This window comes from Schistocerca serialis, chromosome 9 (genome assembly GCF_023864345.2).
Source record: "Schistocerca serialis cubense isolate TAMUIC-IGC-003099 chromosome 9, iqSchSeri2.2, whole genome shotgun sequence".
Classification (NCBI taxonomy): Eukaryota; Metazoa; Arthropoda; class Insecta; order Orthoptera; family Acrididae; genus Schistocerca; species Schistocerca serialis.
In genome coordinates, this window is record NC_064646.1 from 397,886,082 (window position 1) to 397,958,170 (window position 72,089).

At 41.4% G+C, this 72,089-nt stretch overlaps 1 protein-coding gene across 1 annotated transcript; it reads left to right on the forward strand.

The window, feature by feature from the left end:
• The first annotated feature begins 8,972 nt into the window (after nucleotides 1–8,972).
• On the forward strand, nucleotides 8,973–60,112 carry LOC126419653 (splicing factor 3A subunit 2-like). The gene is made up of 4 exons (XM_050086842.1): nucleotides 8,973–8,987; nucleotides 17,804–17,978; nucleotides 21,767–22,327; nucleotides 59,913–60,112. Exons 1-4 carry the CDS (start codon nucleotides 8,973–8,975, stop codon nucleotides 60,110–60,112), a joined length of 951 nt encoding a protein of 316 aa, XP_049942799.1.
• The last annotated feature ends 11,977 nt before the right edge of the window (nucleotides 60,113–72,089 follow it).

Sequence of the window (72,089 nt, forward strand, 5' to 3'; positions counted from 1 at the left end):
AGCAGGTCGCTTTTCTTGTCGTTACACATCAGTCCGTGCATATTTTTCCAGATGAACTTACACATTTTATGACCACTTACGCAATTATACTTATGTGAATAGTCACTGATGATTATCGTATTTTTTCTTGGCAAGTGCCCGGCAAGGTAAGGTTAGCAGGTCGCTCTTCTTGTCGTTACACATCAGACCGTGCATATTTTTCCAGATGAACTTACACATTTTATGACCACTTATGCAATTGTATTTATGTGATTATCTACTGGTGATTATCGTATTTTTTCTTGGCAAGTGCCCGGCAAGGTAAGGTTAGCAGGTCGCTCTTCTTGTCGTTACACATCAGACTCTGCGCATTTTCCATTTTTTATGTATGTATGATTGTTTTACTGTTTTGTTTGTATGCACTGTGAAATATTTAAGATATAACAAACACCAGTTGAGGTTGACATTTTGCCTTATGATATCTCAACATCGTGACTATTTTACATTTTCTTTGCTGCTACATTGTGATACTCTGTGTACATTTTTGCATCTGTACACTGTCTATGTTTTTGACATATTACGTTTTCTATCATGCTATTCTGTATGCTCAATTATATCACTAGAAACCAGTTTTTATTTAAGGGGTATATGCTTTAAATGCAAGACATTAATTATTGTTCATCATTTTCAGAAAGAAATTACGTGTAAAAGAAATAAATTAAACAGAAATGGGAATTTCACATTCGAAATGAACGAAAGAAGATGAAACACCTTGTCACGAAGAGTAAATGGATCAGAATTAACAAGCATTAACAAGAATATACTACACACATCGTATGATAGCAGTCTTAACTAATTTTTTCTTTCAGAATACGAGGCGATTGATGCAGGCTGTCAGACAGAACTACACATCTTAGTTTTAGATTAGATTTAGATTAGATTTACTTTCATTCCAATTGATCCGTAGTGAGGAGGTCCTCCAGGATGTGGAACATGTCAGAAAAACAACAATACATGACAAATATTTCAACTAAAACAAATAAGCTAATGTACCATTCCACAGGTCCCAAGTGGAATGATCGTCATTTTTTAATGAACACTAAGAGTCATTTTACAAATACTATTGCACTGAATTTAAAATAAAAAAGTTTTATATTTTTTTATAAGGTAAGAAACATGTAATACAACTACTGTAATACTTATTTACAATGAACACATTACTGCACTGAAATGGTGCAGAAGTTAGATTATACTTACACACACACACACACACACACACACACACACACACACACACACACACACACACACACAAATTTTCAGTGAACACATTACTGCACTGAAATTGTGCAGAAGTTATGTTGTACTTATATACAAATCAGTTGGTTTTCCTCAGAAATTCATCAATGGAGTAGAAGGAGTTGGCCACCAATAAATCCTTTAGGCTTCTCTTAAACTGAATTTCATTGGTTGTTAAGCTTTTTATGGCTGCTGGCAAGTTATTGAAAATGTGTGTTCCTGAATAATGCACACCTTTTTGTACAAGACTAAGTGACTTTAAATCCTTGTGAAGATTATTCTTATTTCTAGTATTGATTCCATGAATTGAGCTGTTGGTTTGAAAAAGTGATATATTTTTAATGACAAATTTCATTAAGGAATAAATATATTGGGAAGCTGTAGTTAGTATCCCTAGTTCCCTAAACAGGCTTCTGCAGGATGTTCTTGAGTTCACACCACATATAATTCTTACTGCACGTTTTTGTGCCCGGAAAACTTTAGCTTGGCTTGATGAATTACCCCAGAAAATAATCCCATATGACATTATGGAATGAAAGTAAGCATAGTATGCCAGCTTTTTCATTTTTATATCCCCTATGTCTGACAAAATTCGCATTGCAAACAGAGATTTGTTAAGACGCTTCAGCAGTTCTGTGGTGTGCTCCTCCCAGTTGAATTTATTATCAAGCTGTAATCCCATTTTGTAGTGATGAAATATGCTAGAAATAAGGAATAGTTGTATAATGGATAATGAAGTGATTTTTTTTGCAGCTGATAATGAATGATGATGAATAATGATGAAGAATATAGTGATATGGATAATGAAGTTTTTCTTTACAGGTGATGATAATAATGGAATTATGGTGATACGGATAATGAAGTTTTCCTTTGCAGGTGATGATAGTAATGATAATGAAGTTTTTCTTTGCAGATGAAAATAATGATGAAGTTTATATATTTACTGTTAGTTAAGAAATGCTATGTAGTTATTTAGGTATTTGTTGCAGTTCGTTTTGACAATATGTCATATGTCGCATGGTATGATGACTGAAGGTTTTGGAAAGGACAGCTAGAGAATATATATATTTAATACACATTTCATTACCTGTTAATTCGAAGGTCACTACTTTTCAGCATAATATGCGTTTCTTGTTTCAGCTTAATAATCCATTTTGTATTTTTTGCAGGAGAGACTATTCATGAAATTAATACGCTATAAGCAGTTAATCATTAAACCTGTTCTAGTACTTACATTTTTTCTTACCCATTTGTGCGTGTCATTCATGAATGTGATCACATATACTCTATTTGTTTCATAACCTTGCTACAGCTGACTCATGACGAATGACGTTACACATCTTCATTTGCAGCAATAACTCAAAAGCAAATATTGCTATGCCCCAGTAATTAATTATCGATCCCAACGCAGTGCATTGCTAGCATAAAAAGAAAAATGTATTACCAGTCCCAAATAATGCTGCCAGTTTAAGAGAGTTCTGAGTAATACTGAATAATGTTTTCTAGTCACAGACCTTGAGTAAATGTTTTCTAACCACAGACCTTGAGTAATAGTTACAGTGTGTTACATTTTAAATATGTCCTATGTCACTTGAATGATGAGTTCTGAGTAATGTTTTCTAATCACAGACCTTGAGTAATAGTTACAGTGTGTTACATGTTAAATATGTCCTATGTCACTTGAATGATGAGTTCTGAGTAATACTGAATGATGCTTTGTAATAATGCGTAAATACTATGCCAATAATTTCTGTAAATAATATTTTGTTAGACTCTATAAATGCTATGCCAATAATTGACTCTCATCTTGAATGATGACTTCTGAATAAAACTGAATAATGTTTTGTAAAACTATGAGAATACTTTGTAACTGGCCAATGAGTGCCAATAATTATTTTTAAATATGTCATATGTCACTTGAATGACGAGAAATGTTTTGTAATATTCAATACTTGCTATATGTTTCGTAACTGGCCAATGAGTGCCAATGATTACTATAACTAAGTGAATTATATTAATACTATGCCATTCATCAGCTCCTGTTTTGAATGATGACTTCTGATGGTTTGTAACTGGTCAGTGAGTGCCAATGTTCTCTGTAAACAGATTACTTATGAACATTATTCTGTAATACTTCATACATGGTACAGAAATGTTCAGTAACTGGGCGATGAGTGCCACCAATTACTCAAATCAGTTGTTAGACTAGTGTAATTCTCAATGAAGACTAGTATGTGACTTAATGTCCTTCACCTTCTGACCTAATTACCAGAAATTACTGCAATATCCGTTTGTCCTGTCTATCCTCATTATCATGGAGCACTATATTTGGTTTTTGCACTAATTCTACGTTGGTGTACCTTACAAGAACGTGGTGTTGACACGACATGCTGTCCACCACCTTGAGCGATGGAGATGGTATTATGGTCCCACTGTTTGCTGTACCTAATGTACTGCCAAAATGATAACATGGAATATTATTACGACATTTCAGTGTCTTGGCTACTCTGATTAACACTTCAAGGAAAAGATCTTCAGTTTGTCTCACTTGGTGTTGTGCTTCTGTAGAAAGATATGGACTTTCAGTGCAGCTGCATGCAACCTAATGTGCTACGACCATGATGCAATCCTTCCCATTCCTTTCCTAGTTCTTGTAAAATGATAATGACATATACAGTGCGTGTGCACTTCATTTTCATTTGTTAATATGATCAGTTGTTCTAAAAATGCTAAAGACTTCTACAGTGCGTGTGCACTTTATTTCACTCCTTGATATGTTTATTTGTTGTAAAAATGCTAAAGAGTTTTACAGTGCATGTGCACTTTATTTCACTCCATGATATGTTATGTAAAAATGCTAAAGACCTATACAGTGCGTGTGCACTTTATTTCACTCCATGATATGTTTATTTGTTGTAAAAATGCTAAAGAGTTTTACAGTGCATGTGCACTTTATTTCACTCCATGATATGTTATGTAAAAATGCTAAAGACTTATACAGTGCGTGTGCACTTTATTTAACTCCATGATATGTTATGTAAATATGCTAAAGACTTATACAGTGCGTGTGCACTTTATTTCACTCCTTGATATGTTTATTTGTTGTAAAAATGCTAAAAAGTATATACAGTGTGTGTGCACTTTTGTCATTTGTTCTTATGATTTGTACTCATTGCCTATACATCTGTGATTTCCTGATATGTTCTGTATTACAGTGCGTGTGCACTTTTGTCATTTTGTTAACATGATTTGTATTCATTTTGTGATTTGCTAATATGTTCTGAACTACAGTGCGTGTGCACTTTATGCCATTTGTTAATATGATTTGTACTCATTACCTATACATTTTGTGATTTCCTGATATGTTCTGTACTACAGTGCGTGTGCACTTTTGTCATTTTGTTAACATGATTTGTATTCATTACATATAATTTTGTGAGTTGCTGATATGTTCTGAACTACAGTGCGTGTGCACTTTTGTCATTTGTTAATATGATTTGTACTCATTGTGTATACATTTTGTCTTTGCTTGATATGTTCTGTACTCAGTGCATGTGCACTATATTTTATTTCATGTTCTGCACTTATATGTATATATTCTGTGATTGTAAACTTAGTTAATTAAGAAAAATTTGTTGCTCATGGCAAGTCCAATTGACTCACCATCGCTACCAAATTTTTGCCCCCCCAGTGGAGGGTTATGTAAGACGTATGCGTTGCCGGCGATGGGCGAGGCATGGCATACTCTCTGACCAGAGAGTAGTATGTAGTTAGTTGTTGCTTGTCGCGAGTCGGCAGTAGTAGTCAGTCCGTGTTAGTCTTCAGTCCGTGCCAGTCGGCAGTCGGCGCGTGCCTGCGCGTGTCTGCGGTCTGCTCTGGTCGGGACTCTGGAGGATGAGTATTATTGTAGAAGGTAAAGAAGCAGCCTTGCGCATATCTAGTAATGTATATTGACTGTCATTAATTTCTTTAAAAATAAATGCCCCCAATAATAATTTTTATAATATAAAGTAATTTTTTAAAGAAAAGCATTCATTTCAATTTAAAGAATATTTCCAATGCATGATCATTCCTTCCAAGAATAAAAATAAATATATATGCCAGCATTGCACGAAGCTGTGTAAAAAAAAAAAAAAAATTTTCTACATAAGAGCAGATATATTCGCAGTTTTTGTTGAGGTAAGAATTTTTGCTTTTTTTATTCAGAATACAGGGCCGAAGGGTAGCACTGCTGACCTCATCAAATTTCTCAGGTTACTAATTTTTTTTTTAAATTTTGGTCTTTAGGAATTTTTCTGTTTCGAACTTAACATTAAATCAGAAAAGAATTTTGTGGGAACATTAAATGTGAATGCATTTCTGCACACAGATTATAAATGGGAGCCAATTTTGTTCAGAGGTTACATTAAAACTAATTTTGTTCAGATGTTTCAATTTAGATATTTTTGTGGGGAGTTTACACTTGGTTCTTGGTTCATAATTTAATTAATATTTTCGTGTAGGGAGGTTACAATTGTTTTATTTACACATCTAATTAATATTTCTAGCTTGAAAACTTCAGTTTCCAAATCACTGCCTGATCTTAAATAGATTCTTTGTATTAATAAATTTTTCTATGAAACAAATAATGTTTGTAATACGGCAGGCTAGGATAATAATTCGAAAAAATGTGACGTCCCCATTTCGGATGGGGGTGTGAAACATAACGGTGTTGGGCATTCAATCAATAATTGAGATATTCACACTGTGACAAGGAAAGGTGATTTGAGGGAAATTTTCCGTACACGGGCTCGCAATTTACATTTACTTAAAAGGTACGAAATCGAAAGCTCTTTCGCGATCTAAGTGACCGACAAATTAACGACTATATAAATGCATGAGTGGCAAAGTAGTTAACAGTAATGACGCATAATTATAAGGAAGCCTGTGATCCAGGTGATTTCTCATTCAAGGATCTTAGATACAGAAGTCTACGCCAGTGACGTCAGCATGACGTACTTGTTCTCACGTGCTCATCATTGAACTGAAAGTTTGAGTAGCTACACTGGCCAGAAAGTGAGTTGCAGCTGTGATAATTACACCTCTAGATTCATATGATTACCCTTTTCTGGGATTACATTTTACTGCACGAATTCACTGAGTTCTAAAGTATGATACTCTCGGTGGTAATGGAGTATAAACAGCCAAAATAAATGCATTTAGTGTCAATCACCATGGATATTATTATTGTACCAACTCAACAGCACTCATTTCCACGCAAGATCTTCATTTCATATATTTTCGGATTAAGTGATCCTCTTGCGATAACTGTGTATTACTTTTACGAAATTTCTGTGTTAGAAACTATCAGTGTTAAGCTTCGTTCCCATTAAGCGACTGTGTTCTTCGACAGCCACTCTTTAATGTTATCCATTAAGCTATTTGCTGTATCATTTACATTGTATTGCACGTATTTCAAAAATAAACGTATTATCTGGTTTTTAAAATGAATTAACGCATGTACAATCAAAAATCGTTGGCAGATATTAAGCAGGAAATGTCGAAAAACATTCAGCGTCCCATACTTTACAGCCTCCATGTCAATTTCTGCTGTAATTGTGTAATTCTCTATATTATACAAACGTAAATTGTGATCTACTGGCGCTCGGTGTGGCCGTGCGGTTCTAGGCGCTACAGTCTGGAACCGTGTGACCGCTACGGTCGCAGGTTCGAATCCTGCCTCTGGCATGGATGTGTGTGATGTCCTTAGGTTAGTTAGGTTTAATTAGTTGTAAGTTCTAGGGACTGATGTTAAGTCCCATAAGGCTCAGAGCCATTTGAACCATTTTGTGATCTACTCATGTGGTGTGTTTATCAAATCAAACAGGAACCTACTATCCTCATCTTATCATTTTTCTCGTAAATGACTCATACTCATAAAAAAGCTCTTTTTTCGTTGCTGTTTCAAGTCTGCTATTACTACAACAGAAGCTTTCTACATTATTAATAGTAACGAAATCGGCCTCTAATTATATTATCTCACTCTTCTTTTTTCATTAATTCATTTTATAGGATTTTTTTCTGCCTGGAACCATTCAAAGCCTTGAAATCATTGAAAAACGAGCTGTGCAACCGAAAAAGTACTACACTGAAGTATTGTGCAATGATTTTCATAATATTCCTTTATATTTGACCACACTCGTGTGAATATTTACCCTTCAGTTATTTAATAGCTTCTCCCCTAGCTGTTTCTGCTGTCCATTATTTGAAACAGTACGACGTAAAATTTCTACGTATTTCTCTGTATCCATCAATTTAGATTTAACTTGGCAAATATTGTCATGACGTGATCATTATTTAATAAAAGTTAATTCACCTTTCACTTCGGCTGCATTATAATCACAGTCATTTATTTCACATCAGCTGATTTCGCCAATGCGCCATTTCCAAGTCTGCTTAATTCTACTGCATTAGCTACATACTCCTTGTTCCACAGAAGAGTTATAAAATATTAAACACACATGTTAATGTGATAGCTCTTTACCAGTATAACACGAATATCTGATTTTGTACTTGGGGGTCCCTATTCTGTCGTTGTAATACTTGGTTTTAAAGTATTTGATGACATTCTACAGTGCTTTCCAGTGCTATATTTAATAAAAATGTCCAATCCTTACTAACAAGACATTACACGTGTAATATAATTAGTTATACAAATAATATGCTTACTTGCAGTATTTCAATCATGGAAGGTTACAGCGATTTTTTGAGAGGTGTTTTAGCTACCACCCAAGTTGATCGCAGATATTTTTCCACGTGTGGGCTTTGAAATTGTTTTTACCAGTCTGAGTTGCTAGTGAATCCATACATGTGAATCTCTTCTTTACCATATTAGGCCATGACCCTGTCATGGTTTTTTTGCGGTTTAGATATTTGTACATTGGAGTCTGAATATCTGTACCGTTTTGCCTCATGACCAATGTATAAACACTTTACCCTGCTGACTCGAAGTTATCTTCATGTCCTCCTTCATTCTAAGTAAAGATCTAACTCCCACAATCTATCACAGGAATCTGACTGTGAACGAATGCAGATCCAGACAGTATTTGTAACTTTTATCCATAATGCTTTCTCAGCCTAGTTCCACTATGGCCCATGTCTTGTACAGATCTATATAATCTGTCCTTAGATTCCCTGATATGGCTCGTCCGATGTGCACAGGGTGTATAAAAAGATGTCAGAAACTGTAGGGGTTTTTCTTGACATTCAAACATTACAAAAAGTTCATATGAACGTGGATGGGAAAATCCTTTGTATTGACGTATGAAAGCATTTATTATTCTTGGCACAAAAGTGTCACACTTACCAAACACATTTACATGTATGAAACTATTTATTGTGTATGTCACAAAAATGATACATTTCTCAAAGACATTAACATTTAGCAAAGTTGCCCGAAATGACGAACTGCTGCCTCCGTGCAACCCCAGAGCCTGCAGTCCATACATTGCAGTAATCTGTTGGCAAATCCTGACGTATTCCGTAATTGGACGAATCAATTTTGGATGCGGCCCTCAGAACATCGACACTGGATGTGAGAGCTGAATACACGCAAGGGACTTTAAATGTTCCCAAAGGAAAAAGTCCATTTGATTCAAACCTGGCAATCGGGCAGCTCTTCAACCACTCCACCTATTCGGAAACTGGTTATCGAGATGCTGGTGAACTATGTAAGTGATGAAGCGCATCAACCACATTCGTTGAATGAGGTCTAGAGGTATACAACAAAACAAATCAGGGCCGGCCATGGCGTGCCGAATTTCATGCGTGCACCGTGTGTCGGCAACGGGCAGTCCGAGGCCCAATCACTCGGATTTGCTAGGTCCTTCTCGGAAGTACTCGGAACATTGCGATGTGGCGTATTTCGTCATTCGACTACATTCCATTATCCTCGTTTTGCTTTTGTTGATGTTCATCTTATATCCTCCTTTCAAGACACTGTCCATTCCGTTCAATTGCTCTTCCAAGTCCTTTCCTGTCTCTGACAGAATTACAATGTCATCGGCGAACCTCAACATTTTTGATACCTACTCCGAACTTTTCTTTTGTTTCCTTTACTGCTTGCTCAATATACAGATTCAATAACGTCGGGGACAGGCTATAACCCTGTCTCACTCCCTTCCCAACCGCTGCTTCCCTTTCATGCCCCTCGACTCTTATAACTACCATCTGGTTGCTGTATAAATTGTAAGTAGGCTTTCGCTCCCTGTATTTTACCCCTGCCATCTTCAGAATTTGGAAGAGAGTATTCCAGTCAACATTGTCAAAAGCTGTCTCTAAGTCTACAAATGCTAGAAACGTAGGTTTGCCTTTCCTTAATCTTTCTTCTAAGAAAAGTCGTAGGGTCAGTATTGCCTCGCGTGTTCCAACATTTCTGCGGAATCCAAACTGATCCTCCGCGAGGTCGGCTTCTACCAGCTTTTCCATTCGTCTGTAGGGAATTCGCGTTGGTATTTTGCAGCAGTGACTCATTAAACTGATAGTTCGGTAATTTTCACATCTGTCATTACCTGCTTTCTTTGGGATTGGAATTATTATATTCTTCTTGAAGTGTGAGGGTATTTCACCTCTCATACATCTTGCTCACCAGATGGTAGAGTTTTGACAGGACTGGCTCTCCCAAGGCCGTCAGTAGTTCAAATGGGGCCTTGTTTCGACTCAGGTCTTTCAGTGCTGTGTCAAACTCTTCACGCAGCATCGTGTCTCTCATTTCATCTTCATCTGCATCCTCTTCAATTTCCATAATATTTTCCTTAAGTACACCGCCCTTGTATAGACCCTCTATACACTCCTTCCATCTTTCTGCTTTCCCTTCTTTGCTTAGAACTGGGTTTCCATCTGAGCTCTTGATATTCATACAAGTGCCTCTCTTTTCTCCAAAGGTCTCTTTGATTTTCCTGCAGGCAGTATCTATCTCACCCCTAGTGAGATAAGCCTCTACATTCTTACATTTGTCCTCTAGCCATCCTTGCTTAGACATTTTGCACTTCCTGTCAATCTCATTTTTGAGACCGTTAGGTGATTAGAAACTGGTAATGGAATGATAAAAATTGAAGAACAAAACAAAAGGCGGCTGGTTGCAGTAATTTAAAGAAACCAGAGCAAAAAAGTAAAACGATCGACAGACGGGATTCATTGTTCTGTACATCAAAAAGCACGTTGTTCTAAATTTGCAGGCCTGGGCACGTAAAGAAATTGGTGGTGCAAATAGTAAAATTTCTGAAGTCTCATGCATTACTCCATTGTCACTTGCAACTGTTTTCAGTTGAACTGAACGAAGAGCATAGAAACTTCATATATGACTGAAAAGTACGTTGGTTAATTGAAGAGGCATGCCAAAAACAATTTTTCGATTTAAAATTCGCTTTTGTTGAATTTATGAAGGAGAAAGGGGTGCAGACTTTGAACTTTAAATGGACGTGACTGCACACTGTCCACTGTAAGACGTTGCAAGTTAACCTATTTCGGATATGATAAGGATGTATTTAAAAAGAAAATCACGTTGTAAAAGGGACACAGTCTGGCAATGACTGTCATGTAATTAACGTCTTATCTTCTTGCAATTCTTCTTGTACTAGTTGATCGAGTTTCATCCACAGTATATGGAAACCGTTCTTCGGCTTTAGGCATTTGTACATCAACTTTGAACGTGGCTGAAGTTTGCAGCAACCGTGTACACAAATTTGAAAAATATGCAAAAATCTGCCATCCGGTTGCATAGGTTTTCTATATACCTTGACCAGGTTTCGTCACCTCTAAAGGTGACTTCATCAGAAGGTAAGGTAATTACATAAAGAACATATCTTCAATGATGTACAGTGATTTAAGAGCTGAGTTGCTCAAGTCATACATTAAAATATAAGACATAATGTTATTCAAAACGTCAAATACTAAAACATAAGTAACACCGGTGTGGTGTGAGAAGACCTCCACTAACTGCTCGATGGAATTTAAGTCGAAGAGAGCGTTCAGCCCAGTCCATTCGATGAATCTGCTCTCGTTCCAAGAGTTGCTCGTTCTGCGGTGTGCTGTAGGGTAGCTCATTGTCATCTCTAAACATTTAGTCAGAGCCGAATGTACGAACGCACGAAAACGGACCGTACCTCATATAGCCAGAGGTGGGAAGACGTGATGCGCCAAGGAAAATTTCGAATATGATAGGCTTGGTAGTCCAGGTGTTACGGTTTGAGAAGGCATAAGGCTGCTTTGACGTAAGAATCTCCAAATCTTTGAACACGGTACAGTCGCTAGTCGACGTCATTGTGACATTGCACTTCATACTCATGTGCATCTGCTCATGGATCTATTCAGCCCTGACTTGATTTATATGACTGATAGTGAGCATCCGCTTCGAACGACTCTGGTGGAGCTCTTGGAATGAGAGGATTTGCGGAGAATGTGCTGTCCTGCCCGTGAGCCCGTCCTAAATCCTATCGTTCACGTGTGGTACGTGTTGGGGAATTGCACGGCAGTACGTCCACGTGCACGAACGACCACCCAGCATTCGTCAAACGCCCTGGTGCAGGAATGGAACGCGCTACCTGTCAGAGACAGCGAAGAGCAGCTGAACGGAATGGACAGTGTCTTGAAAGGAGGATATAAGATGAACATCAACAAAAGCAAAACGAGGATAATGGAATGTAGTCGAATTAAATCAGGTGCTGCTGAGGGAATTAGATTAGGAAATGAGATGCTTAAAGTAGTAAATGAGTTCTGCTATTTGGGGATAAAAAAATTAATGATGGTAGAAGTTGAGAGAATATAAAATGTAGACTGGCTATGGAAAGTAAAGCGGTTCTGAAAAAGAGAATCTAGTTAACATCGAATATAGATTCAAGTGTTATGAAATCTTTTCTGAAAGTATTTGCATGGAGTGTAGCCATGTGTGGAAGTGAAACATGGACGATAAACAGTGTAGACAAGAAGAGAATAGAAGCTTTCGAGATGTGATGCTACAAAAGAATGGTGAAGATTAGATGGGTAGATCACGTACCTAATGAAGAAGTACTGAAGAGAATTGGGGAGAAGAGGAATTTGTGGCACAACTTGACTAGAAAAAGGGATCGGTTGGTAGGACACGTTGTGAGGCATCAAGGGATCACCAGTTTAGTATTGGAAAGAATCGTGGAGGGTAAAAATAGTAGAGCGAGACCAAGAGATGAACACACTAAGGGCATACCGTAGCATGTAGGATGCAGTAGATATTCAGAGATGAAGAGGCTTGCACAGGATAGGGTAACATGGAGATCTGCATCAAACCAGTCTCTGGACTACAGACCACAACAAACAACAACCAGGAGAACTCCTGAACAGCTTTGTGACCACACGAAAGTACATTGCAGAACGCAGACTGCCATTCGTGGTGATCGTACTTACTATTATGAACTATGTCCCGCCTTTTGTTGTGTCCAGGGGACCACCATGATACGCGGTGACTTTACTGTAATGATTGTCTTTGAATAAAAATTTCATTTCAATTTTTCTCATTGCGCATTTCTTTCATTTTCCTTCCGTACTACACCTTAGAAATTTTTTCTGTATATGATCTCAACGAGCTATGTTGCTTGGGAGCGGCACGTCGTTCGAAATTTACTTTCCCTTAAGTTTTGCGCAAGCGTATATACTGGAAATGAAAGAGGAATCACTGCACTACCTCCATCACTGAATGTATTTACACGACTATGTAACAGATCATAAAGTGAAATAACGTTTGTAAGATGCAAAATTTCCAAAGCTGTACATGGCCTATATATTTATTTTAATACTATGTAAGCGAAATGAGTATTCTAATACTGAATGAATGTGAACACTCCGCTGTAGAATGAAAATATCATTTTGGAAACATCCCCCAGGCTGTGGGTAAGCCAGGTCTCCGCAATATCCTTTCCTCCAGGAGTGCTAGTTCTGCTAGGTTTACAGGAGAGCTTCTGTGAAGTTTGGAAGGCAAGAGACAAGGTACTGGCAGAAATAAATGCGTGAGGATAGGCCGTTAGTCGTGCTTGAGTAGCTCAGATGGTAGGGCACTCGTCTGCGAAAGGCAAACGTCCCGAGTTCGAGTCTCAGTCCGGCACACAAGTTTGATCTGCCAGGAAGTAGCCTCAGCAACACCCAACGTGCAACGTAATTCTTGGAGACGTTCCTGGGATAGCTCAGTACGCCATCGCTACAGTTTCGCTCAGGAGACGGAACTGCGCAGCTGCGATTCTGCGTTCGACTTTCTGCGCCACCACTTGTCGGCATTCATAATGGTCCCTGAATATATTCTCTCAAACTTTTCTTTTTTTAAGAGTAAAAGAAGTGAAGAAAAATCGGCTGTGATTCTCTTACAGGCAGACAGACACCTACCTACAGGAAATTTTTCAGCCAACTGGAGTTTCGCCAGTCGTAACTTCGCCTGTTCCGGACTCTAAGAATACTTTTCTGCTCGGACGAAAACATGGAAAACTACCACATGTGTTTCGGACTCTTTCCGTCCAGTCAGTGGCATCTTGAAATCGAAATCCTTATTAACAAAGTGAAAGGAAAAACAACTGAATTTAGATTTCTTCCATTCTCATCTGCACTAGGACAGGTCGGATATAAGGAAGTTTTCAGTGAGCAGCCTTCTGAAAGTTTATTTTTTCAGGAAACTCCCAACTGCATCGTTCATGATGACTTCGGCCTAATGCAGCAACGATGGTGACGTACATGTTTCACCGAGATTACCGTGTTAGTGACGCTTTGCGAGACAAACTTGTCCACTGTAAACAATAAGTGTCGTTTGTTGCTCTTGTCCGCTCATTCTACTGGCAGTAGTTTGGTCGATGCGTTAAAGGTGGATCTGCATCCTGAACTTAATTAAGCGCAACGCTCATTTGATTGTAATTCTCGCTTTGCTGTGCTCGTGCATGAATTTGTAAATTTATTTAGTTTTCCTGAGATTAAACACTTCCAGTCACGTTTAACGCTTGTGCTATATCTCCGCGGTGTTGTCGGGAGGTCTAGAGCATTCTTTCACTTCATGTTCGATTTGCGTTCCGAGCGTACGTTGTAGAACACATACTGGTTCTGCACTTTGTGCACGAAAGCAGGAAGTAATACCTTCTCGTAATTTGCAAGTTTTTAGTCTAGTGTAGCGGTCTCGGCTGGATTTTGCAACATGTCAAAACTTTACTTACACAATTGGTGCTTGTATTTGCTATATAGTTATCAGCTTCATCAGTTTAAATATTTTCTTTGATATACCATCCCCCCTCCCCCCCAAAAAGAAGAAAGAAAAACTATTTCTGCTGAATGTTCACACGTCACTGTGTCGTGTTTAAGGGGCCTGCGAACGGTATGTCACTCGCCTGCTATGCAAATATAATTTGTATTCTTTATTTTTTAATATCAGTCAATCAGATGCCTGGTCTCCTAAAAGTAAAACAGTCATTAATAATTGAGAAGTTTAACTTCTATTGCAACATTCTGCTCTGTCCATTTTACAGACACGAGTAACTTCTCTTACTTTATCATATTTTTGTTAACGTTCTTCTCTGTCTGCTTCAAAAAAGTTTACCGCACCTTTTTTAAACGTTTAATAGTTTTACCTATTTCTTTTAGTATTGATCATATAACATTCTACTTTTCCGCTTCACATACGTGTGCAAAAGGTTCTCTTTTAAACAACGCGGATTAATGGTTTCACGGCCTGCTACACAGACGGGTATAATTTGTTGTTCTTTTCAAATTTTAGCATTAATGGTTTGACTCGTATGTAGTACTTGAAGTGTCAGCTATCCGTTATTGTTTATTCCACTAACAGTTGCTAAAATCATTGTCAAATTCTTATACATTCATCATAATGTTGAAGATCTGTGTTGAGTTAGCTAATCCTACTAAGCAAAAGCTGCCCACTGAGGCGAATCAATTTTACTTACTTTATATATGTAAGACAGGCATGTATGGTAAATAAATAGTTATTTTTTTAATTATTTTATTTACGCTCTTCAGCCTACTGCGCACAGTTCCTAGTACCTTTCTAGTTCACATTCACATCTACACAATCCAGTCACATTAATGTGACCACCAGTCAAGCGGTTCTAGGCGCTACAGTCTGGAACCGCTCGACCGCTACGGTCGCAGGTTCGAATCCTGCCTCGGGCATGGATGTGTGTGATGTCCTTCAGTTAGTTAGGTTTAAGTATTTCTAAGTTCTAGGGGACTGATGACCTCCGATGTTAAGTCCCATAGTGCTCAGAGTCATTTGAACCATTTTGAACCTACTCTTACAGAGTCACCCGCTGCGAGACGTGGAGGAAGAGAGTCAGTGACTTTCTGGGAGGTACCGAGAAGGCTATCAAGCTATGCCGATTACAGTGACGTGGCCAACTGCTCTAGCATCCAGGGTGCTAAGAGCCCGCTCAAGGTTATCCCACAGATTTTCTTCTGGGTTTAAATCCGAGAAATTTGGTGCCCAGATGAGTGCGGTAAACTTATCGTGATGCTCTTCACTGCGAGCTGTGTGATACGTTGCATGGTCGTGCTGACGCTTGCCATACCACAAATGATTCCATGAATGAGTATACTTAGTCTGCAAGGATCCATTGTTCCTTCCAGAATGACGAGACCACCCAGGGAATGCCACACACATACGATGCAGTGACATAAAAGTCTTGTGCTATACAGTGTGGTCGATTGATAGTGACCGGGCCAAATATCTCACGAAGTAAGCATCAAACGAAAAAACTACAAAGAACGAAACTCGTCTAGCTTGAAGGGGGAAACCAGATGGCGCTATGGTTGGCCCGCTAGATGGCGCTGCCATATGTCAAACGGATATTAACTGCGTTTTTTAAAATAGGAACCCCCATTTCTTATTACACATTCGTGTATTACGTAAAGAAATATGAATGTTTTAGTTGGACCACTTTTTACGCTTTGTGATAGATGGCACTGTAATAGTCACAAACGTATAGGCATCACGTAACATTCGGCCAGTGTGGACGGTATTTGCTTCGTGATACATTACCCGTGTTAAAACGGACCGTTTACCAATTACGGAAAAAGTCGATATCGTGTTGATGTATGGTGCGGCATTATGGGGGGGAGGATAATTGGTCCCGATTTTATCGATGGCAATCTAAATGGTGCAATGTATGCTGATTTCCTTCGTAATATTCTACCGATGTTTCTACAAGATGTTTCACTGAATAAGAGAATGGCGTTATACTTCCAACATGTTGGATGTCCGGCACATAGCTCGCGTGTAGTTGAAGCGGTATTGAATAGCATATTTCATGACAGGTGGATTAGTCGTCGAAGCACAATACCATGGCCCGTACGTTCACCGAATCTGACGTCCCCGGATTTCTTTCTGTGGGGAAAGCTGAAGGATATTTGCTATCGTGATCCACCGACAACGCCTGACAACATGCGTCAGCGCATTGTCAATGCATGTGCGAACATTACGGAAGGCGAACTACTCGCTGTTGAGAGGTATGTCGTTACACGTATTGCCAAATGCATTGCAGTTGACGACCATCATTTTGAGCATTTATTGCATTAATGGGGTATTTACAGATAGTCACGCTGTAACAGCATCCTTTCTCAGAAACGATAAGTTCGCAAAGGTACATGTATCACATAGGAACAACCGAAATAAAATGTTCAAACGTACCTACGTTATCTGTTTTAATTTAAAAAACTTAACTGTTCGTCTAAAATTGTGAGCCATATTTTTGTGACTATTACAGCGCCGTATATCACAAAGCGAAAAAAAGGTCCAACTAAAACATTAATATTTCTTTACGTACTACACTAATATGTAGTAAAAATGGGGGTTCCTATTTTGAAAAACGCAGTTGATATCTGTTATATCCTAGCCAGTAATGCCACCCGAGCCCGCTGCCAAAAGGTTGGCAGCATCAAAGTCCGGACGCCGTCCGCATAAGCAGCGCCAGCGAGACAGGAAATCGGCAAGTCTGCGCGCGCCACCGCTGGCTTCTGGGTTCTTAAGCGCTGGAGTCGCGAGCGCTAGGACAGTTTGTATTCGCCGCTCAGTTGTATACTCGCCACCGAATTGTGTACTTGCTAGTCAGTTGTGTGTTCATCGCAGCAGAGTTGTTGTTTGTCGTCAGCTGACGTTGACCTAGCCGCTCCGACTCGAACTAGACAGATCTCTGTAGACACAGAGTTCACTACTGTGTTGCTGTATCTTCGTTAATAAAGATAAGTACCGACTTTTATTTAATCAGAGTGTTTGGGTTTTCCTCTTTCTGTTCACTGTTCCAGGGGACCGGTCAGCCCGCTATTAAAAGTGTGGCGGTGACTTCGTAAGCCGTTTCTACAGCGAATTGCTTGTCGCTACGAACGCCGCCACAAAACTGGCGACGAGGGCTTCCGAACTCGTGTGCAGGGCTGGTTCAACTTGTTTCTGGTTATACTAATTATAGCGATAAAATTTTGGGGGCTGGTTTAATTTGTGTTCACTATGTCTGCCGAATTACAACAGTTGATCTTGTTACAGAGTCAGCAAATACAAAGTCTGGTGGAAGCAATCGCCAAACAAGCGGCTAATCCTCCAACACAAAAGGAACAAGCACAGGCAGCACCACCTTTCCGTGCTTTTGATGCATCAAGAGAAGAATGGCGAGAATATTTCGCGCAGTTGCAGGCGCACATGACAGTCTACAAAATCACGGGTACTGAGCGCCAGCTTTATTTAATTTCCACTGCAGGCGTGGAAGTCTATCGACTACTTATGACGTTGTTGTTAACAAGCTTGCTGAGTATTTCGAGTCGCGAGTTCATGTGGCAGCAGCCAGATTCAAGTTCTTCAGATTAATGAAACTGCCACATCAATCTAATAAACAGTGGTTAACAGATTTACGGGGCCTCACCCGTCAGTGCCGATTTATTTGTGTGTGTGGAGCTTCCTACAGTGATGTCATGTTACGAGACGCTATTACTCAAAACATTGCAGATTCTCGTATTCGTGCTGCTATCTTAAAGTTGCCTGACCCGTCATTAGAGACTGTGATGAACATCATTGAAGCCCAAGATACTTTTGACTATGCTGAGTGTGAGTTAGATCAGCCATGTATTTCTCAAATTGCCTGTGTTAAGCAAGTTATGTCACGCCCGCGGCCCCACCGGCAGAGTCAGACTGTAAACACTAGCCGGCCGCGTCATGTTAAACACATTCGTCAGCCGCGTGTGCAAAATGATAGAGTTAAGTCTTGCCCTAAGTGTGTTCTTGCTCATCCTCGTGAACGTTGCCCGTTAAGAAACGCGGTTTGTCACTTTTGTCAAAGGAAAGGACACATCCAGACTGTTTGTTTGCGTAAACGCAAGAACAATTCTAGTGCTGCCCAGCCCATGGATATTCATGTTCTTCAAAGCCAGCCCGCCCAGAAGGTCGCGTTTAAAGACTCTTCCACGGTTCGTGTGGGTAATAAAATTGTTCGCAATAAGCCACCCACCCAGCCCTCTGCTATGCGACCCAAGCGTAATTCAAACGCTGTAAAAAGTAATGTACAGACTGCAAGTGAAGCGGGAGTTGTTGTTCCACCCGCCCAACCCACGAGTTGTCGTAAGCAGCGAACACGCGCTAAACGCGCTGATTTTGTGTCTTCCGCCTCCACTGCACCGATCCAGAGACAGTGTAATAAACTATTTGTGAAGCTACGCATCCAGGATAAGACCTTCAATTTTCAATTAGACACTGGTGCGTCTGTGACTCTCATAAATAGTGCTACGTATGCGGCTATCGGCCGCCCTAAACTTTCAGCGGCAAAACATTCTTTGGCTACTTATAGTGGAGAACAAATTCCTGTGTTAGGTGTATGTAGCGTGCCAGCCACATTCCGTGGCAATACAAAAACAGTTTCATTCACCGTGCTCCGCGCTGCAGACAGTGTAAACATTTTCGGATTAGACTGTTTTGACTTGTTTGGCCTGTCTATCCAAGACAATGTGTTGCAAATTAATTCTGTTGTTGTTCCTCAAGACAGCATAACCGATTTGTGTAAACGATACAGTGACATATTTAAAGACGAACTAGGTTGTGCTGCGAACTTTGCCGCTCATATTACGTTAAAAGATAATGCTCAGCCTCGATTTTTTCGTGCTCGTCCAGTGCCTCACGCCCTCCGGGCACCTGTAGAAGATGAACTTCGTCGTTGGCAAAACAACGGTGTTATTCAACCCGTTTCAGCGAGCCAGTGGGCTTCTCCCTTAGTTATTATAAAGAAACCGTCTGGCAAGTTACGTTTGTGTGCTGATTTTAAGTCGACAGTTAATCCTCAGACTGTCATTGATTCTTTTCCTTTGCCTAGACCGGACGAGCTGATGGATAAGTTAGGGGAAGCTCGTTTCTTTTCCAAAATTGATCTCCGTGAAGCATATTTGCAATTGCCCCTCGACGAGCAATCACAACAGTATTTTGTCATAAACACGTCGTTGGGGTTGTTCCGTTTTCTGCGTTTGCCTTTTGGTTGTGCGTCAGCTCCAGCTGTTTTTCAGCGTTTTTTGTCACAACTTCTGGCTAATGTGCCATCGTGTTGCAACTATTTAGACGATATTGTTGTGTCCGGTCGGACGCCTGCTGAACATTTCCGTAATTTGGAGTGTTTGTTTAAAGTGTTGTCTCAGGTAGGCCTGCGTTGCAACATCGATAAATGTTCATTTTTCCTTACGGAGCTGGAGTATCTGGGACATGTTATTAATGCTCAAGGCATTCATCCCTCCCAGTCACATTTAGCAGCTATTCGTGATTTGCCCGCCCCTCGCAATCTGCAGGACTTGCAAGCAGTTCTTGGCAAATTGACATATTATATTAGGTTTATACCTAATGCATCACAGATTGCTGCACCGTTGCATCGTCTCCGCCGTAAGAATGTTCCATTTGTGTGGACAGCTGATTGCCAATCAGCCTTTCAGCAGCTTAAAGAGGCTTTATTGAATGATCGTTGTCTGGTCCATTACGACCCTAACAAGCCTCTGGTGTTAGCTTGTGATGCCTCTTCTTTCGGCCTCGGTGCTGTGTTGTCTCACCGAGTCGGTAACACCGAACGTCCTATTGCGTTCGCATATAAATTGCTAAACAAAGCTCAGTGTAATCATAGCCAATTGGACAAGGAAGCGTTGGCTATTGTGTTCGGTGTCACAAAATTCCATCACTACCTCTATGGTAGACCATTCTATTTAGTAACAGATCACAAGCCCCTGACGTCACTGTTTCATCCGTCTAAACCAGTTCCTCAGCGGACAGCTCAGAGACTACAACGTTGGGCTCTTTTGTTATCACAATACCAGTATGAGATACTGTATCGCCCTACAGCTCAGCATGCAAACGCTGACGCGCTTTCTAGATTGCCGATTGCTGCGGATGATGTCTTCGATTCCTCTGACGACTCTTGCCATCAGATTGACGCCGATGAGCATCAATCCCTCCGGGATTTTCCGATTGATTATCGTCCGGTGGCACGTGAGACAGCTACGGATCCTCATCTGAGTTTATTAGTACGTTTTGTTCAACGTGGTTGGCCGTCCAAGGCAAAGGACATATCGGATCCTGTGGTTCGTCGCTATTATCCGCAACGTCATCTGTTGTCTGTTTCGCACGGAGTTTTGCTGTTACGCACCGAGAATGACCAGCTTCGTGTAGTGGTTCCCCAAGTGCTCCAATCCAAGGTCCTCGACTTGTTGCATCAAGGTCATTGGGGAGTGGTCCGCACCAAGCAGCTTGCCCGCCGTCATTGTACATGGATCGGCATTGATAAGCAATTACGCAGATGTCTACAGATTGTTCGACGTGTGCCGAACACCAAGCTGCTCCGCCTCAACGCTATTTTGAGTGGGCACGCCCTGCCGGTCCTTGGCAGCGAGTACATATTGATTTCTCTGGTCCATATTGGCATTCTCGTTGGCTCATCGTGATAGATGCATTTAGTAATTTTCCGTTTGTTGTGCCCATGCAGTCTACAACGTCTGCACAAACTATACAGGCGTTGACTTCAATTTTTTGTATTGAGGGTCTTCCAGAAGTTTTAGTGTCTGACAATGGTCCACAATTTACCTCTGCTGAATTTGAAAGTTTTTGTTCTGCCAATGGCATTCGCCATGTTCTTACTCCGCCGTTCCACCCTCAATCGAATGGTGCAGCGGAACGTTTTGTACGCACATTCAAGGATCATATGGACCGCCTTCGTGCTACGCACTCTCGTCAGCAGGCCCTCATCACGTTCCTGTCGTCGTACCGGACCACGCCACGCGACGGCCCTTCGCCTGCGGAGCTTCTCCACGGCCGTCGTCATCGCACCCTACTACGGTTGTTGCACCCCCCGGATCGACCCGCCGCTTCTGAGCATCGCACGCGTTTTCAGCGCAACGACGCCGTTTTTTTTTTTCAGAGTTTATCACGGTCGCCGTCGTTGGGAACGTGGTACCGTGATAAGTGTCCAGGGTCGCGGTTTTTATACTGTTCAAGGTGCTAAGGGGGTGCACAGGAGGCATCAGAACCAGTTGCGCCGCGCTGGCCGCCCGGATTCTGCCGCTCGTTCTTTGTCCACAGATTTGGTCCGCGGCGGGTTCCAGCCGCGCCTTCCGACTTCGCTGCCGCCCCCAGAGCAGCAGCAGCAGCCGTCGCCGCTACCACGCCGACAGCCCGTCCCGTTGATGCCTCCCGCGCAGCTTCATCCGGGAGCGCCCCAGGTGGTCGCTCCGGCGCCTGCGGTCCCTCTTCAGTCGCCACCGCCTTCGGAGCTGATGGACGTCGACCCCTCAGCCGGGCCGCCTTCCCAAGCGGTGGCTGTGCAGCCTGTCCTGCAGCCGCTTTCCTTGGGCACCCCCAAGGAGTCTGACACCGCAGCGCCTTGTCCGGCGCCCACTCAGCAGCCGTCGACGCAGCGTCAGGAGACGCTGCCTCTCTTCGTGGGTCCCGACGCCCCGTCACGTCCAGTACCAGAAGCTGCGCCCGTGGTCACAGGCGTGCACCCTGACCTCGGTTTTCAGTCGGTGTTTCCCGAGGCCCCGCGCAGCCAATGCTGGGGTGCGGACCGGGGACTGCCGCCGACAACAGTCTCCGCCCCGGTCTCTTCTGCTACGCCTGCGGCCAGACCCCTCCCCCGCCGTCGACGCTCGCCACGTCATTATTGCGGCCATTTGGGGGGGAGGAGTGTTATATCCTAGCCAGTAATGCCACCCGAGCCCGCTGCCAAAAGGTTGGCAGCATCAAAGTCCGGACGCCGTCCGCGTAAGCAGCGCCAGTGAGACAGGAAATCGCCGCAAGTCTGCGCGCGCCACCGCTGGCTTCTGGTTTCTTAAGCGCTGGAGGCGCGAGCGCTAGGACAGTTCTGTATTCGCCGCTCAGTTGTATACTCGCCACCGAATTGTGTACTTGCTAGTCAGTTGTGTGTTCATCGCAGCAGAGTTGTTGTTTGTCGTCAGCCGACGCTGACCTAGCCGCTCCGACTCGAACTAGACAGATCTCTGTAGACACGGAGTTCACTACTGTGTATCTGTATCTTCGTTAATAAAGATAAGTACCGACTTTTATTTAATCAGAGTGTTTGGGTTTTCATCTTTCTGTTCACTGTTCCAGCGGACCGGTCGGCCCGCTATTAAAAGTGTGGCGGTGACTTCGTAAGCCGTGTCTACAGCGAATTGCTTGTCGCTACGAACGCCGCCACAAAACAAACTGTTCATTGCAATCACACAGTCGGTCTGATATTTCATACGCTCATATTTTCTTCCTTAGATGGCAGTGTGGAACTGTATCGAACAGCTTTCGGAAATCAACACCTGGGCGCCGAAGTCTACCGCCTTCTGCTTCTCATGGACGAAAAGAGCTAGCTGGGTTTCACACGACCGTTGTTTTCGAAACTCATGTTGGTTCCTATCGAGGAGACTTTCCATAGTTTCGGTCAGCAAAGTACATGCAGACAGGCATCCATATTTATTACGCAAATGGATGTACGTATATATGTTTTTATGTATGTATGTACGTTCTACTTTTCCTCCTAAATCGCTGTACCGATATGAACCAAACTTCGTACACACATCACATACTGTGTATAAAGAACTGCTGTGTGGGTAAGAACCACCCACCTATTAAAGGGTTGGGGAGGGAGGGTAAAAGCAGTTAACCCCACGACGAGCGAATACTCATTCTTCAGTCTTCCAGAATCTGAGAATGAGAGAACTTGGAAACTAGCAACAAACTTTAAATATAGTTTCAAAACTTTACGAAACTTTTCTCGCTGACGACGCTATAAAAATGATGAAAAGAAAAAGTTTCTTGATTACTACATTTTCGCTGCTCATGCAGTAAAACTGCCACATGAAGCATGACGCTTTAATTTGTCGCTTCTTTACTGCTAATTTTATTCCCGACATATTTCGCAGACAGTACCAAACGTAATAATGAATGGAGCAACAAAATGGATATCATTATAATACACGTAGTTCAGGAGAAACGACATCCTAAACACTGAGATGCACGAAAATGAAATTACGGGGAGAAATTGTGTAGAGATTTGGGTGAAATATGTGTACAAATACAAGTGAATATGTTAAATATATGTCAAATATACCCGATGAAACACCTGGCTCTTGCACCACAATTACTGTGGAAATGGAAAATGCTATTCGTGTGTGGGTTTCACAGAATGGATTGGTAGTCAGGGGCTCTTATTGATAGCCACTCACCAGATTGCAGTAATACTTACATAGTGTATATCATAGTAGGGCAAATTTGAATATCAGTGGTATTTGTTACAGGATTGTGGTGTTGGTCGTTTACGAGATACTGTATTTTGAAAAGTTCCCGCACCAACACTTGAACAGTACCTGTGGTAGTATACACTGAAGAACAACAGAAGTGCATACACTAATTACGTGGATTCTGACCATTAACGAGACAGCTAATCATCACAGGTTGTGTTCAAAATGACCATCGGCAGCGAAAAATACGCACTTCCAGTCTGGTATGGAATGTCTGCTGCTAACATTCTAGCGTTTCAGCGGAAATGTCCCAGCAAGCTGCAGAAATGTGTCATTGCATGTCATCTGATGTGGGTGATATGTTCGTGTAGACAACGTCTTTCAGCTTTCCCGACAGAAAAAAGTCTACAGCCGTCAAATCCAGGGAACGGGCCAGCCAACGTACAGGTCCTCTGCGTCCAATCCAACTATATAGAACGATTCGTAAAGATATGCCGCAGTACTTCGTGCACTAAGACCCGGATAGCCATCGTGTTGGTATCAGGGCTTCCTCGTAGTTTGCGAGGAACGTCTTCTAAAATCCGTGGAAGGCGGATTGTTAGGTGGCTGCGATACAAGTATGCGTTCAGTTTTCCGTCTATGAAACACGGCATTATGAGCTGATGGTTCACTATCTCACACCACACGCTTACATTCCATATATGCTGACTTTCCACCTGACAAAGCCAACTGATGTTCTCAACAGACCAATATCGCACGTTTAGATGGTTTAGCTGGCCATGAGTGGTAAATGTGGCCTCAGGACTAAACAAGAAACATGATACGTCTGGAGAGCCCTATCTTAACACTATTTTCATATTCGTTTCCATGCAGGTCCTGATGGAGAGAGATGTGACATGCATGGATCCTATGTGGATGGAGAATGCGTAGGACACTTGCCTAACTCATTCAGCTTCCTCGTGCGTTGCGCGAGAGCTAAAGTCAGATCAACTGCAACAGCGCCAAGAACATTAATTTCCCCCTATTTTGTCGTCACTTGTTTCCTTATGCTACGTTGTCTAGGTGTTACACTGCCACTTTCATGCAATAATTGCGAGATGGTTGACGGCTATTGGGATGTCTTGCCACATACAACTGCAAAAATGGACGACATTCTTCCTATACTCTCCATACACCACGTTGGCTTTTTCTGCATTGATTAATTCCGTCGTACACTCACGACCTACTGCCCGCACTGTCACATAATAAGTCACTAACAAGTCGAGTGCACTCAAGGAACACACATGCCAACTGTAGCGAATATGATAACATAGTCCCTACCAAATACGCATTTTGAATGACCCAGACAAGTGTCGATGTGGAAACTTTTAGCATACGATATCTCGTAGTCGACTCGCACTGGAATCCTGCAATAAACACTCTTATCATTCTAATTTACCCAACTTTCAGTTTGTTAATGTCAATAGGCATTGTTACATTCGAAAAATGTATGTTTGAACAAAAATTACACTTTCTAAGTATTGTTACAATCGTTTATTGACAAATAATATGAGCCCCTGATACCAATCCAAGCTGTGAAAGCGGCATATCAATAGCATTTTCATTTCCAAAGTATTTGCGGTGCCAAGTTTTAGGTGATTTACCCTGTATTTTAGATGTGCGTATGCAGGCGAAGCCACGGGTAAGAAGTTCATGCTGAAATCCTGGAACGATTTGGTACAAATTTTAGTTACTAAAAGGAAATAATTACTGTGGGGTAAGAACCACCAGGCTTCTACTGGGGTGAGTGTGTTAACGTGGAGAGAGATGGGGGAGTAGATGATGGATAAAGAGAGAGAGGGAGGGCGAAATGGACAGAAAGAGTGAAGAGGAGTAGATCGGCAGAGAAAGGAAAGAGAAGAGAGTGACAGAGACAGAGAAAGGAAGAGAGAGGAAGAGAGAGGGGGTAGGAGAGATAAACGGAAAGGAAAGGAGGAGGAGGAATTGGACAGCGAAGAGGGAGAGATGCACAGAGAGAGGGGGCAGGATGACGTGGACAGAGAAATAAAAGAGCAGGAGATGAACAGGGGGAGGGAAGAGAAGGAGATTATCAAAAAATGAGAAAACAGATGAAATTAGGGTAGGGAGGAGGAAGTGGACACACAAGAGGGATCAGATTGACAGATGGGGCAGGAGCAAATAAACAGAGAGGAGGGGGAGGAGGAGATAGACAGAGAAAGGCGTAAGAGGAGCTGAATAGTGAGTGGGGGGAGGGGAGGGGAGGAAAGAAGGAGTTTTTAAGGACATAGACAGAGAGAGCATGAAGCAGGAAGTGGGGAGAGGAGGAAGGACGAGATGGACTAACACAAGACTGGAATAAATATGGACTGGGCAACGCCGGGTACGCAGCTGGTTATACATCTTTGTGAGGAGGCCGATACTGTGTGGCGGACGGATATTTAGATGTGTGATATCATGATGTCCAGTGGGCTCTTTTTGTTTACCAGTAGCTGACGTGATTTGTGGGTATGAGGTTACAATGTGGGCTCTAAGTGAGATTGAAATTGAGCTGGTAATCATCCCATGGTGATCGCGTTCCTGGCCATTGGTGTTGGGCGTCGTAAATTTTAGTTCAAGGGAGTCAGCCAGGTCGCACGCAGTATCTAAGCTGTGATTTTAAACTGATGTTACTTTCTCGAAGTTGTTATGCGTCAAAACGTTTCAGCGTTCTGTTTTGCTTCGTGAACTGATTCTTCCCGTATCCGACTTCTGCGTTGTGCTAACTCTTTTTTTTTTTTTTTTTTTTTTGTATCTTCTTAGGCCGCCCATACGACACCCTTCTTCAGGATTGCAACATTTTTGCCAACGTCGTCTTTGGAGTCTTTCTTTTAGTTATTAAATTCTGCATATGTCAGGATAATACTTGTCTGACCAAATGATGTACAATTGTACAGGTAGCTGTAGCACCTCATTCTGTAATTGCGTCAGAGAGAGTTTTGATAGCTTGACTGTTATTTTGCTTTGCCATTAGTTCAGCAGCTGTTGGCGACTTGTCTGAAAGAAGAGTTTTGGACATCTCCCAGTTGGTTTTTATTATTCTGCCAGCGCATTGATGAAGGAGGTTCTCTCGAAGGGTGAGAACAACAAGATTGTGATCTGTCGCTAAATCGTCTATCACTGTTATTTCAGTTTGCCACAGTATGTGTTTGTTTAAAAAATGTTTAAAGTATCGAAACACCTGGTGTTATGTTTGTGATTTTTCTTAAGTCTTCTGTTTATAAATGAAGAAATTTGGAGTTTCTATTGGTTGTTTTGCAGTGCCAAGAAACATGGCTGGAATTTAGTTCGGCATATCTGGAGATATTCCTCCCAAGTTCCGCGACTCTTCAAGGTCGTCCTTAAAAATGAGAGCAACTGCTTGAGACTGTAAGCAAAGAGTGCAGTTTGTCACCCATTTTCGTACCTTTCGTTTGCTACTGCTTCGCTCCTCATCAACTTAGGAGTCTTGATCTTCCTGTGGGCCATTAAATTTTGTACTAGTACGAACGTAGTTTCTGATTTTAAATGTTTTGTTGACGTGAAGACAGGTTTGATTGATGAGTGCTGTATCAATGTGATATGCGTCGAGGAATTCTTCTAGTTTAGGGCGCTGATTTATAATGCCATGTATTTCCATCTCAATATAATAATGGGTTTATTTATTTGTGCTATTCAGGAAACTTATAGCTGTATTGCAGATGTTTGAAATTTGAACGAATATATCAGTAGTTTACTGCTGTTTCCTGGATAGCAGTAATAATTTTTCTATTGTTGAATCTGAAACTGATACTAACGATTAGTTGGATGCTTGTGGGAAGCTTGGTGGTGGGAAGGACAGACTCTTCGTAAACTTGAGTCGGTAGCAAGTATTTTGGTGATTTGTTGTGGTTTGCCTGTACTACCGGACAGCAGCAGATTGGTTAATGGTTGATGTGGATGCTGAGTTCTAAAGCGACGAATCTCTGCTTCGTAAAGCACGATACTGCTTCAAATCTGAAGTAGTAGAAGCTTGCTTTTCTGTCCCGTCTTGCGTGAAATATCTCTTTATTTTTTTTCTTTTCGTTGTGGACACGGGACACCTCCAGATAACATTTTCTATAATTAGCTATGTAGAAGCCCTTGCAATTTCCGCAAGTTATTCAATGTTTTGCATTTTTCTACAGTTGTTTTATGATTCTGCTCACATTTAACACGTTCAAGCAGAAAATGGATATTTTTAGGTAATTCAATGTTGTCAAGTATGAAGGAGGATCCTCAGGGGGTTTGTATGCTTCTCTCTTCCGCTTTAGATGAAGTAGAGAGTGGAGGTTGTATACTCCTTTACCAACCTCAACATTGTTTAGGTAGAGCAAATGAGTTAGGAGTTTCATTTCCGAATCATAGTCCCCAGGATTGTTTTCGGTTGGCCCAGAAGGTATCGTTGATACTCAACAACAACGGTAACTTTCCAGTAATGAACATTGCCTTGGCCCCATGTATGATATGCTCTTCTAAAACGGAACACATCTATGACTGCGCCGAGAAGTATGGAAAATATCACAGATCCACATCCTATGAATTCTCGCTAGCATCGAAACCGTTCACAGAGGTGACAGTAGAACTTTTTGTTATGGCTGCCATGCATGTGTGATGGTTCAAATGGCTCTAAGAACTACGGGACTTCACATCTGAGGTCATCAGTCCCCTAGACTTAGAACTACGTAAACCTAACTAACCTAAGGACATCACAAACATCCATGCCCGAGGCAGGATTCGAATCTGCGACCACAGCAGTAGCGCGGTTCCAGACTGAAGCGCCTAGAACCGCTCAGCCACAGCGGCCGGCTGCATGTGGGAGAAAGAAAAACAAAAAATAGAGGATATAGTAGTCTAATTAAATTAATTCCAGCAACTGAAGGAATAAAATAATCAGTTTCTTGTCAACCGACAACGTATTTGAAATTACATTGTTGCTCGCACTAGCCGCAAGTTGGGCGTTAAAATCTGAATTCACTCTCGGCTCTTCGTTGTACGTCTCATACAGTATAAACATGTTGGCAGTGAGGTTCGTAGATGCATACAGTCTACAGATTAAACAAATCCGTGTTTTTCATTACTCCAGAAATTAAGTTAAACAGTTTAATTGTATTTTGTGTAATGTAAGCACTTTTCATGCCATTGATTGTTTTATTTACACATCTAATTAATATTTCTAGCTTGAAAACTTCAGTTTCCAAATCACTGCCTGATCTTAAATAGATTCTTTGTATTAATAAATTTTTCTACGAAACAAATAATGTTTGTAATACGGCAGGCCAGGATAATAATTCGAAAAAATGTGACGTCCCCATTTCGGATAGGGGTGTGAAACATAACGGTGTTGGGCATTCAATCAATAATCGAGATATTCACACTGTGACAAGGAAAGGTGATTTGAGGAAATTTTCCGTACACAGGTTCGCAATTTACATTTACTTAAAAGGTACGAAATCGAAAGCTCTTTCGCGATCTAAGTGACCGACAAATTAACGACTATATAAATGCATGAGTGGCAAACTAGTTAACAGTAATGACGCATAATTATAAGGAAGCCTGTGATCCAGGTGATTTCTCATTCAAGGATCTTAGATACAGAAGTCTACGCCAGTGACGTCAGCATGACGTACTTGTTCTCACGTGCTCATCATTGAACTGAAAGTTTGAGTAGCTACACTGGCCAGAAAGTGTGTTGCAGCTGTGATAATTACACCTCTAGATTCATATGATTACCCTTTTCTGGGATTATATTTTACTGCACGAATTCACTGAGCTGTAAAGTATGATACTCTCGGTGGTAATGGAGTATAAACAGGCAAAATAAATGCGTTTAGTGTCAATGACCATGGATATTATTATTGTACCAACTCAGCAGCACTCATTTCCACGCAAGATCTTCATTTCATATTTCATATTTTCGGATTAAGTGATCCTCTTGCGATAACTGTGTATTACTTTTACGAAATTTTTGTGTTAGAAACTATCAGTATTAAGCTTCGTTCCCATTAAGCGACTGTGTTCTTCGACAGCCACTCTTTAATGTTATCCATTAAGCTATTTGCTGTATCATTCACATTGTATTACACGTATTTCAAAAATAAACGTATTATCTGCTTTTTAAAATAAATTAACGCATGTACAATCAAAAATCGTTGGCAGATATTAAGCAGGAAATGTCGAAAAACATTCAGCGTCCCATACTTTACAGCCTCCATGTCAATTTCTGCTGTAATTGTGTAATTCTCTATATTATACAAACGTAAATTGTGATCTACTGGCGCCCGGTGTGGCCGTGCGGTTCTAGGCGCTACAGTCTGGAACCGAGTGACCGCTACGGTCGCAGGTTCGAATCCTGCCTCGGGCATGGATGTGTGTGATGTCCTTAAGTTAGTTAGGTTTAATTAGTTCTAAGTTCTAGGGACTGATGTTAAGTCCCATAAGGCTCAGAGCCATTTGAACCATTTTGTGATCTACTCATGTGGTGTGTTTATCAAATCAAACAGGAACCTACTATCCTCATCTTATCATTTTTCTCGTAAATGACTCATACTCATAAAAAAGCTCTTGTTTCGTTGCTATTTCAAGTTTGCTATTACTACAACAGAAGCTTTCTACATTATTAATAGTAACGAAATCGGCCTCTAATTATATTATCTCACTCTTCTTTTTTCATTAAATCATTTTTATAGCATTTTTATCTGCCTAGAACCATTCAAAGCCTTGAAATCATTGAAAAACGAGCTGTGCAATCGAAAAAGTACTACACTGAAGTATAGTGCAATGATTTTCATCATATTCCTTAATATTTGACCACACTCGTGTGAATATTTACTCTTCACTTATTTAATAGTTTCTCCCCTAGCTGTTTCTGCTGTCCATTATTTGAAACAGTACGACGTAAAGTTTCTACATATTTCTCTGTATCCATCAATTTAGATTTAACTTGGCAAAGATTGTCATGACGTGATCATTATTTAATAAAAGTTAATTCACCTTTCACTTCGGCTGCATTATAATCACAGTCATTTATTTCACATCAGCTGATTTCGCCAAAGCGCCATTTCCAAGTTTGCTTAATTCTACTGCATTAGCTACATACTCATTGTTCCACAGAAGAGTTATAAAATATTAAACACACATGTTAATGTGATAGCTCTTTACCAGTATACCACGAATATCTGATTTTGTACTTGGAGGTCCCTATTCTGTCGCTGTAATACTTGGTTTTAAAGTATTTGATGACATTCTACAGTGCTTTCCAGTGCTATATTTAATAAAAATGTCCAACCCTTAATAACAAGACATTACACGTGTAATATAATTAGTTATCCAAAGAATATGCTTACTTGCAGTATTTCAATCATGGAAGGTTATAGCGATTTTTTGTGAGGTGTTTTAGCTACCACCCAAGTTAATCGCAGACATTTTTCCACGTGTGGGTTTTGAAATTGTTTTTACCAGTCTGAGTTGCTAGTGAATCCATACATGTGAATCTCTTCTTTACCATATTAGGCCATGACTCTGTCATGGTTTTTTTGCGGTTTAGATATTTGTACATTGGAGTCTGAATATCTGTACCTTTTTGCCTCAAGACCAATGTATAAACACTTTACCCTGCTGACTCGAAGTTATCTTCATGTCCTCCTTCATTCTAAGTAAAGATCTAACTCTCACAATCTATCACAGGAATCTGACTGCGAACGAATGCAGATCCAGACAGTATTTGTAACTTTTATCCATAATGCTTTCTCAGCCTAGTTCCACCATGGCCCATGTCTTGTACAGCCTATCTATTTTATCTGTCCTTAGATTCCCTGATATGGCTCGTCCGATGTACACAGGGTGTATAAAAAGATGTCAGAAACTGTAGGGGTTTTTCTTGACATTCAAACATTACAAAAAGTTCATATGAACGTGGATGGGAAAATCCTTTGTATGTGACGTATGAAAGCATTTATTATTCTTGGCACAAAAGTGTCACACTTACCAAACACATTTACATGTATGAAAATATTTATTGTGTATGGCACAAAAATGATACATTTCTCAAAGACATTAACATTTAACAAAGTTGCCCGAAATGACGAACTGCTGCCTCCGTGCAACCCCAGAGCCTGCAGTCCATACTTAGCAGTAATCTGTTGGCAACTCCTGACGTATTCCGTAATTGGACGAATCGATTTTGGATGCGGCGCTCAGAACATCGACACTGGATGTGAGAGCTGAATACACGCAAGGGGCTTTAAATGTTCCCGAAGGAAAAAGTCCATTTGATTCAAACCTGGCGATCGGGCAGGTCTTCAACCACTCCACCTATTCGGAAACTGGTTATCGAGATGCTGGTGAACTATGTAAGCGATGAAGCGCATCAACCACATTCGTTGAATGAGGTCTAGAGGTATACAACAAAACAAATCAGGGCCGGCCATGGCGTTCCGAACTTCATGCGTGCACCGTGTGTTGGCAACGGGCAGTACAAGGCACAATCACTCGGATTTGCTAGGTCCTTCTCGGAAGTACTCGGAACATTGTGATGTGGCGTATTTCGTCAGCGCAACTTTCTGAGTTCTGCACAGTTGTGCTGTCAGCGCTGTTTAACCTTCACATTACTCATGATATGAAGGACATTCGAAGGTTAAGTAGCTGTTTGCACCAAAAAAGACAGTCTGTAGGCATATTGTAGCAATCCTTTAAAATTAATGGGGATAACAGAAGAGAGGGATGAGAATTCTCGATTCGTTTAACCGACAGGTACTGCACATTTGCGTGGAACGGCATTACAGTACCATGCAGCAAGAATTTAAAAATTTAGTTGACAATAAAGATCAAAATATAAAACTTTTATCCGTTATGGATGAAGATCACTGCGACTAAGACAAATAAGGCTTCCTGAAACGACTTCATATAGTCGTCTTTTGTTTTGTTCTTCAAGTTTTATTATCCCATTACTGGTATCGAACCACCAAGCGGTTCATCATCATATGGTACATATTATATTTGATTGTCTGCAGCAGTGTGGGAGTCGTGTAGCTGTTGCAAGATGTACAAACGAAACATGTAAACACTGAGTCAGTGCTTATATGTTTGGTTTTCATATGTTGTCACAGTTACACGACTCCCACACTGCTGCAGATGATCCATAAATATTTACCATCTGATGATGAACCGTTGTTGTTGTTGTTGTTGTTGTCTTCAGTCCTGAGACTGGTTTGATGCAGCTCTCCATGCTACTCTATCCTGTGCAAGATTCTTCATCTCCCAGTACTTACTGCAACCTACATCCTTCTGAATTTGCTTAGTGTACTCATCTCTTGGTCTCCCTCTACGATTTTTACCCTCCACGCTGCCCTCCAATGCTAAACTTGTGATCCCTTGATGCCTCAGAACATGTCCTACCGACCGATCCCTTCTTCTTGTCAAGTTGTGCCACAAACTCCTCCCCAGTTCTATTCAATACCTCTTCATTAGTAACGTGATTTACCCATCTAATCTTCACCATTCTTCTGTAGCAACACATTTCAAAAGCTTCTATTTTGTTCTTGTCCAAACTATTTATCGTCCATGTTTCACTTCCATACATGGCTACACTCCATACAAATACTTTCAGAAACGACTTCCTGACACTTAAATCTATATCTCGATGTTAACAAATTTCTCTTCTTCAGAAGTGCTTTCCTTGCCATTGCCAGTCTACATTTTATATCCTCTCTACTTCGACCATCATCAGTTATTTTGCTCCCCAAATAGCAAAACTCCTTTACTACTTTAAGTGTCTCATTTCCTAATCTAATTCCCTCAGTATCACCCGACTTCATTGGACTACATTCCATTATCCTCGTTTTACTTTTGTTGATGTTCATCTTATATCCTCCTTTCAAGACACTGTCCATTCCGTTCAATTGCTCTTCCAAGTCCTTTCCTGTCTCTGACAGAATTACAATGTCATCGGCGAACCTCAACATTTTTAATACCTACTCCGAACTTTTCTTTTGTTTCCTTTACTGTTTGCTCAATATACAGATTGCATAACATCGGGGACAGGCTACAACCCTGTCTCACTCCCTTCCCAACCACTGCTTCCCTTTCATGCCCCTCGACTCTTATAAGTACCATCTGGTTTCTGTACAAATTGTAAATAGGCTTTCGCTCCCTGTATTTTACCCCTGCCATCTTCAGAATTTGGAAGAGAGTATGCCAGTTAACATTGTCAAAAGCTGTCTCTAAGTCTACAAATGCTATAAACGTAGTTTTGCCTTTCCTTAATCTTTCTTCTAAGATAAGTCGTAAGGTCAGTATTGCCTGAAGTGCTCCAACATTTCTACGGAATCCAAACTGATCTTCCCCGAGGTCGGCTTCTACCAGCTTTTCCATTCGTCTGTAAGGAATTCGCGTTAGTACTTTGCAGCAGTGACTCATTAAACTGATAGTTCGGTAATTTTCACATCTGTCAACACCTGATTTCTTTGGGATTGGAATTATTATATTCTTCTTGAAGTGTGACGGGTATTTCACCTGTCTCATACATTTTGCTCACCAGATGGTAGAGTTTTGTCAGGACTGGCTCTCCCAAGGCCGTCAGTAGTTCCAAAGGGGCCTTGTTTCGACTCAGGTCTTTCAGTGCTCTGTCAAACTCTTCACGCAGTATCGAGTCTCTCATTTCATCTTCATCTACATCCTCTTCAATTTCCATAATATTTTCCTCTAGTTCATCGCCCTTGCATAGACCCTCTATATACTCCTTCCACCTTTCTGCTTTCCCTTCTTTGCTTAGAACTGGGTTTCCATCTGAGCTCTTGATATTCATACAAGTGGCTCTCTTTTCTCCAAAGGGCTCTTTAATTTTCCTGTAGGCAGTATCTATCTTACCCCTAGTGAGATAAGCCTCTACATCCTTACATTTGTCCTCTAGCCATCCTTGCTTAGCCATTTTGCACTTCCTGTCAGTCTCATTTTTGAGACCGTTAGGTGATTAGAAACTGGTAATGGAACAATAAAAATTGAAGAACAAAAGAAAAGGCGGCTGGTTGCAGTAATTTCAAGAAACCAGAGCAAAAAATTACAGCGATCGACTGACGGGATTCATTGTTCTGTACATCAAAAAGCACGTTGTACTAAATTTGCAGGCCTGGGGCACGTAAAGAAATTGGTGGTGCGAATAGTAAAATTTCTGAAGTCTCATGCATTACTCCATTGCCACTTACAACTGTTTTCAGTTGAACTGAACGAAGAGCATAGAAACTTCAGATATGACTGCAAAGTACGTTGGTTAATTGAAGGGGCATGCCAGGAACGATTTTTCGATTTAAAATTCGCTTTTGTTGAATTTACGAAGGAGAAAGGGGTGCAGACTTCGAACTTTAAATGGACGTGACTGCACACTGTCCAGTGTAAGACGTTGCAAGTTAACCTCTTTCGGATGTGGTAGGGATGCATTTAAAAAGAAAATCACGTTGTAAAAGGGACACAGTCTGGCAATGACTGTCATGTAATTAACATCTTATCTTCTTGCAGTTCTTCTTGTACTAGTTGATCGAGTTTCATCCACAGTATATGGAAACCGTTCTTCGGCCACAGGCATTTGTACATCAACTTGGAACGTGGCTGAAGTTTGCAGCAACCGTGCACACAAATTTGAAAAATATGTAAAACTCTGCCAACCGGTTGCATAGGTTTTCTATATACCTTGACCAGGTTTCGTCACCTCTAAGGGTGACTTCATCAGAAGGTAAGGTAATTACATAAAGAACATATCTTCAATGATGTACAGTGACTTAAGAGCTGAGTTGCTCAAGTCATACATTAAAATGTAAGACATAATGTTATTCAAAACGTCAAATATTGAAAGATAAGTAACACCGGTGTGGTGTGAGAAGACTTCCACTAACTGCTCGATGGAATTTAAGTCGAAGAGAGCGTTCAGCCCAGTCCATTCGACGAATCTGCTCTCGTTCCAAGAGTTGCTCCTTCTGCGGTGTGCTGTAGGGTAGCTCATTGTCATCTCTAAACATTTAGTCAGAGCCGAATTTACGAACGCACGAAAACGGACCGTACCTCATATAGCCAGAGGTGGGAAGACGTGGAAAATTTCGAATATGATAGGCTTGGTAGTCCAGGTGTTACGGTTTGAGAAGGCATAAGGCTGCTTTGACGTAAGAATCTCCAAATCTTTGAACACGGTACAGTCGCTAGTCGACGTCATTGTGACATTGTACTTCAAACTCATGTGCATCTGCTCATGGATCTATTCAGCCCTGACTTGATTTATATGACTGATAGTGCGCATCCGCTTCGAACGACTCTGGTGGAGCTCTTGGAATGAGAGGATTTGCGGAGAATGTACTGTCCTGCCCGTGAGCCCGTCCTAAATCCTGTCGTTCACGTGTGGTACGTGTTGGGGAATTGCACGGCAGTACGTCCACGTGCACGAACGACCACCCAGCATTCGTCAAACGCCCTGGTGCAGGAATGGAACGCGCTACCTGTCAGAGACAGCGAAGAGTAGCTGAACGGAATGGACAGTGTCTTGAAAGGAGGATATAAGATGAACATCAATAAAAGCAAAACGAGGATAATGGAATGTAGTCGAATTAAATCAGGTGCTGCTGAGGGAATTAGATTAGGAAATGAGATGCTTAAAGTAGTAAATGAGTTTTGCTATTTGGGGATAAAAAAATTAATGATGGTAGAAGTTGAGAGAATATAAAATGTAGACTGGCTATGGAAAGTAAAGCGTTTCTGAAAAAGAGAATCTAGTTAACATCGAATATAGATTCAAGTGTTATGAAATCTTTTCTGAAAGTATTTGCATGGAGCGTAGCCATGTGTGGAAGTGAAACATGGACGATAAACAGTGTAGACAAGAAGAGCATAGAAGCTTTCGAGATGTGATGCTACAAAAGAATGGTGAAGATTAGATGGGTAGATCACGTACCTAATGAAGAAGTACTGAAGAGAATTGGGGAGAAGAGGAATTTGTAGCACAACTTGACTAGAAAAAGGGATCGGTTGGTAGGACACGTTGTGAGGCATCAAGGGATCACCAGTTTAGTATTGGAAAGAATCGTGGAGGGTAAAAATAGTAGAGCGAGACCAAGAGATGAACACACTAAGGGCATACCGTAGCATGTAGGATGCAGTAGATATTCAGAGATGAAGAGGCTTGCACAGGATAGGGTAGCATGGAGATCTGCATCAAACCAGTCTCTGGACTACAGACCACAACAAACAACAACCAGGAGAACTCCTGAACAGCTTTGTGACCACACGAAAGTACATTGCAGAACGCAGACTGCCATTCGTGGTGATCGTACTTACTATTATGAACTATGTCCCGCCTTTTGTTGTGTCGAGGGGACCACCATGATTCGCGGTGACTTTACTGTAATGATTGTCTTTGAATAAAAATTTCATTTCAATTTTTCTCATTGCGCATTTCTTTCATTTTCCTTCCGTACTACACCTTAGAAATTTTTTCTATATATGATCTCAACGAACTATGTTGCTTGGGAGCGGCACGTCGTTCGAAATTTACTTTCCCTTAAGTTTTGCGCAAGCGTATATACTGGAAATGAAAGAGGAATCACTGTACTACCTCCATCACTGAATGTATTTACACGACTATGTAACAGATCGTAAAGTGAAATAACGTTTGTAAGATGCAAAATTTCCAAAGCTGTACATGGCCTATATATTTATTCTAATACTATGTAAGCGAAATGAGTATTCTAATACTGAATGAATGTGAACACTCCGCTGTAGAGTGAAAATATCATTCTGGAAACATCCCCCAGGCTGTGGGTAAGCCAGGTCTCCGCAATATCCTTTCCTCCAGGAGTGCTAGTTCTGCTAGGTTTACAGGAGAGCTTCTGTGAAGTTTGGAAGGCAAGAGACAAGGTACTGGCAGAAATAAATGCGTGAGGATAGGCCGTTAGTCGTGCTTGAGTAGCTCAGATGGTAGGGCACTCGTCTGCGAAAGGCAAACGTCCCGAGTTCGAGTCTCAGTCCAGCACACAAGTTTGATCTGCCAGGAAGTAGCCTCAGCAACACCCAACGTGCAACGTAATTTTTGGAGACGTTCCTGGGATAGCTCAGTACGCCATCGCTGCAGTTTCGCTCAGGAGACGGAACTGCGCAGCTGCGATTCTGCGTTCGGCTTTCTGCGCCACCACTTGTCGGCATTCATAATGGTCCCTGAATATATTCTCTTAAACTTTTCTTTTTTTAAGAGTAAAAGAAGTGAAGAAAAATCGGCTGTGATTCTCTTACAGGCAGACAGACGCCTACCTACAAGAAATTTTTCAGCCAACTGGAGTTTCGCCAGTCGTAACTTCGCCTGTTCCGGACTCTAAGAATACTTTTCTGCTCGGATGAAAACATGGAAAACTACCACATGTCTTTCGGACTCTTTCCGTCCAGTCAGTGGCATCTTGAAATCGAAATCCTTATTAACAAAGTGAAAGGAAAAACAACTGAATTTAGATTTCTTCCATTCTCATCTGCACTAGGACAGGTCGGATATAAGGAAGTTTTCAGTGAGCAGCCTTATGAAAGTTTATTTTTTCAGGAAACTCCCAACTGCATCGTTCATGATGACTTCGGCCTAACGCAGCAACGATGGTGACGTACATGTTTCACCGAGATTAACGTGTTAGTGACGCTTTGCGAGACAAACTTGTCCACTGTAAACAATAAGTGTCGTTTGTTGCTCTTGTCCGCTCATTCTACTGGCCGTAGTTTGGTCGATGCGTTAAAGGTGGATCTGCATCCTGAACTTAATTAAGCGCAACGCTCATTTGATTGTAATTCTCGCTTTGCTGTGCTTGTGCATGAATTTGTAAATTTATTTAGTTTTCCTGAGATTAAACACTTCCAGTCACGTTTAACGCTTGTGCTATATCTCCACGGTGTTGTCGGGAGGTCTAGAGCATTCTTTCACTTCATGTTCGATTTGCGTTCTGAGCGTACGTTGTAGAACACATACTGGTTCTGCACTCTGTGCACGAAAGCAGGAAGTAATACCTTCTCGTAATTTGCAAGTTTTTAGTCTAGTGTAGCGGTCTCGGCTGGATTTTGCAACATGTCAAAACTTTACTTACACAATTCGTGCGTGTATTTGCTATCTAGCTATCAGCTTCATCAGTTTAAATATTTTCTTTGGTATACCATCCCCCCTCCCCCCCAAAAAGAAGAAAGAAAAACTATTTCTGCTGAATGTTCACACGTCACTGTGTTGTGTTTAAGGGGCCTGCGAACGGTATGTCACTCGCCTGCTATGCAAATATAATTTGTATTCTTTATTTTTTAGTATCAGTCAATCAGATGCCTGGTCTCCTAAAAGTAAAACAGTCATTAATAATTGAAAAGTTTAACTTCTATTGCAACATTCTGCTCTGTCCATTTTACAGACACGAGTAACTTCTCTTACTTTGTCATATTTTTATTAACGTTCTTCTCTGTCTGCTTCAAAAAAGTTTACCGCACCTTTTTTAAACGTTTGATAGTTTTACCTATTTCTTTTAGTATTGATCATATAACATTCTACTTTTCCGCTTCACATACGTGTGCAAAAGGTTCTCTTTTAAACAACGCGGATTAATGGTTTCACGGCCTGCTTCACAGACGGGTATAATTTGTTGTTCTTTTCAAATTTTAGCATTAATGGTTTGACTCGTATGTAGTACATGAAGTGTCAGCTATCCGTTATTGTTTATTCCACTAACAGTTGCTAAAATCATTGTCAAATTCTTATACATTCATCATAATGTTGAAGATTTGTGTTGAGTTAGCTAATCCTACTAAGCAAAAGCTGCCCACTGAGGCGAATCAGTTTTACTTACTTTATATATGTAAGACAGGCATGTATGGTAAATAAATAGTTATTTTTTTAATTATTTTATTTACGCTCTTCAGCCTACTGCGCACAGTTCCTAGTACCTTTCTAGTTCTCATTCACATCTACACAATCCAGTCACATTAATGTGACCACCAGTCAAGCGGTTCTAGGCGCTACAGTCTGGAACCGCTCGACCGCTACGGTCCCAGGTTCGAATCCTGCCTCGGGCATGAATGTGTGTGATGTCCTTAAGTTAGTTAGGTTTACGTATTTCTAAGTTCTAGGGGACTGATGACCTCCGATGTTAAGTCCCATAGTGCTCAGAGTCATTTGAACCATTTTGAACCTACTCTTACAGAGTCACCCGCTGCGAGACGTGGAGGAAGAGAGTCAGTGACTTTCTGGGAGGTACCGAGAAGGCTATGAAGCTATGCCGATTACAGTGACGTGGCCAACTGCTCTAGCATCCAGGGTGCTAAGAGCCCGCTCAAGGTTATCCCACAGATTTTCTTCTGGGTTTAAATCCGAGAAATTTGGTGGCCAGGTGAGTGCGGTAAACTTATCGTGATGCTCTTCGGACCACGCACGTTCACTGCGAGCTGTGTGATACGTTGCATGGTCGTGCTGACGCTTGCCATACCGCCAATGATTCCATGAATGAGTATACTTAGTCTGCAAGGATCCATTGTTCCTTCCAGAATGACGAGACCACCCAGGGAATGCCACACACATACGATGCAGTGACATAAAAGTCTTGTGCTATACAGTGTGGTCGATTGATAGTGACCGGGCCAAATATCTCACGAAATAAGCGTCAAACGAAAAAACTACAAAGAACGAAACTCGTCTAGCTTGAAGGGGGAAACCAGATGGCGCTATGGTTGGCCCGCTAGATGGCGCTGCCATATGTCAAACGGATATCAACTGCGTTTTTTAAAATAGGAACCCCCATTTCTTATTACACATTCGTGTATTACGTAAAGAAATACGAATGTTTTAGTTGGACCACTTTTTACGCTTTGTGATAGATGGCACTGTAATAGTCACAAACGTATAGGCATCACGTAACATTCGGCCAGTGTGGACGGTATTTGCTTCGTGATACATTACCCGTGTTAAAACGGACCGTTTACCAATTATGGAAAAAGTCGATATCGTGTTGATGTATGGTGCGGCATTATGGGGGGAGGATAATTGGTCCCGATTTTATCGATGCCAATCTAAATGGTGCAATGTATGCTGATTTCCTTCGTAATGTTCTACCGATGTTTCTACAAGATGTTTCACTGCATAAGAGAATGGCGTTATACTTCCAACATGTTGGATGTCCGGCACATAGCTCGCGTGTAGTTGAAGCGGTATTGAATAGCATATTTCATGACAGGTGGATTAGTCGTCGAAGCACAATACCATGGCCCGCAGGGTCACCGAATCTGACGTCCCCGGATTTCTTTCTGTGGGGAAAGCTGAAGGATATTTGCTATCGTGATCCACCGACAACGCCTGACAACATGCGTCAGCGCATTGTCAATGCATGTGCGAACATTACGGAAGGCGAACTACTCGCTGTTGAGAGGTATGTCGTTACACGTATTGCCAAATGCATTGCAGTTGACGACCATCATTTTGAGCATTTATTGCATTAATGGGGTATTTACAGATAATCACGCTGTAACAGCATCCTTTCTCAGAAACGATAAGTTCTCAAAGGTACATGTATCACATAGGAACAACCGAAATAAAATGTTCAAACGTACCTACGTTATCTGTTTTAATTTAAAAAACCTAACTGTTCCTCTAAAATTGTGAGCCATATTTTTGTGACTATTACAGCGCCGTATATCACGAAGCGAAAAAAAGGTCCAACTAAAACATTAATATTTCTTTACGTACTACACTAATATGTAGTAAAAATGGGGGTTCCTATTTTAAAAAACGCAGTTGATATCCGTATGACCTATGGTAGCGCCATCTAGCGGGCCAACCATAGCACCATCTGGTTTCCCCTTTCACGCTAGACAAGTTTCGTTCTTTGTAGTTTTTTCGTTTGACGCTTATTTCGTAAGATATTTGGCCCGGTCACGATCAATCGACCAGCCTGTATAAGGAAGATAGGCGCTGTAACTATGCGGCAACATACTCTTCTCTTTGTGCGCTATCACTTGTCAAAATATCGTTTCGATATCTCAAACCGTTTATAGGATAGAGAATATTATAAATAATTTATTCTCGTTTACTATCTCGGCGCTTGCAGAATGCAGTGCTCTGTACACGGTGTCCCATTCATCTTGAGCACCCTAAATAACTGTTTGTCCAGATGCAAATTACAAAATGTTTCAAGCAAATGTTCTTTAGCCGTCAAGGGGCCATCAATCAGCATAATTGCCTTCGCTGTAGCATAGTTTTTTACAAAGATGTGAACAGCGATATGACTTTTTTGAATGGAACGCTGTATTTTTAATTCAGTAATTCATTTCCTCTCCTAAAGACCTATTCGAAAACGTATCACAGTGTACCATTCACTGAAACACAACGTTACTAATTACACAACACAACACTGACGTTGACACTCCCAGCGCTTAGTGCAGCTACTCGGGGTAAAGGAAAACATCCACGGGCTGACGTTGACAGAGGACAAATGTAAACATAAGTGGAATGCACACCCGTCATTCCGTCAACCATCGTCAGTTGTGCGAGTAGAGTGTACACCGACGAAGAGAAAGTAGAAATGCTACTCATCTATCGGGAATGTAAGTTAGCAGAACAGTAATTGCAATACTGTTTTTTTATGTACGGGTGCATTTAGTACAGGTGTTTAGTCCTTTTAAACACTGTTGTGTAGAGTAGGCATACAGAAAACGCTGTCCTTCCTGCAGACTACATCGACATAACGTTTCTTTTCTTCTTGTTGTTGTTCAAGTTCGAAATGCTACGCAGGCAGCGGAACTGTACAGTGAGCGATATCCTGACAAGAACCCACCTTCCCGATGGATGTTTTCTCGTCTTGTTGCGACGCTTCAGGAAACGGGAAGTTTCAACCCACGACAACGCAATCGTCGTAGCACAGAGGAAGCTGCCGAAGTTACTGTTTTCGCTTCCGTTGCTATGAATCCACATGTGAGCACACGACAGCTTGGACACGAGATTGGTATTCCTAAAACCGGTGTATATCATATTACTACACGTTCTTACCATGTACACCTACATCAAGAACTGCATGGGAATGATTTCCAGAATCGTGTACAGTTCTGTCAGTGGGCACAGCAGCAAATCCTCGGCAACGCGAACTTCTTCTCCAATGTCCTCTTTACCGATGAATGTTCCTTCTCAAACAAAGGACAGGTACATACAAGGGACATGCATTATTGGTCCAGCGACAACCCACGATGGCTTAGACAGGTGTATAATCAGCGTCAATGGAGAGTTAACGTCTGGTGTGTGATGCTTGGTACTACAATTATTGGCTCTTATTTCATCAATGGTAGTCTAAACAGCACAGCGTATGCAATCTTCTTCAGCCGAATTCTTCCCTCTCTTCTGAACGAAGTGCCGCTTAGAACCACAATGCTTGTGTGGTACCAACACGATGGATGTCCAGCACATAATGCCTTGCGCGTACGTCGTGTTCTGAACCGAAGGTATCCTGCCAGATGGATTGGTCGAGGAGGAACAGATACTTGGCCTGCTAGGTCTCCTGATTGAAATGCTCTGGGCTTGATTCTCTGTGGATGCATTAAAGCCATTGTCTATCACGATATTCCAAACAACTCCAGAGGACATGCAGGAACGTATCGTGTTGGTTTGTAATTCTCTTCAGCAAGCAACACTGGAAGCAGTAAATAATTCTTTCATTCAACGAGTGTACCAGTGTATCGGTGCCCAGGATCACCACTTTGAACACCTTTGAATTTTCTACTCCTGGACAGTGGTACAGGAGAGTCAAAGTCAATTTTGTGTTATGTTTTTACTTGGTTTTCACTTGTTTTCTTGCAACTCCAGCAAGTGGACGAGTTTGCGATCCCGGGCTCGATGTTGTGTTATGTAATTAATAACGTAGTGTTTCAGTGAATGGTACACTGTGATAAATTTTTGAATAGGTCTTCAGGAGGATAAATGAATTACCGAATATAAAATATAGGGTGTCATTTAAAAAAAGTCACACCGCTATTCATATCTTTGTAAAAAAAACAAAGCTACGACGAAGGCAATCATGCTGGTTGATGTCTCCCTGACGGCTAAAGAACATTTGCTTCAAATATTTTGTAATTTGCTTCTTGACAAACAATTGTTTAGGGTGGTCAAGATAAATGGGACACCCTGTATACTTTTACATTCCGTTTTCTTGAGCGTAGGTTGAGTTATGGGACCCCATTACAAGTTTAAAGAACAATTCAATATGTTAATTACATTTTGTATGCGACTACATATGAGCTAACGTGCACCAAACACAAATTCATGGCGAACTCTATTTTTCATTGCAAACTATTTGACTTTCTTGCAGTAGCATCTTTAATTTTGAAATATCACTACGACTATGACAACGAAATGATAAGCAGTTCACCATGAATCTGAGCTATAAGGCTATGAGATGCGCCTGAATTTTCCCTTTAGTGAGTATTTTCTCTAAAAATTTTTGAGAAAGATTGCAGGTCGGTCAGCTTGCGAGCTTTGCCGTCCGCGCACTCAAGCGAGTCTGATAGCTGTTGCGTCTCAAACTATGCTGGGTGAAGAATAATTCGCGCACTCGGACTTCCCAGCGCGCGTCCTCACATAGTACCAATAAAAAAATGTCTCTCACAAAATTTCATCGTGTGCATATTTCGGGCAGTAAATGGATGTTCAAGAATGGCAATCTGGCAACACTGTAATGACGTGTACGGTAACTACCTCTGTCAGGAAACAGTAGCAGCACTGTGCAGTTGGTGCAGTGAATAGCGTTTTGTCTTAGCATGCAGGAGATCGAGGGTACGGTTTTGGGTGTAGGCTTATTTGTTTTTATTTGCTTAATGTAGTCTGCGTGGCACTATATCTGGCGTCTTAACCGTCATACAGCGATTACAGTGGGCGTTCTACAAAACATCTGCAGTTACATACTACGAACGCAGAAATGGAAATACAATCGTTTCCATTGGTCAGCTTTTAAAGGAAGCTTTTGCAGATTGTGGGCACTAATAGTTTCGCACCACTGAATGTGCTAGATTCCAATATTGTTTTGTGTGTACTCTTCCCCAATGGTCAGATCGATTAATATCAACTATTATTCTTGCCACGTTCAGATCAATTACATTTTGTTAGCCCTTTCGCCACCCGTATCTGCAGAGTAAGTTGCTAGCCCACCAGTAGCGCTAGCAACGAACTTTGAAAATAATTTCGATGGGATCATTGTAGGATGGTACACAGAAAACAGGTTTGGAATCTAGTACATGCAGTGGCTTGAAACAATTCGCGTCCACTATGTGCAAAAGGTTCTTTAAAAGCTGACCAATGAACCACTGTAATTGCTGTATGACTATTAAGAAGCCAGATACCGTACCACGCACACTACATTTAGCACATAAAAAGAAATAAACCTCGACCCAGAATCTAACCATCGACGCTATCTGTACTAATGCGTATAGTACTAATGCATCTCCTGACAGGGATAGTGACCTTACACGTGATTACAGTGTTGCCAGACTGTCAGTCGTTAACGTCCATTTACTGCCCGAAGTATGCATAGTAAAATTTTGTGTGAGAAATTTTTGTGTTGATAGTATGTGAGGAATCGTGCTGCACCGAAGCGCTGTTCTGTTCTGTTACGCCACTCCACGATAATCTGGGTCTTACATGTCTAAGCCTCAGATGATATCATACTTATGGCACAAGGTGAAGAACAGTTAAAGATCCTTCTTACTGAAGCTGAAATGAGAAAGTGGTCTAATAATGACTGTCAAGAAAACTAAAACTATGGCACATAAACCTAACACTTCTTTGCATACAGGAAGAAAAACGATGATCACCGTTCTGGGCTCCCACATTTATGCTGACGCTGAATGGAGTCACAAAATCAGGAGACGCTTGTTACTTGCCAGTTAGGCAAAGTAAAACTTTGACATAGGTTTAAGCAGCGCTTCGGAATGAAGCGCCTAGAACCGCTCGGCCACTGCGGCCGGCTTAAATTAGTGATAAATTATGATTCTTTTCATTTCCTTTCCTATGTATTAAAGAAAATTATCGAATTTTGTACGCTGTGTTGTTACTTATGATCCTGAACAAATTTCTGCTACCGCCATTGACAGAATTAGCATTAACTCCAGTAATGGCAGTTGATCTCCACATTTTCATTATTATACGTACAACGTTGTTGGATAGAACCTTGAACATGAGACACCAGGGAACCTCTGCAATACTTTGACATTTTCCGATGGTAATTAAAACAACCTGTACGTTTTCTGGTAGATAAGTTCTTTAGCTCTATGACGATGTTCGTGGACACCGAGGTTAAGATTCAAAAAATTCCCATCAGCACAAAAGTTGTAGAATGTAGATATATCTGCAGATCATCAATGTTTGGTCGTTAAACATAAACATCTATGTAGTAACGCAAATAAAAAGTCATAAAGACTCTACATTAATTCATTATACAATCGGAGATCCATCACTTCAGTCGCACTATCTAAAGACATCCATTAGTAGCGATTTAAGGTAAAACAACTTCGCAAACTTAATTTATCGGAAAAAAGATACTAGACCTATATTCATTGGGTTAACAGTAAAGTAGTGTCAGAAAGACACTTAAAAACATTCCATTTGATCTGTTTTCGAGTATTTTTCGACCGTGTATAATTCTTAACAAATCTGACTAACGACAGAATTAATGTAATCAGCGGGAGGGCGTCACATTTACGCGCAACGAGCTCCCATAGGAGATGCTACAAGGGACGCGTCGTGGGTTCTTTGCAAAGGCTTACCGATAAAATAATGATTGTATAATAATCTACTACATCAAGATCGCCTAGTAACTATAGTGTTCACATTACCGGTTTAGGCGTTTATTGTGACCTTCATATGTGATAAATCCATTAACAGCTCAGTCATAATATATAAAAATTGTAGTTATGCGCTCTGAACGTCGTGAAATGATAAAAAAATAAATTAATGAGTTAATTATACATCATGTCGTCAGATACTGGGGGAAACTCTTTTGCCAGTAGCAAAAACTGAAAAGTGATAAAAACTACTGATTTGTGTCTTATAATACACCATATTTATGTGAATTTAAAGTACATCGACCTTACTAAATAAATGCCTTCCCAGACGAAAGCACTGAAAACGCACTAATTATTAGGTGTCTAATAACATGTTTATAGAGCAAGGCCATAGATTTTAGTGCAATATTTATAAATATGGTGTATTATCAAAAAAATTTTTTTTTCGTTTGGTTTTTACCTTACTGCTTATCACACGATACGTACATAAACTGGTACTAACGAAATTAATTAGGCCGCGCAGGATTAGCCGAGCGGTCTGGGGCGCTGCAGTCATGGACTGTGCGGCTGGTCCCGGCGGAGGTTCGAGTCCTCCCTCGGGCATGGATGTGTGTGTTTGTCCTTAGGATAATTTAGGTTAAGTAGTGTGTAAGCTTAGGGACTGATGACGTTAGCATTTAAGTCCCATAAGATTTGTTAAAAAATTAATTATGTTCAATTTAAAGCGTAAATATAGATAGTTTAATTTACTGCATTATGTACAGGTATGAAAAGAAATGTGTTTATTCTATTCAGAGAGACGAAAGTGACAGCAAGTAGCGCAAGCTGAAGGTTTCATTGACACTCTACAACAGCTGGTGCTCTCCACAATGTCAAAAGAATAAAAACGAGGTCGTGCGTAGCAGTTATGAAAGGAGAAAAGATTGGCACAGAATATGGGACGATGGAAGTCAGCATCAAACTATTCGCCAGATTCATGGCTTAGAAAACAAAAGGAAAATACGTGTTTAGAATCAGGTATAGAGTAATTTCCAGATTTATTACGAGAACTTTGGAAATTGCTCTTCCAATGGTCGTTAAAAAACGAAGAATTTGCGGACCTGTGAATCGGCGAAATATTTTTACTGGCTTGGTAAAACGATAGCTCTAACAACAGCTTCTATTTGTACCGTGAGATGGCACAGCTTCTCATAAGAAGCGACTTATTTTAGATTTCGTCTGTGTTCCTTAGCTTCAACTCCTATATTTCGTGTGTGTCTGTGTATTTATCAAGCACAGTTCCGCACTTTATTAACTGTGTAGTGCATAGAACCGCTGTTTGTGTCGTGCCAGACATTTGATTTGCTTTACAGGGACCACTTGTAGTAGCTAGATCCGCCAGTCGAGTGAAAGCTCATGAGAGTACTGTGAATTGACACAGCTTCTCATAAAAAGCAACCTACTTTAAAGTTCGTCAGTGTTCTTTAGTTTCAGCTCCCATATTTCGTGTATGTCCGTACGTTTATCAGGCTGCCTTTAGTATGGATAGGAACTGTGACTGCTGTGTTCAGATGCGAGTCAAGTTGGTGGCCCTTCATTTACAGCTCCAGGAGGTGTTGGCTTCGGTCACGCAGCTTGAGGCTATTGTCAATGGGCTTCACTGTGAAGAACCGGTCGGGGTGATCCAAGGGACATCCAGTACGAACCACGTGTCCACCGATCGGCTCACCATGGTCGCCGCCCCTGGTACTGCCAGCAATGAGGTTGATCCCTCATCTGTGGTCGAGTGGGAGGTCGTTCCAAAATGCGGTCGGCAGTGAAAAACTTTCTGGAAGGTCGGTCAGAGGGCCTCTCCACTTTGTCTGACGAACACGTTTGTAGTGCTATCCAGTCTGAAGAAATCTAAGTCAGTTGAAGTCGCTCGCCCAGTCGAATACTCTCAGGCTGCAAGGTCTGGCCGTTTACAGAGGGTGGGATTGAGGGTAGCTGCGAGCTCTAACGTTAGGCGCGCAGTGGATAAGGATATGGCGTAGTGGAGCCCCCTAGCGATGTGGCTGCGGAGGAGGGGAAACAATCCAATGTGTGTGTGCATACTGGGAGGAGTCATTCTGATGGGGAACAGGTGCTCACGGATGCCATGGAGAGCACAGAGTGCAGCCAACTGCAGTTCGTGGCTCATGTTGCTACCAACGATGTGTGTTGCTCTTAATGAGAAGAGATTCTGTTTTGAGAGCTAGCTGAAGTACTAAAGACTGTCATTCTAGCTTGTGAGACGAAGGCGTAGCTCACCGTTGGTAGCATCATCACCAGAATCAACTGAGGTCCTTTGGTACAGAGCCAAGTGGAGGGTCTGAATCAGAGGCTCAGACGGTTCTTTGAGTGTGTTGATTCCTCGACTTGCGCCATGGGGTGGTGGGTTTCCGCTTCTGCTAAATAGGTCAGAAGTCCACTACAACCAGGAAGGAGCTAAAAGGTCAGCGGAGGCTGTTTGGAGGCAACTGGACGGTTTTTTACGTTGGAGGGTATCGGGGAAGTGTTTAAAAGGATGCAAGACGAACACAGGAAGAGGGTACACATAAGAGAAATCAATATTGGAGCTATAAACAGTATTGTTTTGGAAAGAACCAGTGCTCCAAGCGATAACGGAAAGCAAAGGAAAGATGGCTAAAGCTGGAAATAAGTTCAACAGAAATATTTACAGAAGACCTAACCGTCTTCAGAAAGGACAGATTAAATACAGTTGGTGGTGGAGTTTTTATTGGTGTCAGAAATAGCTTATCTAGTACTGAATTTGAAATATATAGTCCTTACGAGTTAATATGGGTAGAGGTTGTAGGTTGACAAGCGGAATAAATTAACGATTGCTTCCTTTTAGGAACCCCCCCCCCCCTCCCGACTCAGATGATACAGTTGCTCAATAGATAAATGATAACTTCGGTGTCGTTTTAAATAGGTAACACACTCATACAATTATAGTAAGTGGTGACTTCAATCTACCCTCGATGCGTTGGTGAAAATACACATTAAAAGTCAGTGGTAGGCATAAAACGTCGTCCTAAATCATATTTAATGCCTTCCCAGAAAATTATTTCGAACAGCTAGTTCAGGAGCCCTCTGGAAGTATAAAGAATTGTGTAAACATACTTGATCTCTTAGAAACAAATAATCCTCAACAGATAGGCAGCATCATGACAAACAAACGCAGAATACACATATTTAAAAAAGCAGATAAAACTTTGTTTAAATTCCTAAGAGAAAGTGTCCTCTCCTTCCAATCTGACTGCGTAAGCGTAGAACAGATGTGGTTTAAATTCGAAGAAATAGTATCGACGGTAGTTAAGAGACTTATACCAAATAAATTAATAGAGATGGTACTGATCCCCCATGGTACACAAAATAGGTCGGAAAACTTTTGCAGAAACAACAAAAAAGAATGCCAAATTTAAAATAATGCAAAATCCACAAGATCGGCGAAGTCTTACAGGAGCTCGAAATTTAGCGTGAACTTCAATGCGATATGCTTTTAATAGCTTCCATTACGAAACTCCGTCTCGAAATCTGGCAGAAAACTCAAAGAGTTTCTGGTCTTATGTAAAGTACACCAGTGGAAAGACGCATGCACGATAACAATGGTGATGTAACTGATGGCAATCTATTAAGACAGAGTTACGATACACGGTTTCTCGAAATCCCCACACCAAATAAGACGAATTAAATATTCAAGAATCCAGCTCAAGAACAACGGACAACGTGAGTAACTTAAGAGTACATATCCTCGGTGCAGCGAAGCAGCTTAAGAAAGACAAGGCTTCCGATCCAGATCGCATACCAGCTCGCCTTCCATTCAGGGTACGATGATACAGTAGCTCCACAGTTACCAATCATATTCAAACACTCGCTCGTTGAACGATCCGTGCCCAAAGAATAGAAATTTGCAAAAGTTACACCAATACCGGACAAAGGAAACCGGAGTAATCCGCTAAATTACAGACTCATATCACTAACATCCATTTGGAGTAGGAGTTTGGAACATATGCTGTTCTCGAAAATTTTGAATTACTTCTAAGAAAACGATTTATCGACCAATACCAAACACAGATTCAGAACATACCGATCTTGTGGAACACAACTAGATTTTATTCTTATGAAGTTATCAGTGCTATTGACAGATATGCCATATCAATTCTATAGTTTTAGATTTCCAGAAGGCTTTTGACACAGTGCCATACAAGGGACTTCTAATCACATTTCGTGCATGTGGAGTATTGACTCAGTTGTGTGACTGGATTAGTGATTTTCTGCCAGTTCGTAATAACTGACGGAAAGTCATCGAATATAGCAGAAGTAACATCTGGCGTTCCTCAAGGAAGTGCTATAGTTTATCTGTTGTTCCCAATATACATAAATGATTTAGGAGACAAGCTGAGCAGCCCTCTTAGGTTGTTTGCTGATGATGCTGTCATTTGCCTTTATATAAAGTCATCAAAACGAATTTTTCCCGTGCAGTTTTTCCGTGCGCTTTTCGAGCGCGGAACGGTAGAGAAATAGCTTAAAGGTGGTTTGATGAACCCTCTACCATGCACTTAATTGTCAACTGCAGGGCAACCATTTAGATGTAGATGTAGAAGTCGACACGTAGTGTAGGGACTGGGTCGTTCACTAGAATGAAAGCGACCAGGCTCCCGGTTTCGAACACAGCCACTGCCTAGCTTTTGAATAAAATTCAAAAATGGCGGCCACAGACATCCGGCATAAAAAGTCATCATCGTCCTGCCAAAGGCCTTGTTAGAGTGGGCGGAGGAATGGACAGAGCTTCAGGGCACTCCCTTGCCCTTGGAGCAGGAAACTGCCCCTAAAAGGCGGAAGAATCAGTTATGATCAACGACATCAGGATGGAGAAGGCAGTGTAAACCACTGCATTATACACATAACGTGTATACACAGGACGTGTGGTCTGTTCTTGAAAAAGTGACATCAAGATCTCTCCATTAGCAAAATATTCCGGATTGGCCTCTATTCGGATTTCCGAGAGTGCACTGCCAAGACGGTGGTGAACATGAGAAATAATGGAATAATCAACAAGTGGATAACATTCTATGAATCGAAGCACGGAATGTCAGATATTTGAACGTAATAGCAATGTTAGAAAATCTGAAAAGGGAAATGCAAAGGCTCAGTCTAGAGATAATGAGTGCCAATAAAATAAAATGGGAAGAAGGGAAGTATTTCTGGTCAGATGTATATAGGATAATATGACCAGCAGCAGAAAGATACGGGAGTAGAACTCTCTATGAATAGGAAAGTACGGCAGGGAGTGAGCTACTGTGAACACTTCTGTGACATGTTTGTTATCATTGAATTCGACAGTAAACCAATACCGACGACGACAGTTCAGGTATACAGGGAAGCATGCAGACGTCGCAAGCAGAAGATAAAGAGATTATAAGAGGATATTGAACAAGCAGAAGATAAAGAGATTATAAGAGGATATTGAACATGCAATTCAGTATGTAAAGCGAAATAATAATCATGGGGAATTGGAACACGCTTTTAGGGAACATAATAGAAGAATGCGCTGCGGGAGAGGATAGCCTTGATAGTAGGAATGGAGGAGGAGAAAGACTACAGTTGAGTTCTCCAATAATTTTAAGAATCGAAAGAGGGGAAGATATGCTTGGAAAAGACGAGGAGACGAGAGAAAGTTCCAGCTAGATTAAATCATGGTCAACGCAGATTTCGAAATCAGATATTGGATTGAAAGCTGCACCCAGGAGCAGATATGGACACAGATCACAATTCAGTAATGATGAAGAACAGACTGAAATTTAAGAGAACCGTACAGAAGAATGAGTGTGGAAGGAAGTAGAACGCTGAAGTACTGAATAATGATAAGACAAGTTTGAATTTCACTATCGATGTGGCTACTACGATAATGAATACCAAAATAGACAGTAAAGTTGAAAAGGATTGGACCTCTCTAAAAGGGCAATCACAGATGATGGACAGTCAGACACAGGTACAAAGAAGGTAACATCGAAAGGCCACAGGTAACAGATCAAATAATTCAACTGATCAATGAAAGAAGGAAGTAAAAGACAGGAAAGACAGGAATACAGCAATATGTGTAGACTGAACATTAATGGCAATAGGCTGCATTCCTGTCTTACACCCTTCAGTCTGGCCATTTCGTTCTTATCCATTCTTATTCTTCCTTCTTGGATCTTGTACATACAGATTATTACCCGTCTTCCCCTAGAGCTTACTTATGTATTCCTCAGAATTTTGAATATCTTGTCCCATTTTACGACGTCATTTCTATGTTTTCAAATGAAATAAATAGGAAATGCAGGGAAGGTTAAGTGGCTGCAGGAAATATTGGATGAAATTTAAAAGAAAACGATCTTTGGAAGAGATGACTTAACATACAGAAAACTCAAAAAAAATCTTCGGTGAATTTAACAGCAAGAGTTTTCACGTTAAGAGTTCTCTGGGTATTCCACAGTTAAACGTAGAGGAGACAGCGGCTAGTTGGAAAGAAGGCCTGTACGACGGGGAGAACTTCTCTAACGACGTTATAGGGGAAGAAATGGGAGCCAATATGGAAGATATAGGTGGTTAACTGTTGGAGTCAGGAGTTAAAAGAGTTCTGCAAGGCTTAAGATCAAATAAAACAGAAGGTGTAGATAGAATTCTATCGGAATATCTTAAATAGTTGAGGGAAGTGGCAAACAAACGGCTATTCAAGTCGGTGTCTAGAATCAGACTGGCGACATACCATCAGACTTTCGCAAAATATATCGTCTACACAAGTCCGAAGACAGCGATGGTAGATAACTGTGAAAACTATCGGACAATCGGATTAACAGCTCAAGGATCCAGCTGCTGACAGGAATAACGTATAGAAGAATGGAAAAGACAACTGAGGATCTGTTAGATGACGATTAGTTTGCGTTTAGGTATGGTAACTGCGCCAGAGATGTAGTACTGACTGCCTTGATAATGGAAGCAAGACTGAAGGAAAATAACGACACGCTCATCGGATATGTCGACCCAAAACATGCGTTCGACAATGTAAAATGGTGCAAGACGTTCGAAACTGTAGAAAAATAGGAGTTAGCTGTAGGAAAAGACAGGTAATAAACAGTGTTTACAAGAATCAAGGAGGAACAATGAGAATGGATGACCAAGATCGAAGGGCTGGATGCAGCCTTTTGCTCCTATTGTTCAAAAAGAAGCAATGACGGAGATAAAAGAAACATGCAACGGTCATATTAATATCCTTGTTGAAGGAATATCAGCGATAAGATTCGCCACTGAATATGAGAACAGTGAGAAACTTAACATCAGGATTGGTCATTAGGGAGTAAGTGAAGTTAAAGAGGTCTGTTACCTAGGCAGCAAAATAACCCATGACAGATGGAGCAAGAAGTATGTAAGAAACAGATTAACAGTGGCCAAAAAGGCATTCCTGGTCAAGAGAAATCTACTCGTAACAAACTTAAACTAATTTGAGGAAGAGCTATAAACGAATGTTGAAAATTAGGTGGACTAATACGGAATGAGGAGGTTATCCGTAGAATGGGCGAAGAAAGAAACACATGGAAAGCACTGACAAGAAGAATGTATAAGATGGTAGGAGATGTGTTAAAATATCAGGGAATGACCTGCACAGTACTTGAGAGAGCTGTAAAGGACAAAAGCTTTAGGGGAAGACAGAGATTGGAATACATCCAGCAAATATTTGAGGACGTAGGATGCAAGTGCTACTCGGAGATGAAGAGGTTGGCGCAGTCAGAAGGCTGATGACTCGAGGAAAAGGAAAAGTGAGGAATCCGTCCCAAAGCTTTCAAGCATTTCGAAAACGCATTACATAACATATAGTTAAGCTGGAGCTATCAGCCTCCCCTTCGACATACCGGTCAAGGCGTTCCAGACCCCGTCACAGAGACACTAAGATATCCTGCACGAATGCAGGGTGAAGCAGCTAAGACAGGTCACCCAAAATATATCCATGATGAATAAATATATTGATGTGTGATTTTTGACAAGTTATGGCAGGCAATACGGCGAATTTCTTGACGATCGCTAGTAGTTTTTATTCTTTATAGTCGCCGAATTACGATACCGATTTTGTTTGTTGTAACGAAACGATATACTTTCTCTGTGGCATTTCAAAAACCTTCTATGAGAACTTCGACGACATAACATGTATGGGACTTATTAAAATACTGTCAAGTTAACAGCGCCGCAAATCACTGTCCAGCCATCAGCAGAAGAGGTTCCACAAAGTCTGCCTTGTGATACCAGGTGTAAGCAAACCCGTAACCAAGGTACGGTTCGTGTGTTTATTATCACGCTGTCACAGCCAGTGCTAAACATGTTGACCTTGAGCATTGCTACACGCTGTAAATCAATTCTGGAGGAACAATTGTACACGTTAAATTTTATCTGGAGTTAACGGAAATACAGGCTATTGTTATAAGACATTACATGACAGTCGTTGGTGTTTCCTAACAAACCTCTTGTTTAAATTTTAGCAACGGATAAAAATACTGAAGTGTTAAGTCTGTTGAGTGTGCACACCATCTCGCGTTTCCTGAATTACCGTCCCAACGCTCTTCAAACTTTAAGAGGGTCTGTTATTTCATGCACTAAATGTGAGGACCATTCGTCATGACGACACAGTGCAGATTACCTTTTGTTCAGAAGAATGTCTTACAATAACTACGGCAGCAGCATATAGTGGGAACTCGAGAAACTTGAGTGTCTTTAGATTCCCGTCGATAACACAGTGACTAATGATGTGCGTCTTGAAAAACACACAAAAACAGACACCAATTTTTCCTAGACCAAGAGCGTTGTTTTTACCCACTTCTTTAAGTCAGGGTGGAGTTTCAACTGAAGACTGACCTGCCCATGCTTTGTAAACGATGCTCCATCAGTAAACAAAATTTGCATAGATATACCATATCACTTCGCACTTCTAGTAGATAATATCCGGAGAACTGTAACCAACGTTGTGAGCTACTGTCTTGAAACTTTAGTTGTAGCGAAGTGTGAAGAGGATGAAATGCTATGGAACGCAGTGTTTCCAGAACCGTCAGTTGGTAGATTCCTCTCTTACCTACGAAGTGACATTTGCATTGTGTGATCTTGGAGCCAAACTGTTAGTTTCATTTCTTTTATCAGTTTCTCTTCTTTTACCTTGGCGTATTTTATTCTCTGCACTTTCAGTTTCTATTACTTCTTTCTGTAACGTTTGCTGAGGCAGATAGTGAGTTCTTGACTCGGCGTAGATAATCTTCAGCGTTCAACCACACCGCTGCTCTAATAGTTTGACAATATCCACCGTAAAAGGTATTCACTTTTTCGTCTATCATATACACTGAGGTGACGAGAGTCGTGGGATACCTCCCAGTATTATGTCGAACCTTGTTTTGTCCGGCATAATGCAGTAACTAGATGTGACATGGACTCAGAAAGACTTTGGAAGCCCCTTCAGAAATAATGAGCCATGTTGCCCCTATAGCCGTCCATAAGTACGAAAGAGTTGCTGGTGCAGGATGCCGTGCACAAACTGATCTCTCGATTATGTCCCATAAATTTTCGATGGAATTCATGTTGGGCGATCTGGGTGACCGAATCATTCTCCTGGATTGTGCAGAATCTTCTTCAAAGCAATCGCGAACAATTGTGACCAGTGACATGGCATATCATAGCTTGGGAATATTAAGTTCACAAATAGTCTCCAAGTGGCCGAACATAACCATTTCCATTCAATGATTGGTTCAGTTGGACCAGAGGACCCAGTGCCCACGATGTAAACACTGCCCACACCATTGTGGAGTCATCACCAGGTTGCACTGTGGCTTGCTGACAATGGCTTCGTAGGGTCTGCGCCACTCTCAGAACCTACCATCAGCACTTACCGACTTAAATCTGTACTCACCTGACCAGGAAACAGTTTTCCAGTCATCAAGGGTCCAGTCAATATGGTCAAGAGCCCAGGACAGGCGTCGATCGTCTGTTGCCATAGCCCATTAACACCAAATTTCGCCGAATTGTCGTAACGGTTAAGTTCGACGTACGTCCCAAACTGTTTCTGCGGTCACTTCACGCGGTGTTGCTTGTCTATTAGTACTGACAACTCTATGCAAATGCCGCTGCTCTCGGTCGTTAAGTGAAGGCCGTCGGCCACTGTGTTATCCGTGGCGCACACTTGACACCGTGGGTCTCGGAGTACTGAATTCCCTAATGACTGTCGAAATAGAATGTCCCATGCTTCTAGCTCCTACTACCATTTTGCGTTGAAAGTCTGTTAATCTTCGTCGTGCGACCCTAATCACATCGGAAACCTTTTCACATGGCCCACTTGAGGACAAATGACAGCTCCGCCAATGCACTGCCGTTTTATACCTTGCGTACGCGAAGCTAACGCCATCTGTGTATGTCCATATCACAATCCCACTACTTTCCGTCACCTCTGTGTACATGGTGAAGATCTCTACAGCTTTCCGAGCAAGTTATCTGATTGCTACAACAACCTAACACAGGCTGATAGGCTTCAAGCACTCAAGTAGGTGACTTACGTGCAGGCTTAAATTTGGTACAACAGGGCGAAAGTTTGTGGTACCTCTTCTCTTGACAGCGGTTCAGTGGTTTGCCGTACTGTTATCTTGATACTATTTGGTCAAGCCCCATACTTGTTATGTCGCTAAAGTTCTCTTAGAAGTTCTTTCAAATGCAACAAAACAATGTATGTAGCTCTCTTAGAGAAAAGAAAAACCTCAGTCTCGTAATTCGGTGACTGTAAACGATAAAAATTACTTGTGAAAGTCAGGAAAGTCGCCATATTGTCTACTAGAAGTTGGCGAGGAGCGTATCTCTGTGTACGAGGGCTGGAACTTTAATAGTGGCAACTATTTATCTACAGCTCGTACAAAATAGATACGTGTTTCAAAGTTTTACTGACCTTCAAAGTAATCACCAGCATTGTGTATAACCCGTTGCCAGCGATATGGAAGTCGTAGGATAATCTTAGCAGTGCCAGTTGTGTTGACTGTTCGAGCGGCGCGGTCTATTGACCGACGATTTGTAGCAGTTCTGAAGCGAATGCCGTGAAGTGTTTCCTTCAGTTTAGAAATCGAGTTGAACTCACGAGGGCTTAAATCAGGTGAGTGCAGTAAGTGGTATAGCACTTAGCAGCCCCATCAGTCAAACAAATCAGTAACAGCTTGCACTGTACGTGCTTGAGCATTGTCCTGCAAAATAATGGTCAGGTCCTGTAGGAAGTGTCATCACTTCTGTCTCTGAGCTGGTCGTGGGTTGTGTTCCAAAAATGAACAACATAGAGACAAAAGTGATGACACTTTCTGTGGGACTTAACCATTTTGCAGGACAATGCTCAAGAACGTACAGTGCAAGCTGTTACTGATTTGTTTGACTGATGGGGCTGCTAAATGCTATACCACTTACTGCACTCACCTGACTTAAGCCTTCGTGAGTTCAACGCGATTTCTAAACTGAAGAAAACACTTCACGGCATTCGCTTCAAAAATGGTTCGAATGGCTCTGAGCACTATGGGACTTATCCTCTGTGCTCATCAGTCCCCTAGAACTTAGAACTACTTAAACCTAACTAACCTAAGGACATCACACACATCCATGCCCGAGGCAGGATTCGAACCTGCGACCGTAGCAGTCGCGCGGTTCCGGACTGAGTGCCTTAATCGCGAGACCACCGCGGACGGCACATTCGCTTCATGACTGCTATAAATTCGTCCGGCAATTGACAGCGCCGCTCGAACAATCAACACAACTGGCACTGCTAAGAGTATCCTACGACTTCTACATCGCTGGCAACGGGTTATACACAATGCTGGTGACTACTTTGAAGGTCAGTAAAACTTTGAAACACGGATCTATTTTGTACGAGCCTTCAATAAATAGTTGCCACTATTAAAGTTCCAACTCTCGTATTTATTCAGTCTGTGTGTATTTGGGGTGGCCTTTCTTAGCTGACTCACCCTGTACACTGCATGGGGGCTTAATTAAATATTGAATGCAAATAATTTTAATTTTAGTAGCTGTATGTACGATTACGCAATCTCGTAACCGGTTGGCCCTGTCTGGTATAGTACGCAATCTGACTGCATAGAATAACAACAAGGAACGAAAGAAAACTTCCGTTAACACAATTAATTAATCAAGTCCCCAGCAACTATTAAAGCTACGAAACAACAAGGCACAAGTGTCGCTGTTCTGTGTGTGGAAGTGTGATTCAACGTACACATCTGGCACGGTTCTTCCTCAATACGACAAGATATTTTAAATACCCTTTATACTGAAGTAATTAAAAAAATAAACAGAAATACTATAATTGCACATAGAAACCAGAAATACAGTCTAATACAAGAACACGAGCCAGATGCTTTGTTGACTGAACCTGTGACCAAGAGGCATTATTGTTTAAGACATTGAAATAATACAAAAAAAAGGAAATTTTTTACCTTCATATATATTGACGAAAAGCACACTCTGATCATTACAGCATCCCCAATCCAACAATATCTGATGTCTAGCCCATCAAAACAATATGACAATATCTGAACAAGCACTCTCCATGGGAACTTCTCAACAACGACTCACCACTGCTACATCTCAACAAGCACTGCCTACTGCTACTTCTCAATAAGCACTCTCCACCACTACTTCTCGACAAGAACTGCCTACTACGACTTCTCGACAAGAACTGCCAGTGGAGGCCGCGAAATAAAACTCTTTGGCGCAATCTCTGGCGCTGTGGCTCAGTGTGGCCACCTTTCAACACTAGATGTGATTAACAGCAGTTCTGCAGCTGAAATGGTAGAAATTGGATCAACGTAATACTGTCGAACGTGACAACTGCCACTCTGTTCGTATAGCCTTTTATTTAAGGTGAAAGGTATTTCAGTTTTTCGATGAGGGCACCAGGGCCGACACCAGTGGAAGGTCCCTTGTCCGAGGTCACCGCTGACAAACAAAGAGTGCTGACAGATTTTCTGCAGAGTACAGGCGAGCGGACACGGCCGGTTTACTGGAACGTGTGCGACATGCGGCAGGCAAACGCGCGCGCGGCCTCGCGGCGTCACCACTCTGTGGCCCCGACAGGGAGAGGTGTGTCCAGGCGACGGCAGAGGCGCTGCGGTCGGCGGCGGCCGCGCACAGTAGCAGCCGGGGCCAACTCCCCAATACGGCGGAAATGAAGCCGTCGCCGCTACGGCTGATAAAGCTGACAGCCCCGTCTCCAAACTCTGCCTAGTTACTGCGCCCAGTGACTCACGAAGAACTTGATAACGTCTCATATTCACACAACAGTGTGTGTTACGCGTTTCACTTCACACAGACGTTTGATCGCAAGTATCCAGACATACCTATGTAATGGGGAACTGACCAGTTCATGTCACGAGAGACAGACCGCCAGTACAAAAGGGGGTGGGCAGTTGAGCCGTGGTAAAAAAAAAAATTGCTGTTTTGTAGAGCGCGCCGCAGCGCGTTGTGTGTAACAGTCGCCCTCCGTTTCTAGCGGTGGCGCCGCTGTGGCAATCGCAGCTTTGGTGTCTCCCTCTGGTGGGAAAGCGGAAAGGTTGCCTGTTCACGTACATTTAAGGGGCGCTGTCAGCTCGGCAATTGGTGAGTCTGGGTGAGGCTAGGTCAGTCTCGCGTCTCCAGTTGCTGGTCTGTCTCTCGTTCGCACTTGTGCGGCAGTAAGTGTCTGTCTGTCGTCGGAGTGAGAGTATGTCTGTCCTTTGGATCAAACTTTAAGCCAGAAAATTAGAGTCATGCCACTCCGCCAGTAACAGAACTTAGCTAGTGGTCGCCCGGTCGGGGCTGAGTTCCTGCATCTGAGTCTGCGCATTAGTGACTGAAACATGTTCCTTTGTGTTTTCGGTAGTGCAATTTCATCGGCAATATTCTTATTCTGAAAAGCAGAGAGTGTGTCTTGACTTAACTGAGAAAAATGTAATGACGCAAAACCTGAAAATTGTGTTGTGTTATTTCGCATTCCTGAGGCGAACAGTTTCCAGCCGTTAGATCGACAATACTTTCATGTTCACTGGTTGTTTCAATCTCTACCCCATTGTTTACTGACTGGTCCATGTCCCTATGCATTATTACCAAATAATTGTCTTTAACATTTATTACTTCGTTACTAGGTGGTGCTAACAAACTACGCTCGTCGTCACTGTCATTTCTCACTTGGCTTGGCGACTAGTTTTGTGCTTGTCATTCGCCATGATTATTATGCTATTTTACACTCCAACCAGAAAATAGGATTTGGACGGTCATTGGCGATTGGATCAGTCTATTGGTCAGTCGCGCACTGAGATACGAGATTACTTGTCCGCCTTGAGCGTCGGCACATGTGAGGTCCCCACGTGAGTCCAGTGGGCCGCGCCGTATAGAAAGTGGTAGTGGCTTCACGGTTGACACGAGAGCAACAGGAATGAAACCACGACACCGGGCTGGCCGGCGCGAGCTGCGACGTCGTGAGACGGGAGATCGGCGCGCCGTCCTGCGTCCGTTGAAGCGGCTGGTGACGGAGGGTTCGGGAGAGCGTTGGGGGTGCTGCGCCAGGCCTTCGCCAGAAATCGCAGTTTATTAGAAGTTAAGTGATTGGTGATATGTTGTTTCATTTACTTGTTAAATTCTACTTGTTTTCTTGGTGAGGTCACCAGCCGCTTTGTTTTGGGGTCGTGCCATCATTCTTCTCCGTTTCCCCACCTGTGGGAAGGTGGTTATTTGTGAATTGGGTGGTCCATTCCCCCTAGTGGAGTTGGGGAGGTTTAGAGCGATCTGCGTTTCGGGTTGTCAATCTGCCATACGTTAATAGCTGCCTCTGTCATGTTTGACCGGCCGGAGTGGCCGAGCGGTTCTAGGCGCTACAGTCTGGAACCGCGCGACCGCTCCGGTAGCAGGTTTGAATCCTGCCTCGGGCATGGATGTGTGTGATGTCCTTAGGTTAGTTAGGTTTAAGTAGTTCTAAGTTATAGGGGACTGACGACCTCAGAAGTTAAGTCCCATGGTGCTCAGAGCCATTTGTCATGTTTGTCGAATTCGGTGTTAACGAATTTATAGAATTAAGGTGTAAAGGCCGAATTCCTGAAGTATGTTTTTGTCTTGCCGATCATCTTGCGAGGCGGTATGTGTGTAATGTAGAGAATGTTGTACATTTTATGTAAGTATGAATTTCATGGATTTTATTTAAATAGTCATTTTTTAAAGTTGCCACCCTTCCTCCGTAAGAGTCCTTTTAAAAACAAATTGTACTTTCGGTGGCAAATAATTTCTTAGTGTGAGTGTTTGTATCCCTCTTACAGGGTGCACAGTTAATGTGTTTGTGTGTGTTGTTAAAATTTTTGTTTAAAGTAATCTGGTGTGTTGCAGATTGCACCAGTGTAGTCTTTGAGAGGTTGTTGAAAGGGAGCGGCAAGCTTCTCAGCCCGAAGGCTCATACTGTCAGTATTGTTCTTTCTGCCTCTAAATAAAATTGTAACTTGATATTTTGAGGGTGCTTTTCTGCTTATAAATTTTAAATCTGTTTAAAAAGGCTTTTATGAATAAAATTCCCATTTGTTAAAGTAATTCCATTTCCATCAGTTACTCCATGGCAACTACTTCCACGCTCACCTAGTGTGATTAAATGTGTTAATGTTCTTGATGAATCGCTAGTAAATAAAGTAAATTCTTTAAGAAAAGCTTTTGAAAGTAAATTCACGGTTCAGGAGTGTTGTCAGTAGAGAATCAGCATTAGCTGAATGGGCCCGTCAGGACACCTCAGTAACTTCGAAAGGCGATTAGTCGTTGGATGTCACCTTAGTAACGAATCCATAGAGGACATTTCAGCCCTTTCAAAGCTGCCCAACTTTACTGTTGGTGATGTGATTATGGAGTGTAAAGGCGAAGGAACGACCACAACAAAATCTGGGAGACCTCATGCACTGACGAATAGGCATCGTCGAGTATTGTGGTGGCTGGTTGTCAAAAATCGCATGAAATCAGTGGGAAGAATTAGTCTTGAGCTCCAAAGTGCTGTCAGGAATCCAACTGGAACAGTACTGTGTGTAGGAAGTTGCAAAAGGTAATCTGCACCATTTCTTTTCCAGTTGGTCTGTGTTTTTCATTGGGGACAATAGGGACCTGGCTTCTTAATCTTTTTCCGTAAAATTTTATCAGTGATGTTAGGGTCAAATTCATTACTTGTGGCTATTGTTTTTATTGTGTTAAGTTCCTGGTCAATGTCTTATTTGGACAAATTGATACAAAGGAGACGGTGGATCACGTGACGGAATGCTGCATGTCTCTAGGTTGTAGGATGTTGGGAGGAAGCCGGGATGAAAGTGCCAGTGAAGGACTCTCTTCGGTAAATTTTAAAGTTATTGTTGCTGTCTTCTATCTATAAACTAATCTCCAGGAAATTCATGATTCCATATTTCACCCAGTCAATTGCTGCCTCTACCAATGGGCAGGCAAGAATAAACGAGAAAAATTTTCATACGTTTGACAATTTCGAACCATACCATGCATAATTGTAGCAGTCTCTCTCTTCCATAAATAAACTCCATTTTGTCACCATCTGGCCATGCCGGAGGAAGAGAAGAGTCGAATTTTTCCAGCCATACGCATGGATGAATGCCTTTAACAGTGTTTTGTAAGATTTGAAATTTATACAATGACAGAAAATGGCTGTAATCAAAACTTGACATGTCTTACTGATTCATAATTCTTCTGTTAAACTGTTCTCTACTATGATGAGTCCATCTTCTATCATAGCTCTATTCTGGTTCCCGCTCATTTTCATGAAACGTGTCATAATATTCGTCTGGAGTCTTCATCCTGATGCAAGAATTATTTCTGTCTATTCCCTTACATGTATTTTGCTTCCTTGTTCAACATATCTGAAATGTGCCTGTTATCCAATTGTGGCATTCATTCTATTGTCAGCTAAGGAAGAGGTTACATGTGTTGTGATAGTATAGACATATTACTGGAACAGAGAATTGTATTAAATTTTGTAATAAGAACAGAATACTGTGCAGAAAAGTTTTAGAAATGCTAGCTATTGAATTTTGTAGGTATACTATGAACCTGCAAGCGTTTCGAACAATTTCGTCGTTCTAGGCGCTTCAGTCTGGAACCGCGCGACCGCTACGGCGCAGGTTCGAATCCTGCCTCGGGCATGGGTGTGTGTGATGTCCTTAGGTTAGTAAGGTTTAAGTAGTTCTAAGTTCTAGGAGACTGATGACTGATGACTGATGACCTCAGATGTTAATTTCCATAGTGCTCAGAGCCATTTGAACCATTTTTTGAACAATTTCGTCGAAGATTAAGAAGATGATGATCTACCTGGACGTCTAAGCACATGAACTGTGGAAACTGTAGGAAAAGTAAAAGAAATGTTTATGAACGATCGCATAACTTGAATCACAGAAGTCGCTAGTGATTGTGGCATATCAGTTGGCCCATGGCACGAACTTTTTCTTCTGGATGGTTTGGGTACGAAGAGTGTGTCTGCAAAATTTGTTCCAACACTATTCTGTTTCGAACAAAACTAGGCCCAATGACTTATTCAGTAGCCACTAGATGGAATCAAGGACGACCCAGAACTGAAACATGTCATAACAAGTAATGGAACTTGCGTCATGGGTATGATGACGAAATGAAGACTCAGTCGTCCCACTGGAAGCTTTCTGGATCGGAAAGACAGAAAAAAGCTCGACAAGTGTGGTAAGATGTGAAGGTTATGCTCACTGTGTTCTTCAGTTTTAACGTCATACTGCACTGTAGGTTCTTGTCACGAGATCGAACGACCAGGACGAAACACAAGTTCAGTGCCGCTTGCATGAAGCAATGAGGAACAAACCCCAGATTTGTTGCGAAACAATTCATTATTCCTATACTATAAGCAATGCCCCCCCCCCCCCCCGCCCCCCCTCATGAACCATGGACCTTGCCGTTCGTGGGGAGGCTTGCGTGCCTCAGCGATACAGATAGCAAGGGGGAACTACAGCCGTAATATTTCCCGAGGTCACGCTGCTTTACTGTGTGGTTAAATTACGATGAGGTCCTCTTGGATAAAATATTCCGGAGGTAAAATAGTCCCCCATTCGGATCTCCGGGCGGGGACTACTTAAGAGGACGTTGTTATCAGGAGAAAGAAAACTGGCGTTCTACGGATCGGAGCGTGGTATGTCAAATCCTTTAATCGGACTGGTAGGTTAGAAAATTTAAAAAGGGAAATGGATAGGTTAAAGTTAGATATGGTGGGAATTAGCGAAGTTCGGTGGCGGGAGAATACAGGGTGAATACAGGGTTATAAATACAAAATAAAATAGGGGTAATGTAGGAGTAGGTATAGTAATGAGTTAAAAAAATAGAAGTGCGGGTAAGCTACTACAAACAGCATAGTGAATGCATTATTGTGGCCAAGATAGGCACGAAGCCCACGCCAACTACAGTAGTACAAGTTTATATGCCAACTACCTCTGCAGATGACGAAGGAATTGAAGAAATGTATAATTATATAAAAGAAATTATTCCGATAGTGAAGGGAGATGAAAATTTAATAGTCATGGGTGACTGGAATTCGGCAGTAGGAAAAGGGAGAGGAGGAAACGTAGTAGGTAAATATAGATTGGTGGTAAGAAATGAAAGAGGGAGCCACCTGGTAGAATTTTGCACAGAGCATAACTTACTCATACCTAACACTTGGTTCAAGAATCATAAAAGAAGGTTGTATACATGGAAGGAGCCTGGAGATACTGACAGGTTTCAGATAGATTATATAATGATAAGACAGAGATTTAGGAACCAGGTTTTAAATTGTAAGACATTTCCAGGAGCAGATGTGGACTTTGACAACAATCTATTGGTTATGAACTGTAGATTAAAACTGAAGAAACTGCAAAAAGTTTGGAATTTAAGGAGATGGGACCTGGATAAACTGACTAAACCAGAGGTTGTACAGGGTTTCAGAGAGAGCATAAGGGAACAGTAGAAGAAGAATGAGTAGTTTTGAAGGATGAAGTAATGAAGGCAGCAGAGGTTCAAGTAGGTAAAATGATGAGGGCTAGTAGAACTCCTTGGGTAACAGAAAAAATATTGAATGTAATTGATGAAAGGAGAAAACATAAAAATGCAGTAAATGAAGCAGGCAAAATGGATAACAAACGTCTCAAAAATGAGATCGACAGGAAGTGCAAAATGGCTAAGCAGGCATGGCTAGAGGACAAATGTAAGGATGTAGTGGCTTATCTCACTAGGGGTCAGATAGATACTGCCTACAGGAAAATTAAGGAGACCTTTGGAGAAAGGAGAACCACTTGTGTGAATATCAAGAGCTCAGATGGAAACCCAGTTCTAAGCAAAGAAGGGAAAGCAGAAAGGTGGAAGGAGTATATAGAGGGTCTATACAAGGGCGAGGTACTTGAGAGCAATATTATGGAAATGGAAGAGGATGTAGATGAAGATGAAATGGGAGATATGATACTGCGTGAAGAATTTGACAGAGCACTGAAAGACCTAAGACGAAACAAGGCTCCGGGAGTAGACAACATTCCATTAGAACTACTGATAGCCTTGGGAGAGCCAGCCCTGACAAAACTCTACCATCTGGTGAGCAAGATGGATGAGACAGGTAATATACCCCCAGACTTCAAGAAGAATATAATTATTAGAATCCCAAAGAAAGCAGGTGTTGACAGGTATGGAAATTGCCGAACTATCAGTTTAATAAGTCACGGCTGCAATATACTCATAAGAATTCTTTACAGGCGAATGGAAAAACTGTTAGTAGCCGACATCGGGGAAGATCAGGTTGGATTTCGTAGAAACGCTGGAACACGTGAGGCAATACTGACCTTACGAATTTAGAAGATAGATTATGGAAAGGGAAACCTACGTTTCTAGCATTTGTAGAGAAAGCTTTTGACAATGTTGGCTGGAATACCCTCTTTCAAATTCTGAAGGTGGCAGGGGTACAATACAGGGGGCGAAAGGCTATTTACAATTTGTACAGAAACCAGATGGCAGTTATGAGTCGAGGGACATGATAGGGAAGCAGTGGTTGGGAAGGGAGTGAGACAGGGTTGTTGCCTCTCCCCGATGTTATTCAATCTGTCTATTGAGCAAGCAGTAAAGGAAACAAAAGAAAAATTTGCAGTAGGAATTAAAATCCATGGAGAAGAAATAAAAACTTTGAGGTTTGCCGATGACATTGTAATTCTGTCGGAGACAGCAATGGACCTGGAAGAGCAGTTGAACGGAATGGACAGTGTCTTGAAAGGAGGATATAAGATGAACGTCATCAAAAGCAAAACAGTAATAATGTAATGAAGTCAAATTAAATCACGTGATGTTGAGAGAATTAGATTAGGAAATGAGACACTAAATACAGTAAATGAGTTTTTCTATTTGGGAAGCAAAATAACTGATGATGGTCGAAGTAGAGGGGATATAAAATGTAGAATGTCAATGGCAAGGAAAGCGTTTCCGAAGAAGAGAAAGTTGTTAACATCGAGTACAGATTTAAGTGTCAGGAAGTCTTTTCTGAAAGTATTTGTATGCATTGTAGTCATGTATGCAAGTGGAACATGGACGATAAATAGTTCGGACAAGAAGAGATCAGAAGCTTTCGAAATGTGATGCTACAGGAGAATGCTGAAGATTAGATGGGTAGATCATATAACTAATGAGGTGGTATTGAGTAGAATTGGGGAGACGAGGAGTTTGTGGCACAACTTGGCTAGAAGAAAGGATCGGTTGGTAGGACATGTTCTGAGGCATCAAAGGATCACCAATGTAGTATTGGAGGGCATTGTGGAGGGAAAAAATCGTAGAAGGAGACCAAGAGATGAATACACTAAGCAGATTCAGATGCTTGTAGGTTGCAGTAGTTATGTGGAGATGAAGAAGCTTGAAAAGGATAGAGTAGCATGGAGAGCTGCATCAAACCAGTCTCTGGACTGGAGACCACAACAACATAAGCGACGAAAGCGCAGTAACTACTGTGGAAGGTTGAACGAACAACTGTTTGCAACAGACATGCATTCGACCAGTCCTTTGTGAGCAGCAGTGTCAAGCAGCGGACACGCGGTCGTAGCGACTGGAGCAGCATCTGTAAATCAAGCCTTCATGGTATTCTCAAGAATGTTTTAAGGAAAAGGAAAGTGTATGAAAAGTTTTTCCCGCTTATCTTGACTCCTGAACAAAAATAACGATGCGAATGGAAAAAAAAGCTGGCACGTCTACATTTCTCTCAATTTTTTTTATTAATCCAATCTCGGAACTGACGTATTGATGATTATAAGCCCATCTCTCTGAGAGCTAAAAGCTATTCCAAAGATCGAGATCCAGAAGTGTTTCGGAAACTGAAAAAAGCGCTAGCATAGGGAATAACATGAATAAACGAAAACTTTCAAAGTTAGTTTCCATTATTCTTTGAATACACAATATTAATGTAGAGACCAGTTCTGTAAAGTTTCTTTTGTGAACAGCCAATCGTAACACGTACTATTTCCTTTCTGTTTCTCCCAGTTCCATCGCTTACAGGTTTTGGAATACAATACGCTATCTGCTCAAACGTATCCAAACATAGATTAGTGGACATTAACATGAGGTGTGTTCACCTTTCGCCTTTATGATGGCTTGAACTCTGCTGGAAACCTTTTGAGTGAGATGTCTGAATGTCTTTGGAGGAACGGCAGCCCATTCTTCATCAAGAGCCGAAACCAGAGAAGGTAGTGATGTTCGATGCTATGAGTCTGGAGCGAAATCGACGTTCCTAGTCACGCCATGAGTGTTCCATTAGGTTCAGTCCGGGACTCTGGGCAGGCCACTCCATTTCAGGAATGTTATTCTCCACAAATAATTTCTTCACAGGTGCTACTTTATGACAAGGTGCCGCGTTATGCTAACATAATCAACGTTCGTGAATAGTTCCTCTGTTGCACACAATACACAATACTATAAAATGTGTTCCTAACCTTCCGCATTTACTGTTTTCATAAGCACAAGGACCGTAGCCTAACCACGATACATACATACTGTAACACCATGTCTGTCTCGAAAGCAGCGCGGTTAGCACGTCGGATTCCTAAGGGAAGAAGCCCGGGTTCGATAGCTGATCGGATCGGAGATTTTCCCGCTCGGGTAATAGGTATTGTGCTTTCCGCTGTGACCTAGTGGTTCTAGGCGCTTCAGTCCGGAGCCGCGCTGCTGCTACGGTCGCAGGTTCGAATCCTGCCTCGGGCATGGATGTTCTAAGTCTAGGGGACTGATGACCTCAGATTATAAGTCCCATAGTGCTTAGAGCCATTTGAACCTTTTGTCTGTGTTTTTCTATATCACTCAGACAGTAGGTAGTTTCTTGTTTAATGCAAAAGCCAACCAACCAGTTATCACAAGAAGTGGGGTTTATAAAATCACATGCCGTGAGTGTCAGTCTTGACACATTGGACAGACGGGGAGGTCAATCTCTACCAGGCTTAAAGAACAGCACAGAAGCTAGAGATCGAAGAAACCTGATTCAGCCTTTGCAGAACATTGCCTGAGCAATAACCACAAATACACAATAGATGCATAAGTCTTACACACAGAGGAAAAGCGGACCAAAGTCAACCAATTGCAAATTTTAGAAATTAAAAGACATATGCGTATATCCCCACGCCCATTACTAAACGAGCAAACTCAATTCAATTATTCACCTCTCTCTTTTAGGTGAGATCACAATCCTAAGATAGAAGCAAAACTTTGAGCCCCAGTCCATCGTAGTTTAAAAAGTTCTTGGTTAATGCACAACTTTAGTCCAGTCATTGTAGTGTAATTGCTGCAAGTGTAATAATGTATGTAATTTGTTTAAAAACAGGTCTTCGATGAAACTATACGTTAAGCCATGGATCGACACCTTAAGAAGTTGATATGATTAGCTTCACCTCGTCAACATGTTTATCTGTGCATTATCATCTTTGGGAATCAGTAATGCACTTGAAAATTGGCTTATAACCTGAAACCCAGGTCTCGCAATAATAAAATGGTGAAACAAGGCCAAAAACAGTGTTTTTAAGTTAAATATGGAATACTTATGACATTGAACTTTCATCACTTTTGCTAGAGGATGTGTCATTGAAGAACTCCTTTATATCCTTATAGTGCAGCTGATTTCATTCAAATCTGTTTGATGAAATTACCTTGACGACTGATGCAAATTAATCTTGTTGGATGATGCAAGGATGATCTTGAGGCATCTTACAGTGTAAGATGTATTTCAGAGTTTATTACAAGAACTGTATGTGAAAATGAGGAAGAGCGCCACAGGGGAGGAGAAATAAAGTGATTTTAGTATCTGGAAACTAGCATACAGAGAAGTCGCTATTATGTGCGTGGACGACACTATTCTCGCAGACACCCATATGGAAACAAAATTTGGACGCACACGAGTGAATATCCAGATAATAGCAGTAACGGTAATTTTAAAAGAGGTAGAAGTAATTGGAATCTAACGATGTTCGACGACTATCACTGACATCGTGGTGGCGATAGTGGTAGACGGCAAAGTAGAGATTCATGTGTATGAGTTGTCAAGGCCTGATCAGCTGATCCTGCGAATAATCCTGAAATGAAGAATCAGCCTCAGAAAGAATGACGAGCACTGCTGGTAGCCGAATTCGAAGTTGCGGAGGGGTTAGACAAAGCTTGGCTGCCTTTATGATAGGTTCTAGTATAATTTTCCTTGCTGGTTTGAGAAAGAGGTTGATAACTTTTGTTGATTATGTGATGGTACCAGAAAGTAACTAGGTAAGTCATAACTTTCAAGAGGTTATTGAGTCTTTTTGAAAGTTCCAGATGTGTTGTTAATTTGGAAAAATCAGAACTCAGGAGAAGACAACTCAAGTTTCAGGGTATATTGTGACTGCGCCAGGTATTCATCCTGATCAATACAAGTTAACCATTTCGAGATTTTCCTGTTCCTTCTACCAAAAAGCAAGTTCTTTCTATTTTTTATTCCTTTCCATCTTGTGTAAACGTTTCATGAAACTCTACTTATCAGCTACTCTATGTCTCAGTCCAGTGTAGGGCAAAAACGTTTTGTCGAACTAGGAAGCCCAGGCATATATTGAATTTGGTGTGAAAAGGTTATTTTTTAATGCTCTTATCCTGTCATACCATGCTATAAGTAAGGAATTTTGCCTTGGGACTTGCAGTTCAAAGACTGGTCTTGGGACTAGCAAATCTTTTGTGGGTGCGTGCATAGTGAGCATAGGCTACTTTAGCTGTTGGCAGTATTTTTTCACTTATGGCTTTCTGTATTACTATCCATTATGATCCTATGCTACACAGTATGTCATTATAGGTCTTTTACTGTTGGACTTGAGCTTTCGAGAAAATTCTCTATCACCTTTGTCTGGAATATTTTTCATGGTTTCTGTTGTTGTGACGGTTTATAGCTCGTAGATGTCTTGTGATTGGTCGACGTATGTCAGCATCTACGCTTTGTCATAGGTTGTATCCATGCTAGTAGCACCACGCGTTTCTCTGTGTCTTCTCAGCATCAAGAGCTCGCGTCGATGATAAAGTTACAGCCATTTTCTTGGTAGTGGCATTCACGACAAAAGTTTTATCTTCAAATCTGTTGGGTTAGGCTCTTGGTTCAAGTGATGACCTTAATTGGATGGTCATGTGCCGCCATGTAGCAACACCATCTTCGAGATAGTTATCTCTGTCTCTCTTGATGTTTACTTGTTTTTAATTCTTAATCTTTAAATAAGGTATAATTCGGTAGCAAGCTCTTTTCCCTTAAGTACGAAGTGAGTGGATACGAGCTTTGTAACTCCTAAAATGTTCAGTCAAAAATTACTCGTATCTGAGAAACAAGCAAACGTCGTCTTCTATATAATATGACTTTCATAGGTATTACTGATTACGAATTTTTGTAATTATTTCTTACGTTATTCTCGATGCAATACTTCAGTCAAAATAGAATAAATGACTATTTCATTGAGGTTATTTCATCCATGAAATCGACTCCATGAAAAAAAAACATTCAAAATTAGAACATTTCTTTAGCCACTGATTAACTTTTAGATCAGTATTTATTGGCAGTCGTAGTTCACACCCACAGAGATTCCTTATCGTCTGCTAAAAAATATAAGCTTGACACAGACTTTTAACGTCCACTTCGAGATCTCATATACAAGCATTACAAAATCTATATACATTCATTTCGTTTTTACACAATAGTA

Excerpts from the sequence above, each read along its gene's own strand:
- LOC126419653 (XM_050086842.1), top strand. Across the intron at positions 17,979-21,766 it reads GACAGTCTACAAAATCACGG|GTGCTAAGGGGGTGCACAGG; the intron begins GTACTGAGCGCC and ends ATACTGTTCAAG. Across the intron at positions 22,328-59,912 it reads CCCGCGCAGCCAATGCTGGG|GCAAACGCGCGCGCGGCCTC; the intron begins GTGCGGACCGGG and ends GACATGCGGCAG.